This window comes from Piliocolobus tephrosceles, chromosome 5 (assembly GCF_002776525.5).
Source record: "Piliocolobus tephrosceles isolate RC106 chromosome 5, ASM277652v3, whole genome shotgun sequence".
Taxonomy (NCBI): Eukaryota; Metazoa; Chordata; class Mammalia; order Primates; family Cercopithecidae; genus Piliocolobus; species Piliocolobus tephrosceles.
In genome coordinates, this window is record NC_045438.1 from 117,410,185 (window position 1) to 117,482,273 (window position 72,089).

Sequence of the window (72,089 nt, forward strand, 5' to 3'; positions counted from 1 at the left end):
TGACAGATATATTTGAGAGAAAAGTCACTTTCTAGAAGGTAATTTTTAAATAAAACATTTCTATAAACTTAAATGTGGATTAAGTGGCAGAATACAGAGATTTGGATGTTTACAAATATTCTTGTAGCATTTGTTCTTTTTATTTGGTGATTTCTTTGCTTGGTACAATCTAGAAATTTATTTAATTCATTTCTAGGACTTTCTAGGTTTTATTGGGATTCAAAGAATTAATTGTCTATATGTTATCTCTTATCAGTCTCAAGATAATCTTATTTATTATCACTTTATGTTTTATTTCAAAATTAGTAGCTATAACAAGGTGAAGGAAATATCCACTCTTCTCTCCATTATATAAATAAAAAATAATCAGTTGCCATCACTTTGTTAGGGTCCAAGGAAAATTACAAAATTTGTTTGGACTATATTTTTTCCTTTTAACATTTCCTCAAGTTAATGGTATGTCATTCAGTAGAATGATTCATGTAGAAAATTATTCAAGTTATGTGGTTATGGTATTAAAAAAAAAGCAAATCACAAAACAATCTGTACAGTATGGTTTTTCTATAGTTTACTTATGCATAGAACAATTATGAAAAGATAGTAAGATTTTATAAGTAATAGCTATCTCTGGGGAATGGAGTAGAAAATATGGGTTGATTTGCACTTCAAATCTTATATCCTTTTGTATTTCAATACTTTTATAAATACATTTACTATTAAAATAAATTTAAAAATATTTTCTCCAAGTTATGATTGACCAGAGATTGGCAGTCTCATTAGATCTCAGCCAGAGATAGGACATGCTTACAGAAAATGCTCTTGGTCCTTGCAGAAATGCTTATAGAAAATGCTGTTAGTCCTTGAAAAACTAAAATTGATGCAGAGGAGAAGAAAAAGAATCTGACAGTGGAAGGTGAATGGACAGAGAAAAAGTGGTCAAGGAGGAATAAAAGGAAAGGTAAGGGAAGTCTACAGGCGAGGAAGAGAAGATGCTATGGATTATAGTGGTTAGACTGTGACTGGATCTGCTTTACTACCACAGTGTCCCTGGGATATTACACAAGGCATGCCACCAAGGGTTCCATTTGGGTGAAGGGCCTATAAGGAAAAATCATATATGGTTATGGCCTCAGTATCACTCCTAAAATCCAGATATGAAACAGTCTCCTCCTTATCACACTCTTAAGGAGGAGACCCTGTGGAAGCAGATGTGTACCCCAAGTCAACATGATACCCATAGCACTGAGAGGTGCCCACCCAATAGTGTGCCTCCCTCCCCCATGTTAGTGCCACCTTGTGTATTTCTTCCAGTCTAGCTCCATGAGAGCTTATTCTAAGCCTATACCATGTGATACTGATAATCAGTGCTGCATAACAGTTTGGTCAACAATGGACCACATGTACAATGGTAGTCACATAAGATTATACCGTATTTTGGCCGAGACGGGCGGATCAAGATGTCAGGAGATCGAGACCATCCTGGCTAACACGGCGAAACCCCGTCTCTACTAAAAAAATACAAAAAACTAGCCGGGCGTGGTGGCGGGTGCCTGTAGTCCCAGCTACTCCGGAGGCTGAGGCAGGAGAATGGTGTGAACCCAGGAGGCGGAGCTTACAGTGAGCTGAGATCTGGCCACTGCACTCCAGCCTGGGCGACAGAGCGAGACTCCGTCTCAAATAAAAAAAAGATTATACTGTATTTTTCCTGTATATTTTCTATGATTAGATATGTTTAGATATATGAATACATACCATCGTGTTACAATTGACTATAGTATTTGGTTCAGTAATATGCTGTACAGGTTTGTAGGCTAGGAGCAATAGGCTATATCATATAGCCTCAGTGTATAGTAGGCTACACCATTTAGGTTTGTTTAAGTATGCTCTATGATGTTTGCACAATGATGAAATCACCTAATGATGTATTTCTCAGAGTGTATCCCTGTCATTAAACAATGCGTGTATGTATAACCCTGAACACAAAGGTCTGACTCTTGGTAGCAGTTATCACTATATACTTATTAGGGAGGTTCCAGAGATTAAGACTCCTGTAACAGAAACTGAAGTCAAGAGGCTGTGGGCTTTAATTTGCAAACAATGAATGTGGCCTGAGAAATTAGATTCTCCGAAATTTTTTTAAATTGTTGCATGGAGAATAATCTTAGGTGCTTATCTGTAGTTTGGAGAACTCTAGAAGTGCTATAAATTTGGGCTATAATTCTAATAATACCAAATATCAAGAGTTTCTCCCAACCATATATTTTTATTGTATTTTCAAGGATGTCACTGCTTCGATTATCCTCTTTTTCCGATATCATTAATTTCTCCCCATCTACTGGTTTACTCCTGTGAGTATCCAACATGGTTAAAAAGCTCCCACTATTAAAAAGAAAAAAAAAAAAAAAAAAAAAAAAAAAAAGAAAGGAGGAAAGAAAAAGAAAACATTCCTTGATTCAATAGGCTTCTTCGAATCTCTTCACAATTTTTCTACCTCCACTCCAGCAAATTTATTTGAAAGACTTTTGTTCACACATTTTATTACTTCTTTGGTTTTCATTCACTCTACCAGCTACTTCAGTGTGTCATCTGTCTCCTTCATCTCTCTTTCTGTCTCTGCCATATGAGGACACAGTGAGAAGCTGGCTGTTTGTGAACAAGGAAGAAGGCCCTCACCAGGAAACAAATCTGCTGGCACCTCCATCTTGAGCTTTCCAGCCTCGAGTGTTGTGAGAAATAAATGTCTGTTATTTAAGCCACTCAGTCTATGGTAGATTGTTACAGTGGCCCAAAATGACTAAGACATTTTCTCATATCATCAATATTGCATATGCTTTCCCCTATATTCTTGAAAGCGTATATTGTAAAGGTTTGCAAGCTTGAAATGGTATCTTATTTTTTTAATGCATTAAATTTAATATAATTTTATACTCCTGCCTCAATGCAATCTCACCCATCCAATCTTTTTTTATTGGATAGTGAGATTGGTAATATCAACCACAAATTATATTAACAGCCATTTCAAGTTATTCTTTTAATATTTGTATTTTTTCTTTTAAAAATGATTTTAGTGTTTGCATTTTGTTTTATAACCAAATGTATAACAACTATTTGGATGTATCTTTATATTGAATTTACTCCTGTATTGTTAGATAATCTTTTATTATCATGGCTTACCAATTTATGACTCATTAATCACAGTTATATCTTAATATGTTGAAGTACATCTTCTAGTAATTTTTTTCAAGTAAGTTATATGGGATATATTATTTCTGTACCCTTTTGTCATAAAAATGGCTTCATACATGGAAAATAACAGCTGATTATAAAATGTTTTAATCACAACCTTTACTCTATAAAATTATGAAAACATCATTCGAGTATTTTTTAACTTCAGTGTTTTAGAAAAGGTGTCAGAAACCAATGTGAGCTGTTGCTGTGTAGGAATAATTAGAAAATCATACTATATTTTCCCATTATTTTAATTTAAACATTTGGGTAATTCTTTCTACAGATTCAATTCTCTCCAAGTAATTATATTGTCCATCCTTCTTGTATACTAGGCAATAATAATTGCAAAAAGAGCAAAATAATATTTGTAATAAGAAAAGAATTATTCATCGGGAAGGAAAACTTAAGTATGATTTAAAAGAATAGGTAAAGTGTAAGTATATAGAGAAGAGGACCTTTCAGGTAGGAGGAAATATATAAGTGTGACTAGAAGAGTTACTGATTCCCAGATCATGGATTCATCAGTGATGAATTGCTGTAGAGCACAGGAAATAAAAGGCTGAATGAATAATTAATAACCATTTTAAACATGTGAAATTATATTAAAAGATGGTAGGCATGGTTTCAATTCAGATTGGGCCAGACAGAAGAATACCCACTGTAACTGAAGAGATTAGGTATTAGGAAAAATTCTACTTACTTGGAAAGAAGTGCAAGTGTTATGAATATTTCAGCATCCTACTCTCTTGATATTTTTAAGGCATGGTTAAATGCTACTTCCCTAGTCTAATTTATACACTGGGAGATCACAGAGTAAATGGTCTCTAACTTTCCTCTTTTCTTGATATGCCGAATGAAACTTGCATCAGACATATATGACACCCGAGCTGATACTTACCTTTAGACCTAGTGAACAGAAGTTTCTGTCCTAAACTCTGTGCTCTAGAGGGCTCCACTTTGACTTCACCCCACCCCTAGCTACATTTCTCATACAGACGGAATCCACGAAATCAAGGGGATGTGCCCACTTACACACCATGCCCACTCCTTTTAGACCATCCATTGCATGCTCAAGGCTGAACTGCCTGCCTAAACAGCCCTGAGCCCTCTGGATCTTGCAGAGGCTTTTCTTTTTTTTTTTTTGACCAAGTCTTGCTCTGTTGCCAGACTGGAGTGCAGTGGCATGATCTAGGCTCACTGCAACCTCCACCTCTCACGTTCAAGCGATTCTCCTGCCTCAGCCTCTCAAGTAGCTGGGACTACAAGTGTACACCAACACAACCAGATAATTTTTGTATTTTTAGTACACACAGGGTTACATCGTGTTGATCAGGATGATCTCAATTTCTCGACTTCATGATCTGCCCACCTTGGCCTCCCAAAGGGCTTTTTTTTTGTCCTTGTTGTTGTTAGATCCCTCCTTTGCTTATTATACCAAGTCAAGTGAAGGAAAAACCACTTTGAATTAGAATGTAGAAACATGTCACACCATGGTTGGCATCAATAGAAAGTAATTATAACTAACTTTCTTATCAATAGAAAGTAATTTTAACTTTTGAGTCTCATTTTGTTCTTATGAAAGACGTGAATTAAGATATTTACCAATATGTAACTCAAATATCTTCTGATTCTATAGGCCCTCCCCTGCTTAATAATATAGTAGTTCCCTTTGACAAATAATCCTTATTATTTCTAAGGTTCAACAACAACAACAAAAAAACAGGCCCTAAATGGAATTCTATCTGGAACTCATAGTGACCATATATCCCTTTTTGGTTCGCAGATTCCACCGTTAGGGGGACTCCATTAAAGGCCTCGTTTTCTAGCCTTCTGGATCTCCAGGCTTCTCAGAAGTCACTGGCTATGCTGGCCACAGCAACATGCCCTTCTACCTCCCCTGGGCTGGCACTCATGGATCACACATAGGAAGGACAATGTGACAGGCAGAATTTTAAGGTGATCCCATGATCTCAGCCACCTGATGTTCCACCCATGATTAAATGGCAAAGGGATACTGCAGATGAAATTAGGCTTAATAATTAGTTGACCTTAAGGTGGCAAAATTATTTTGGTGGGCCTTACCTCAGGAACGTTTTAAAAGAAGAGATTTTGTTTACTGGCTGATGGCAGAAGAGGAAGTCAGAGGTATGTCAAACTTGGGAATGATTTCATGTGTCCTTGCTCCTTTGAAGATGGAGCAGGCCACTTGGCAAGAGATACAGGTGGCCTCTCAGAACTGGCCCACAGAAGACAACCAGTGTGGAAAGGGAACTATAGTCCTATAATGAATGAAGTCCAAGGAAATGAATTATGCCAACCACTTTTATAAGCATGGAAACTGATTCTTCCTGAGACTCCCAATAAAAGCCCAGATCAGCCAACATCTAGAAAACAGCCTTATGAGACCCTAAGAACAAAATCCGGGTGAGCCTGCCCAGTCTTCTGACCTACAGGACCGAGATCTAAGGAATGGATGTTGTTTTAAGCCACTATGTTTGTGATAATTTGTTACACAGAAGTGGAAAACAGACACTTCTGGTTTAGATTGAAGAGTAAAATTACAGACACTATGGTTTCACTGAAAGAAGGAGAATTTAATCCTCTCCTCTTGCCTTTGTTTGTATGTCTTCTGATCTCTTTTTCAGTTGACACAAACAACTGCTAGTCCTCCAAGCACCCCTCCTTCAATCCATAGATTCCCCTCCAATCACTACTGCCCTTGTACATAGCGGGGTCATGTCCACTCCTAGCTGCCTTCCCCAGGTTTCTCACTGGTGTACCTGGTCCTTCCAGTGTGGAGGTGACCAACTGTCATGTCCCCCAGACTCAATGGGTCTAGTTCCATCACTGAAGCCAAAAGACAAAAACAAGCTAGACTCTCCTCCCTTTCCCCCTGTCTTCTCATTTCCCAGTCTGTTTCCCCAACTAGATTCTGACAAAAGTTATTTGCAGCATTCCCATCAGTTCCATGAGTGACAGGAGACTGGTGTCAAGTGAGAAAATGAAATGTAAATTTTATTAAACAACCCCTCTCATCTCTGCGTATCAATCCAGATTCCAGCTGAACATAGCAAATCAAGTCCTGTCTATGCTGGGCCTCAGGGCACACGGAAAATCATTTCCCCTTAATACCATTCCCTTCTAGTAAAATATTTTTCTGTTTGGTAAATGAAAATTTTAAATGCAAACCCTGTTTTAATCCCGGTGAAAAGCATATCTTCAAAATGAACGTTCGAATGATGGAGCAGAAAAAAGAAGAAGGAGGATTTGGGGGCAAAGGGGAAAGAGAAGGGACTGCGAAGATGGAATTGTATTTAGTCATGTCATGCGCAGTCCTGTCTGGTCGCCGTGCAGAGATGCAGATCCATAGAATAAACGCCAACATTCTTTGAAAGCTTGGACCATTAGGACATTTGTCTGCATGCTGTCCTGTCTCAGAGATAATAAAGATCTTAAATCTGATACACGGCCTTGAAATAGCATTACAAATATAAATGCTTTATTCTGGGTGTGAATATATGCACAATGGCTGGCTTGTCTGGGGTTTTGATAAGTAGTGTCTGTGCATAGGGAAAATCTTAATTTGGAGCTTTAAAAATATGATTAACTTAAAAAGAAAAAAAGTACATTTTAATTTCACATTGCAATGAAAATAAATTAAAATTTTAGCCAATAATTAAATTGACATTTACAATACCACTATGATTTAAAATATATACTCTATCTATATTCTACCTCATTTAAATAAAAATCATAAATGCTGCCTTTGTTTAAAAAGGAGATAATTTATCCAGTCTATTTTTTAAGTTGCTCATTTTAAGTGGGTAAAATCATTCTTGAAATAACAGTTTATCAGGATAAATATATTTATATTTGGACTACCTGTCTTGATTTGTCTGAAACTGCGGGTTTTCTGAGGACATGGGACTTTCCTTGGTAAACTAAAATGCTCCAAAAAGTCCCACGTAAATGAGGGTGATTTAGTCACCCTAAAATAGTAATTCCTTATATATTAATACGTTATTAATATTATAGACTACATATTTCTGTAAAATGGTCTTAAGCTAAATGCAGTTTTAACTGTGCCTGAGAGGGATCGCCTTGATTTGCCCAAACTTGGCAGACACAATTCAGACCTCCAAAAGGTGGAAGGCAGGACTCAAACATTACTATTGCTATTTCAGAAATGGTGTTCTTATTCTCCCTCTTTCTTGACTTGTGGTTAAGTTTTTTGTTTTTTTTAATCAAGTTCTAAAGAGCTTTGAGTACTGGCTTTAGAATTATATTTCACTACGTAAGAAAATAAGCATTTTTTTCTTTCTCTTCTCGCATCAGACTTCTATACCTGCATAATCTACTTCTAAAAAGTAATTAAACTTGCTTTATAACTACTGTTCTATTCTTTCTTCCTTTTATAAGCTAGCAAATATCAAATGTAGTTCCCATGTGATTAGGTAAGAATCTTCATATAAATATATTTGCTATGTCATCAAAAAACAAAAACAAAACATTCTTTGTGATATGGTTGTAAGTAGTCAGTATATAGTAACCTGAATTTTGCTTTTCAGATACTTAGAGATGTGCTGAAAGAACACAACTGATATTTCATAAACAAATGTCTCTGGTTAAAAGACATAACCCGATTTGGATGCATTTCTACAATTAATGTCCAAAAATGTAAAACAAGTGTTGGATTAAACAGTGCATTCACTTTCCAAAAGAGCTGTATCATTTCTCACCTAGCACAGGTCTGTCCCTGAGACAGAAAGCATCATGTTAAGAATTTAGAAATAAAGTCATGTTTGTGCACGAGGAGAGCGTTTATATGGTTATAATGTAGACATTTTAACTTGAACAATTGTATTTGGAATCATAATCCTTGATTGCTCACAATCCTTGATATATTTTTTTAAAACATTTTTCTGTATTAGCTTTATTTCACACCTATCCATTCATCCATCTCTATCCATTTATCAGTCCAGCTTATTGTTTTATCTATTTTAAAGTAAATTACAGACATTGGTACAGGTCACTTCTAAACATTTCAGCCACATTTTATTATTTAGAGCTGAATATACATTCATGTTTTTTTTTCTCTTTCTAAATTGGCACGTAATAATTGTACATGTTTATGGAGTATATAGTGAGGTTTGGATGTGTACAATGTATAGTGAATAGATCAAGTTAATTAGTGATTAGCATCGTCTCAGAGATTTCTCAATTCTTTGTGTTGGGAAGATTCACCGTGCTACTTCTAGCTATTTGAAACTATATATTATTGTTAGCTGTACTCCTCCTACAGTGCTGTAGAACACTGGAACTTATTCCTCCTGTGTGGCTGTAATTTTATATCCTTTGATAAATCTTTCTCTATCCCTTTCTTCCCCCTTCCAAGAGTATAGTATCCTCTGTTCTATTATTATGAGATCAACATTTTTTTTAAGCTTCCAAATATGAATGAGAATCTTCAGTGTTCAGATTTCTGTTCCTGGCTTATTTCACTTTCCATAATGTCCTCTAATTCCACTTACATTGCCACAAATGATGTGATTTCCTTCTTTTTTATGGCTGAATAGTATTCCATGGTATATACACCACATTTATTCATCCATTCGTCTACTGTTAGGCACCTCGATTGATTCCATAACTTGGCTATTGTGAATTGTGCTGCAATAAATATGGAGGTGCAGATATCTCTTCCTAATTTATTTTCCTTTTCACAGTAGTGGGATTGCTGGCTCATATGGAGTTCTATTTGTGTTTTTGTGAGGAACCTCAATGCGTTTCTCCATAGTGGCTGCATTCATTTACATAATTATTCTTTCTTTTTAGTATTTTTATGTCCTAATTAAAAATAGAGTACTTAGCTTGAGAATGTGTAAAAATTCTCTGTGTAAAGAGTATACAAGCAAGGTTGCCGGGCCCGGTGGTTCACGTGTATAATCCCAGCACTTTGGCAGGCTGAGGTGGGTAGATCACCTGAGGTCAGGAGTTCAAGACCAGCCTGACCAACATGGAGAAACCCGATCTCTACTAAAAATACAAAATTAGCTGGGTATAGTGGCGGGTGCCTGTAATCGCAGTTAGTTGGGAAGTTGAGGCAGGAGAATCACTTGAACCCAGGAAGTGGAGTTTGCGGCGAGCCACGAGTGTTCCATTGCCCTCCGGCCTGGGCAACAAGAGCAAAACTCCGTCTAAAAAAAAAAAAAGAAAAAAAAGCAAGACTATCTCAAGGGAAAATTATATAATTATTAACATGTGCATTTTGGATTTTTTTTTACCTTTGGCGTCTCTTAGTTCTTCTAACCTTACTGTCCAAATCTCAGGAGCTCTGACCAGCTCATTCCAGATATATCTCAAGCACTGAGCCTACACTTTCTCTGTCCTTCCCTTTAAACTTACCTATCCAGTGACTTATTTCTTCTAGAATTTATGGATAGTTTTATGGATAGAATAATCCACACCAATGTTGTAATGTTAAATATATCACACCTTTTAGGGGTATTTTCACTTTAACATATTTTTCAATCCACACCCTGAAAGGATTTGTATCTAAAGATGGAGGTTATTTTATAGAGGTACCTCAAATAATGCACTAGCATCCTATTGCTGCTGTTGCCACAAACATCATGGCAAATTTATTATCTTAAAATTTTTGAGGTCAGAAGTCTACAATCAGTTTCACTGGACTGAAATAAAGGTGGAGTCAAGACTGGTCCCTTGCCCTTTTCAGCTTCTAGTGAGTGTGTGTGTTCATTGGCTTGTGACTTCTTCTATCTTCAAAGTCATTATTCCAACATCTACTTCACTCCAACTTCTTGCTTCATGTCTCCTACTGTCTTCCTGATGTTTTTCTCTCTTATAAAGACCTCTGTGAATACATTTAGGGTCCACTTGGATAATCCTGAGTAATATCCCCATTCCAGCAACCATTACTTAATCACATCTGCAAGTTGCTTTTGCTATGTAAGGTGATACTAACAGGTTCCAAGGGTTTGGATGAAGATATATTAGGAATGGCCATTTTTCAACCTACCAGAAATAATATATTCTCTGGCCATTTATGTCTATGGTTAAGGTTGGAAAGGAAATGAATGCAGCTGAGCATATAATATAGGAATTAAGGATGGAGTCCTCTATTATAGTACTCTACTACTGTCATATACCTGGTCTATGGTGTGGTGAGAATGGAGAGGTACTAGAGTGAATCTCTTCTGTCTGCTCTTCTCTAAAGTCTCCTTTCAGTCCTGCTGAGATGGGGCACAGGAATTTAAGTGATAGAACCACAGACACAAAGGTAAAAGTCCCTGGCCTATTGGTTCTCAAGGCATATAGGGTATGTTTTAAGTCTTAAAAATATAAGAAGGAGCATTTGTTTTTTCTTTATAAGTTACAATTTTCCCTCTTGTCCTTCCACTGTTTATGTCCTACATATGAATATGTACCTCTGGTCTACCAGGTCTACCTCTGGTCTCTCATGCCCAGGTGAGCTTTCCCTTGCTTGAGATTGTCTATGCTGCCTTTACAATTATACAAGGTGATGAGTAACTGTTGACACTTTACAGAATATGTCAGTTTCCTCAAGTAGATTATAAACATATTGACAGCAAGGACTATGTCCCCCATATTACTGGGTTCTCTACTTCATTTCTTTTTTTTTTTTTTTATTATTATACTTTAGGTTCTAGGGTACACGTGCATAACGTGCAGGTTTGTCACATATGTATACTTGTGCCATGTTGGTGTGCTGCACCCATCAACTCGTCAGCACCCATCAACTCGTCATTTACATCAGGTATAACTCCAAGTGCAATCCCTCCCTCCTCCCCCCTCCCCACGATAGGCCCCAGTGTGTGATGTTCCCCTTCCCGAGTCCAAGTGATGTCATTGTTCAGTTCCCACCTATGAGTGAGAACATGCAGTGTTTGGTTTTCTGTTCTTGTGATAGTTTGCTAAGAATGATGGTTTCCAGCTGCATCCATGTCCCTACAAAGGACACAAACTCATCCTTTTTTATGGCTTCATAGTATTCCATGGCATATATGTGCCACATTTTCTTAATCTAGTCTGTCACTGATGGACATTTGGGTTGATTCCAAGTCTTTTCTATTGTGAATAGTGCTGCAATAAACATACGTGTGCATGTGTCTTTATAGCAGCATGATTTATGACCCTTTGGGTATATACCCAGTAATGGGATGGCTGGGTCATATGGTACATCTAGTTCTAGATCCTTGAGGAATTGCCATACTGTTTTCCATAATGGTTGAACTAGTTTACAATCCCACCAACAGTGTAAAAGTGTTCCTATTTCTCCACATCCTCTCCAGCACCTGTTGTTTCCTGACTTTTTAATGATTGCCATTCTAACTGGTGTGAGATGGTATCTCATTGTGGTTTTGATTCGCATTTCTCTGATGGCGAGTGATGATGAGCATTTTTTCATGTGTCTGTTGGCTGTATGAATGTCTTCTTTTGAGAAATGTCTGTTCATATCCTTTGCCCACTTTTTGATGGGGTTGTTTTTCTCTTGTAAATTTGTTTGAGTTCTTTGTAGGTTCTGGAAATTAGCCCTTTGTCAGATGAGTAGATTGCAAACATTTTCTCCCATTCTGTAGGTTGCCTGTTCACTCTGATGGTAGTTTCTTTTGCTGTGCAGAAGTTCTTTAGTTTAATTAGATCCCATTTGTCAATTTTGGCTCTTGTTGCCGTTGCTTTTGGTGTTTTAGACATGAAGTCCTTGCCCATGCCTATGTCCTGAATGGTACTACCTAGGTTTTCTTCTAGGGTTTTTATGGTATTAGGTCTAAGATTTAAGTCTCTAATCCATCTTGAATTAATTTTCGTATAAGGAGTAAGGAAAGGATCCCGTTTCAGCTTTTTACTTATGGCTAGCCAATTTTCCCAGCACCATTTATTAAATAGGGAATCCTTTCCCCATTTCTTGTTTTTGTCAGGTTTGTCAAAGATCAGATGGCTGTAGATGTGTGGTATTATTTCTGAGGACTCTGTTCTATTCCATTGGTCTATATCTCTGTTTTGGTACCAGTACCATGCTGTTTTGATTACTGTAGCCTTGTAGTATAGTTTGAAGTCAGGTAGCATGATGCCTCCAGCTTTGTTCTTTTGACTTAGGATTGTCTTGGCAATGCGGGCTCTCTTTTGGTTCCATATGAACTTTAAAGCCGTTTTTTCCAATTCTGTGAAGAAACTCATTGGTAGCTTGATGGGGATGGCATTGAATCTATAAATTACCTTGGGCAGTATAGCCATTTTCACGATATTGATTCTTTCTATCCATGAGCATGGTATGTTCTTCCATTTGTTTGTGTCCTCTTTGATTTCACTGAGCAGTGGTTTGTAGTTCTCCTTGAAGAGGTCCTTTACATCCCTTGTAAGTTGGACTCCTAGATATTTTATTCTCTTTGAAGCAATTATGAATGGAAGTTCATTCATGATTTGGCTCTCTGTTTGTCTGTTACTGGTGTATAAGAATGCTTGTGATTTTTGCACATTAATTTTGTATCCTGAGACTTTGCTGAAGTTGCTTATCAGCTTAAGGAGATTTTGGGCTGAGATGATGGGGTTTTCTAAATATACAATCATGTCATCTGCAAACAGGGACAATTTGACTTCTTCTTTTCCTAACTGAATACCCTTGATTTCTTTCTCTTGCCTGATTGCCCTAGCCAGAACTTCCAACACTATGTTGAATAGGAGTGGTGAGAGAGGGCATCCCTGTCTTGTGCCAGATTTCAGAGGGAATTTTTCCAGTTTTTGCCCATTCAGTATGATATTGGCTGTGGGTTTGTCATAAATAGCTCTTATTATTTTGAGGTACGTTCCATCAATACCAAATTTATTGAGTGTTTTTAGCATGAAGGGCTGTTGAATTTTGTCAAAGGCCTTTTCTGCATCTATTGAGATAATCATGTGGTTCTTGTCTTTGGTTCTGTTGATATGCTGGATTACGTTTATTGATTTGCGAATGTTGAACCAGCCTTGCATCCCAGGGATGAAGCCCACTTGATCATGGTGGATAAGCTTTTTGATGTGCTGCTGAATCCGGTTTGCCAGTATTTTATTGAGGATTTTTGCATCAAAGTTCATCAGGGATATTGGTCTAAAATTCTCTTTTTTTGTTGTGTCTCTGCCAGACTTTGGTATCAGGATGATGTTGGTCTCATAAAATGCGTTAGGGAGGATTCCCTCTTTTTCTTTTGGAATAGTTTCAGAAGGAATGGTACCAGCTCCTTCTTGTACCTCTGGTAGAATTCAGCTGTGAATCCATCTGGTCCTGTACTTTTTTTGGTTGGTAGGCTATTAATTATTGCCTCAATTTCAGAGCCTGCTATTGGTCTATTCAGTAATTCAACTTCTTCCTGGTTTAGTCTTGGAAGAGTGTAAGTGTCCAGGAAATTATCCATTTCTTCTAGATTTTCTAGTTGATTTGCATACAGGTGTTTATAGTATTCTCTGATGGTAGTTTGTATTTCTGTGGGGTTGGTGGTGATATCCCCTTTATCATTTTTTATTGCATCTATTTGATTCTTCTCTCTTTTCTTCTTTATTAGTCTTGCTAGCAGTCTGTCAATTTTGTTGATCTTTTCAAAAAACCAACTCCTGAATTCATTGATTTTTTGGAGGGGTTTTTGTGTCTCTATCTCCTTCAGTTCTGCTCTGCTCTTAGTTATTTCTTGCCTTCTGCTAGCTTTTGAATGTGTTTGCTCTTGCTTCTCTAGTTCTTTTAATTGTGATGTTAGAGTGTCAATTTTAGATCTTTCCTGCTTTCTCTTGTGGGCATTTAGTGCTATAAATTTCCCTCTACACACTGCTTTAAATGTGTCCCAGAGATCCTGGTATGTTATATCTTTGTTCTCATTGGTTTCAAAGAACATCTTTATTTCTGCCTTCATTTCGTTATGTACCCAGTAGTCATTCAGGATCAGGTTGTTCAGTTTCCATGTAGTTGAGCGGTTTTGATTGAGTTTCTTAGTCCTGAGTTCTAGTTTGATTGCACTGTGGTCTGAGGGACAGTTTGTTATAATTTCTGTTCTTGTACATTTGCTGAGGAGTGCTTTACTTCCAGTTATGTGGTCAATTTTGGAATAAGTGTGATGTGGTGCTGAGAAGAATGTATATTGTGTTGATTTGGGGTGGAGAGCTCTATAGATGTCTATTAGGTCTGCTTGCTGCAGAGATGAGTTCAATTCCTGGATATCCTTGTTAACTTTCTGTCTCGTTGATCTGTCTAATGTTGACAGTGGGGTGTTGAAGTCTCCCATTATTATTGTATGGGAGTCTAAGTCTCTTTGTAAGTCTCTAAGGACTTGCTTTATGAATCTGGGTGCTCCTGTACTGGGTGCATATATTTAGGATAGTTAGCTCTTCCTGTTGAATTGATCCCTTTACCATTATGTAATGGCCTTCTTTGTCTCTTTTGATCTTTGATGGTTTAAAGTCTGTTTTATAAGAGACTAGGATTGCAAACCCTGCTTTTTTTTGTTCTCCATTTGCTAGGTAGATCTTTCTCCATCCCTTTATTTTGAGCCTATGTATGTCTCTGCATGTGAGATGGGTCTCCTGAAGACAGCAGACTGATGGGTCTTGACTCTTTATCCAGTTTGCCAGTCTGTGTCTTTTAATTGGAACATTAAGTCCATTTACATTTAAGGTTAATATTGTTATGTATGAACTAGATCCTGCCATTATGATATTAACTAGTTATTTTGCTCGTTAGTTGATGCAGTTTCTTCCTAGCCTCGATGGTCTTTACATTTTGGCATGTTTTTGCAATGACTGGTACCGATTTTCCTTTCCATGTTTAGTGCTTCCTTCAGGGTCTCTTGTAAGGCAGGCCTGGTGGTGACAAAATCTCTAAGCATTTGCTTATCTGTAAAGGATTTTATTTCTCCTTCACTTATGAAACTTAGTTTGGCTGGATATGAAATTCTGGGTTTAAAATTCTTTTCTTTAAGAATGTTGAATATTGGCCCCCACTCTCTTCTGCCTTGTAGAGTTTCTGCCGAGAGATCTGCTGTTAGTCTGATGGGCTTCCCTTTGTGGGTAACCCGACCTTTCTCTCTGGCTGCCCTTAAGATTTTTTCCTTCATTTCAACTTTGGTGAATCTGGCAATTATGTGTCTTGGAGTTGCTCTTCTCGAGGAGTATGTTTGTGGTGTTCTCTGTATTTCCTGAATTTGAATGTTGGCCTGCCCTACTAGGTTTGGGAAGTTCTCCTGGATGATATCCTGAAGAGTGTTTTCCAACTTGGTTCCATTTTCCCCCTCACTTTCAGGCACCCCAATCAGACGTAGATTTGGTCTTTTTACATAATCCCATACTACTTGCAGGCTTTGTTCATATCTTTTTCTTCTTTTTTCTTTTGGTTTCTCTTCTTGCTTCATTTCATTCATTTGATCCTCCATCGCTGATACTCTTTCTTCCAGTTGATCGAGTCGGTTACTGAAGCTTGTGCATTTGTCACGTATTTCTCGTGTCATGGTTTTCATATCTGTCATTTCATTTATGACCTTCTCTGCATTAATTATTCTAGCTATCAATTCTTCTACTCTTTTTTCAAGATTTTTAGTTTCTTTGCACTGGGTACGTAATTCCTCCTTTAGCTCTGAGAAGTTTGATGGACTGAAGCCTTCTTCTCTCATCTCGTCAAAGTCATTCTCTGACCAGCTTTGATCCGTTGCTGGCGATGAGCTGCACTCCTTTGCGGGGGGAGATGCGCTCTTATTTTTTGAATTTCCAGCTTTTCTGCCCTGCTTTTTCCCCATCTTTGTGGTTTTATCTGCCTCTAGACTTTGATGATGGTGACGTACTGATGGGGTTTTGGTATAGGTGTCCTTCCTGTTTGTTAGTTTTCCTTCTAACAGTCAGGACCCTCAGCTGTAGGTCTGTTGGAGATTGCTTGAGGTCCACTCCAGACCCTGTTTGCCTGGGTATCAGCAGCAGAGGTTGCAGAAGATAGAATATTGCTAAACAGTGAGTGTACCTGTCTGATTCTTACTTTGGAAGCTTCCTCTCAGGGGTGTACTCCACCGTGTGAGGTGTGGGGTATCAGTCTGCCCCTAGTGGGGGATGTCTCCCAGTTAGGCTACTCAGGGGTCAGGGACCCACTTGAGCAGGCAGTCTGTCCCTTCTCAGATCTCAACCTCCGTGTTGGGAGATCTACTGCTCTCTTCAAAGCTGTCAGACAGAGTCATTTGCGTCTGCAGAGGTTTCTGGTGCTGTTGTTGTTGTTGTTGTTGTTGTTGTTGTTGTTGATTAGCTGTGCCCTGTCCCCAGAGGTGGAGTCTACAGAGACAGGCAGGCTTCCTTGAGCTGCTGTGAGGTCCACCGAGTTCGAGCTTCCCAGCAGCTTTGTTTACCTACTTAAGCCTCAGCAATGGTGGGCGCCCCTCCCCCAGCCTTGCTGCTGCCTTGAGGTTAGATCGCAGACTGCTGTGCTAGCAATGAGGGAGGCTCTGTGGGCGTGGGACCCTCCCAGCCAGGTGTGGGATATAATCTCCTGGTGTGCCCGTTTGCTTAAATCGCAGTATTGGGGTGGGAGTTACCTGATTTTCCAGGTGTTGTGTGTCTCAGTTCCCCTGGCTAGGAAAAGGGATTCCCTTCCCCCTTGCCCTTCCCAGGTGAGGCCATGCCTCGCCCTGCTTCAGCTCTGGCTGGTCAGGCTGCAGCGGCTGACCAGCACCAATTGTCAGGCACTCCCTAGTGAGATGAACCCAGTACCTCAGTTGAAAATGCAGAAATCACCAGTCTTCTGTGTGGCTAGCGCTGGGAGTTGGAGACTGGAGCTGTTCCTCTTCGGCCATCTTCTCTACTTCATTTCTAATGCAGTGATGTAGTAGCAGAGTGGATGTGAATGTTAGATGAGTGAGTATAAGAAAACATTGTTTTCCTGACTCAGACTTAAGGTAAGAATTGTGCTTTTAACATATTTGTAAATAAATATTTCTAAATATGCATGATTCACCTAGGCAATGAGAAGAAAGTAAGTGCTCAGTAAATATTTGTTGATTGATTGCTACCTTAAGTCCTATGGAAGGAAAATATTCCTGGGTTTCACTTTTTTGCTGGTGTTAGCCAGTTTATATTTATTTTTCCAGAATATTCTATTCCAAATTATGTGTGTTTTAAGTGTCAAACAAGTTTAGACACTCACATTACAAAGCAACAACAATGAAAACATTATTGACAAAAGAGAAGTAATTAAGATTGCTACATCCACATAACTAAAAGATTTTGATTCACTAAAAATTCTGCTTTCAAATAATAATTTCATAAAAACTTACTTTTTCATGTTAAGTGAAACATATAGGATCCATACAGTGTGATCTCATCTAAATGTGTGTGTATTTATGTTCATATTTATATTAATATGTGTACTAATTAGCAGGAGTTATCTCTGAAATATTTGATTTTTATTTTTTATTTTCTTCTGTGTTTTTATATTACTCAGAATTTCAACAATTTAACATGCTGCCTTCTAATGAGAAAACAAAATTCAGCACATTATGTTTAAGTGAGAACTATAAACTCCACACTTTTCATGGATAAATAAACATCCTCAATGCTAACACTGGAAATTCTCACCTGTGCAAATTCACTTCAAACTGGTGTGCTTTCCTTCCATCTACTGAGGGCAAATCAGCTGCAGGACATTGAGCTCAATCTGAAACCTGGACAAGACTTGGGGAACCTGCCAATCTTGATGAGGTCATGGAACCCGTGCCCCTTGGCAAGTTTCTCTTATTTCCTGCTTTTACTCCCCTATATCATTGTCCCACTTGTCCAAGGTTTGGATGAACGTGATCTTCTCATTGAAGTACAATGAAGGAATTTTTTTTAATCAAGTTGGGTAAACACTATTCTTATTACTGCTTTCCTGACAGTTGCCTGGCTAGGAAGGGATAGAAGTATGTGTTAGTGTGCAGTCGGCAGAGGATGGAAGTGGTAATAAACACGAGCATTGACTAGACCCAATATTAGTGAGGTGCTGGGAAACCATCCTAGCTTTGGGCTGCCTGAAGGCAGTGGTGATCCCCTGCTTGTCCTATCTGTCAGTCTATTTGATCTCCAAATGAATTGCTTTTGATAACAGCTATATAAATGCAGAACTGATCCGCTGGGCCTTCTTAAATGAGACTCCTCTCTTTCATCTCCCAGTCATTTCAAAAAGCAGATAGACTTGTTAGAGGTTTTAATGCAATGATTTATGTTTTATCTTGCCTGGTTTGAGGCAGCATTTATTTAGCACTAAATTCTTCCCAAGTCCCTATGTGAGGGGAGAAATGTTTGAACACACAACATTTGGGGTTTCTTTTTTAAAAAGTAAATTCAATAATATATGTTTTTCTGCTTTATTTTGTTTAAGAAAGGCAATAAACTTTATTTTAAGGAAGGAATGAGGGAAAGGAAAAAGTCACTATACAAATCACTTTTATTCCCCACCCTTGGCAAAGTTGCAGAGAATCAGAAAGGAACAATATAAATTATCAAATTTCATAACACAAATAATTAAGGTACCCCCACCCAATGACTAGTAGAAAAAGAAATTACCATTAATTTAGTTAAAGAAAGATTTCTTATAGTTTTCACATGTTGTTTGCCTTATCTATTAGAGAATAATCTGTGGAAGTTCTAATTATTTCTGTCTCTTATACCTTTCTTTCTTTAAAGCTCATTTTCCAACCTCTCTCCACTTCACCCCTTTCCTATTGTATAAATGAATAAAACTCCTTTATTAAAGAGAGTGGAGCATCACTGACAATGCACACAATTTTTTTTGTAAGAAGCTTTGATTATTTGCCTCTCATATACTATAAAGTAAGTTTAAGAGGACATACTGAAGGGGGAAGGACATAACTTATTCCAACTGGAGATGAAACAGAACTTAATTTCCCCTTCGTTAGAGAAATTTCTTCAGGAAATAATTGTTATAAGAAGTGTAGTGCAAATTTCATATAAAATCAAACCATCTAAGTAAATTGGGACAACTTGCTATTTTAAATTATGATGTTCAAATAAAAAATAATCAGCCCAAATCTGAGTTTTTAAATAATTATTTTTGGTTAAAATGAGATCGTTTTCTCATGAAACACCATACTTATTTATTCCAATCAATAAGACAAACTGCAATGATACCTTCTTTAAAGCAATATATAATGGAGCAGAGAAAACAAAACCATATTATATTAAATTCTTGACATCTCTATCTCTAGGAAAGGAAATTCATTTTTTGAGAGGTAAGAGGTCTCATAGTTTGGAAGTGTCAAGGCGAACTGAAGATAGGTTAATATTTTTCTGTGTGGTAGAAGAACATTTGTATCTTATGTAGGCATTTTACTCAAATCTCCTTTTAAGTCAGAAGATAAAAGAAGCTTTTAAAATGCTTGAACATTTGGTTAAAGCAGCCTACTTGTAGTTTCAGCATTGAATGCAACAGGTTACAGCTGTTGGTGATAATTAGATTGCCCCATGAATTTCTTTTTCTTGTTACTCCTTCAAAATGCTTATATAAACACTGAGATACTTGTTTCTTGAAATAACATACAAGTTAAAGAAAAACTGACATGTATATAGTTTTCTTAAAAAGGCATTGCATTAGAAATTGTAAAAATAGTAACAATCATAGCTTGTAGTGATACAAATATTTTCCAGTGAGGAAAAAACAGTAAAAAATAGTTTTCCATTTTCAGATAAGCAAGCTAATAGAGTTAACTAAAGGTCATAGCTCTTAAAAATAAAATTAAGATGACTATGTCACTTAATATTCACTTTGTTGCCTTTCCAGTGGGGCAACAGATTGTTCACACTTTCTTATTAGAGAGTTATATAAATAGTCTTAAGAAAGTACATTATTTAAAAGTATAGCATCATTTTGTATTCTATAAAGATAAATCATCATAAAATGATTTTTAAAGCTTTGTAAATCACAATACCTAAACTGATCCACTATGAAATCCAACCCACTTAACAGATAAAGTGCCTATTATCAGTCTTATACTATACAATGTGAGGTATTTTATAGCTATAATTACTGTCAGCATTGTTATTCCTTTTTTGCTCTTGAGATTAATTGAAGCTCAGAAATGCAAAGTGATTTGCCTGACATCATAAGACATATTAGCGCTAGCTCTGAGTTTTGAATAAATTTAGATCTCTTGGCTTTAAGTTCATGAACCTCCAAATACAACAATGCTTTGGTTAAAGAGAACTCAAATCATTTTCAAGACTAGCTCCTCTGAAGTGAATGGTGTAATGATGATCCATTTTGTTCCACTGTAGAAAGTCGGTCCAGGGGTGTTCTGGTAGCCTGCTTGAAGCTGTAGAACCTGGGGCCTCTTAAACTCTCATTCTCATCTTTCTGATTTGTGTGCTCAACTCCCACATGATCCAAAATTTATTCTGGAGGGAAATTTCATGAATTTTATTATCCAAATGTATTTCCAAAATGATATCCATTTGGGACAAGATCGTATCTCAATTAAAAAATATTTTACTCTTGCTTGAAACTACCAACCTCCTTGCTCTACAACATAATACATACATATTGTCCATTTGTGTAGCTGCATATGTTTTCTATTTCATTTTATCTAAGCATAGTGTTTTCCTTTCATTGGAAATTTTGAGATTATCATTGTGTTGATTTGCCTTCATAGAGTCATACATAAGACTAGTGGACTTATACAATTGCAGGGAACTTAAGCATTTCTTTCCGTTTAATGTCCTTGTTTTAGAGAGAAGGAATACAATTTAAAAAGATTAAATTATCAAATTCCACAAAGAAGCAAAGAGACAGTTTAACAATTCCTGATCAAGCCTTTTTACTTACTGCCCCCTCACCCGCCATAACCTATTGTTGGCTTTCAAAAATCACTAGACTGCTCCCAAATTTTTTACGGATTTTGGACATAAAGCAAATTATCTCCCTCCTCATTTCCATAAATTTGCTCTTTACACATATGATTGGCTTTATGTAGTTGGGTCAAGTCAGCTTTTGTGGTTAGGTGGGGGGGCTCTAGAGTCAGCTTCTGGGGTTTGAATATTTACCACTTACCTACTCTGCAACCCTGAGTAAATTGGCATAACTTCTTTTTTCCCTTCATTATTTATTTATTTATTTACATTTATTTATGTATTTATTTCAATAGGTTTTGGGGGAACAGGTGGTGTTTGGTTCCATGAATAAGTAATTTAGGGGTAATTTTTCAGGTTTTTGTGCACCCATATCCCAAGCAGTGTACATTGTACCTAATGTATGGTCTTTTGTTCCTCACTTACTTTCACATCCTTTCGCCAGAGTCCCCAAAGTTCATTGAGTTGTTCTTACGCCTTTGCATCCTCATACCTTAGCTCCACCAATAAGTGAGAATGTATGATGTTTGGTTTTTCCATTCCTGAGCTACTTTACTTAAAACAATTGTTTCCAATTTCATTCAGGTTGCTGCCAATGCCATTATTTCATTTCTTTTTGTGGCTGAGTAGTATTTCATGGTGTATATATACCACAATTTCTTTATCTATCTGTTGATTGATGGGTATTTGGGCTGGTTCTATATTTTTGCAATTGCAAATTGTACCGCTATAAACATGTGTGTGCAAGTATCCTTTTCATATAATAACTTCTTTTTCCTTTGGGTAGATATCCAGTTGTGGGATTGCTGGATCAAATGATAGTTCCACTTTTAGTCCTTTAAGGAATCCCCACACTGTTGTCCATAGTGGTTGTACCAGTTGACATTCCCACCTGCAGTGTGAAATGTTCCCTTTCACTCCATCCATGTCAACATTGGTTATTTTTTGATTTTTTGATTATGTCCATTCTTGCATGAGTGAGGTGGTCTTGCTTTGTGGTTTTGTTTTGCATTTCCCTGATAATTAGTGATGTTGAGCATTTTTTCATATGTTTGTTGGCCATTTGTATATCTTTGTTTGAGAATTATGTATTCATGCCCTTAGCCCACTTTTTGATGGGATTATTTGTATTTTTCTTGCTGACTTGTTTGAGCTCTTTGTAGATTCTGGATATTAGTCCTTTATTGGATGTATAGATTGTTAAGATTTTCTTCCACTCTATGTGGTGTCTGTTAATTCTAATGATTATTTCTTTTGCTGGGCAGAAGCTTTTTAGTTTAACTAAGTCTCATCTATTTATCTTTGTTTTTGTTGTATTTGCTTTTGGGTTCTTGGTCATGAAGTCTTTGCCTAAGCCAATGTCTAGAAGGGTTTTTCCAATGTTATTATCTAGAATTTTTATAGTTTTGGGTCTTAGATTTAAGTCTTTCATCCATCTTGTGTAATTTTTCTATAAGGTGAGTGATATGGTTTGTCTCTGTGCCCCCATCCAAATCTCATCTTGTAGCCCCTATAATTACCATGTGTTGTGAGAGGGACCTGGTGGGAGATAACTGAATCATGGAGTCGAGTCTTTCCCATGCTGTTCTTGTGATAGTGAATATGTCTCATGAGATCTGATGGTTTTAAAAGTGGGAGTTTACCTGCACAAGCTCTCTCTCTTTGCCTGCTGCCATCCATGTAAGATGTGACTAACTTCTCCTTGCCTTCTGCCATGATTGTGAGCCTCCCTAGCCATGTGGAACTGTAAGTACATTAAATCTCTTTTTCTCCCCAGTCTCAGATATGTCTTTATCAGCAGTGTGAAAATGGACTAATACAGTGAGAGATGAGGATCCAGTGTCATTCTTCTACATGTGGCTTGCCAACTCTCCCAGTACACTTTTTTGAATAGGGTATCCTTTCCCTACTTAATGTTTTGGTTTGTTTTGTCATAGATCAGTTGGCTATATGTATTTGACTTTATTTCTGGGTTCTCCATTCTGCTCCATTGGTCTATGTGCCTATTTTCATACCAGTACCATGCTATTTTGGTGACTAAGGCCTTATAGTTTAGTTTGAAGTCGGGTAATGTGATACCTCCAGATTTGTTATTTTTGCTTAGTCTTGCTTTGGCTACGCGGGCTCTTTTTTGGTTCCATGTTAATTTTAGGATTGTTTTTTCTAGTTCTGTGAAGGATGATGGTGATAGCTTCACGGGAATTTTGGCAGTATGGTCATTGTCATAACATTGATTCTAACCAATCATGAGCATGGGATGTGTTTCCATTTGTGTTGTCTATGATTCCTTTCAGCTGTCTCTTGTAGTTTTCCATGTAGAGGTCTTTCACCTCCTTGGTTAGGTATATTTCTAAGTATTTTATTATTTTGCAGTTGTTATGAAGGGGTTGAGTTCTTGATTTGTGTCTCGGGTTGGTCACTGTTGGTGTATAGCAGATCAACATATTCACCATATTAACAGTATAAAATATATGATTATATTAACTCATGCAGAAAAAGTGTTTTGTAACATACAACATTTATTTATTATGTAAAGCTTGTATTAAACTAGAAATAAAAGGAAACTTTCTCAACTTGATAAAGGATATCTACAAAAAACCTATAGGAAGCATATTTATTGGTGAAAGTGATTTACCTGCTAATAGCAGGAACAAGGCAAACATCTCCACTCTTAAAACTTCTACTCAAAATAGTAGTGGAATCTGAGCCATTGTATAAGGCAAGAAAAAAAATGAATGACATACAGCTTGGAAAGAAAGAAATAAAAAAAATTATTCCTATACACCGGAACATGATTTCCTGTGTAATAAAACCCAGGGTAGCTTTACAAAATTCCTAGAGGTTGTAGGATACAAGATTAGTTAAAAAAATCAATTGTATTTCTACATACCAGCAATGTACAGTCTGAAAGTAAAATTGAACAAAAATAATGTTATATATAATAGATTCCACAAAAATAAATATTTAGGTATAATTTTAACATTGCATGTACAAAAGCTTTATGCTAAAAACTACATAATGCTGATGAAAGTAATAAAAACAGCATAAATCAATGGAGGTAGATAGGATGTTCTTGGTTTGAAACACTCATTATAATAAAGTGTCAATTCTCCACAAATTAATCTACAGATTTATCACAGTATCAGTCAAAATTCTCAGAAGAATTTAGCATTGGTATAGGCAAGATAATTTTTAAATTTTTATGGAAGAGCAAAATAAACAGAATAGTTAGAACAATTTTAAAAAAGAATAAAGTTGAAGAAAGCACCCTACTGTACTATAAAGCTACAGTAGTCAGGATAGTGTGCATTGTGAAAAGTAATGCTACATAAATCAATGGAATAAATGAGAGAGTCCAGAAATAAATCTACAGAATATAGCCATTTGTTCTTGAAAACATACAAAAGCAAATCAATTAAGAAATAATAGTTTTTAAGGTTAGCAAGGTAGCAGAATAAGAGGAGCCTGACTTTTCTCCTCCCACAGATGCAACAATTAAATGGCTACACATGGAATAATTCCCTCTGAGAGAAATTCAGGCACTAGTTGAGAGACTCCATACTACAAATGATAAATAATCCACATTGAAACAGGGAAAAAAACAAAACAAAACAGAAAACAAACCAACCCCCCCCACCCAGAGACACACTTCAGCCACAAATACCACCTCAGTTACAGTGCATTACAATCTGTAGGGAACCCTTCATTTCCAGCTCCTCCTTGAGGAATGAAGGGCTTGAGTCACACATATATCACCCCAACTTTTACAGCTCCCACTGGAGGGACTCCGAAGCTCCCACCAAGCTCTGAGAGTAAATGGGGCTTGGCATTTGTCAGTCCCTCAGGACTATAAAGAACAAATAGTTTGCATTCTCCCAGGGCTCAGCACAGATGAACAGGCAATAAGTTTCAGCCCCCAGTTCCTCCTTGGAAGAACTGCACACATTTTCAGTTGCTATTTAAGGATTGGACTTTTAAGTAGCTTGCATGTGGGAGTTGATGGTGTAGAGAATTAATGAGAGCTTCAAGAGCCTGAACAGGTGTTTGGGTGTTACCTGTGTCTCCTCCCCCATGGCTTGCTCCAATGATAAAAATAAATTTAATTTCTAGCCACTTTTTGGACAGTTTATCCACACAACAAACACTCCAACTTTTACAGCTCACATACAAGAGACTGGCTCTTAAATCACTTAGGAGTTAACAGGGCTCAGCATTTGTGAGTCTTCAGGAACATAAAGAACGAACGTGGTTTTAAATGGGCACAGGAACACTATCAGGGGTTATTTCCCCTAGTTCAGTGCAGAGGAAGCAGGCAAAAACATCGAGCTCTGTTTCTCACTAGAAGAGGTTTGACTGCCCACTAACACCTTAACTTTCTAGCTTCTGACATGAGTCAGGCTTTTAATTAGCCTATATTTGGGAACTGAAAGGGCAAGCAATTATTAGTACTCTGGAAGCCTGAATGGGCACCACTTCTTGTCGCTTTTCTCCCTGGCTTACCCTAGAGGCAGAATCAAACCTCAAGCTAACGTTCTTGTCTTTGAGAGTTAAGAACCTGACATTCACAAGATGCCTGGCAACAAAGAGCAAAGCAATGGGCTGAAAGTGTATGGTCTGAACATGAATATAAGTGTCTGCACAGAACTTCTACCTGACTTAGCGTGGAGTGAGTGGGAGATAAACACCAGTTCCCCACTTTGTCCTGAGGCGAAAGGAAACCAGGTCATACTTCTAATACCTCAGCTTCTTCAGTTGCTTCCTGAGGGACTGCCTTCTATCTCAGCTGCCTTGGGGCACTGATGGGACTTGGTAGAGCCTAATCTTCTGGGGGCCCAGTCAGAACACAGATTGCAGTTTGGACCAACATAAAGGTTTGAGAGGCACTTGAAACCTCTGGCTGAGCTGATTGGGTAAGCTTATCTTTTACATAAGGCTATTCTGTCAAGATAGAGAGATATGGTTGTTTAATGTGCAGAAACCAATACAGAGAGCCAAGGAAAATGCAGACATAATAAAAAAATAGAGAAACATGTTTCAAACAGAACACCGAAATAAATCTGCAGACTGTTTCTACTGAACTGAATGTAATTGATCAACATGTGTTGCTTAACAGAAAATTAAAAGCAATAATCATAGAGATACTCACCAAGGTCAGGAGAGCAATGCATATACAAAGTGAGAATTTTAACAAGGAGACAGAAAATATAAAAAGGTACCATATAGGTATCATAGAGTTGAAAAATACAATAACAGAACTGAAAATTCAATAGAGGGATTCAACAGCAGACTATATCAAGCAGATGAAACAATCAGCAAACTCAGTAACAGATCATTGGAAATAATCAGAGGAGCAAAAAGAAAAATGAGAAAAGTAAAGATAACTTAAGTGACTTATGGAACACCATCAAGCAGGCAAATACACACATAATGGGAGTCCCAAAAGGAAATAAAATAGTGAAAGGAAAAGAAAGTACTCAAAAAATAATGACTAAAAACTTCCCAAACCAGGGGGAAAAAACATCCAAATCTAGGAAGCTCAAAGAACATAAAATAAGATGAATCTAAACAGACTTACATCAAGACACATTATAAGCAAATTGTTAATAATTAGAGACAAAAGGAGAATTTTGAAAGCAACAATAAAAAAGTGACTTGTTACATAGAAGGGGAACTCTTCTATTAGTGGATTTTTCAGCAGAAACCCTGCAGACCTCAAGGGAGTGAGACTATATTTTCAAAGTGCTGAAGCAAAAACAAACAAGCACAACACTATAAACCAAGAATATTATACCTGCCAAAACTGTCCTTTAAAAATGAAGGAAAGAAAAAGACACTCTCAGACAAACACAAATTGAACAAGTTTATCACTACTAGACGTGTCTTACGAGAAATGTAACAGAAACTCTTTAAAGTGAAACAAAAGGATGCTAAACAGCAAAAAGAGGGCATAAGAAAGTACGAAATTGTCTGTAAAAGCAAATACATAGACAAAAAATACCCCATTAGTATAAAGGTGGTGGATAAATGCTTTTAATTCTACTATAAAAGGGAAAAGACAAAATTATTTTTAAAGCTATAATTTAGATTATGTTAATGGATACATAAGATCATTAAATGTAAATTTAGAAATCTAAAGCATATAATATGGGAGGAAGAGAGGTAAACATGCAGTTCTTGTATGTGGATAAGGTTGTGTAAAACAGTTTAAGACAGACTATTACATGAAATTTTATGTAAGCCCTAAGTAACCACACACACACACAAAAAAAACCTATCAAAATTACACAAAAGAAACCAAACAGACGAACAAAACAAACAAACACAAAATAAGACAGCAAGGGAGAATAAAGGAACATAGGAATCACAAGATAAACACAAAGCAGATGACAAAATGCCAATAGTAAATCCTTCCCTATCAACAATTACATAAAATGTAAATGGACTAAACTCTCTGATAAAAAGATACAGAGGTACTGAATGGATAAATAAGTAAACCAAGATCTAACTACATGCTGTCTACAAGAAACACTTTAGAGCCAAGGACACAAAAGCTAAAAGGATCAATTCAAGGCTAAGATATAATGATTATAAATATACAGGCACCCAACATCAGAGCATCTAAGTATACAAAACAAATATTGACAGATCTGAAAGATGACATTGACAGTAATTCAGTGATTGCATGAGACTTTAATACCCCAATTACAATAATGAATAGAACATCTGAATAGAAAATCAATAAAGTAACAGTAGACTTGAATAATGCTATAAATCAAGTGGACCTAACAAGCATTTATAGAACTTCCTCTTCAAGAGCAGACTACTATACATTTTTCTCAAGTGCACACAGAACATTCTCGAGTATAGAATCACATGTTTGGTCACAAAACAAATATTAACAAATTTAGAAAGATCCAAATCATACCAAGTAACTTTTCCTGTCACAATAGAATAGAACTAGAAACCAATAATAGTTAAGAAAATGAGTAAATTTACAAATATATGGAAGCAAAGTACACTCTTGAACAATCACTGGGTCAAAAAGAAAATCAAAAGAAAAATCTAAAAATATATTGAGATGAAGTGAAAACACAACATACTAAAACTTATGGGATGCAGCAAAGACGGTACAAAGAGGAAGTTTATAATGATAAATGTCAACATTAAAAAAGGAGATCTCAAGTTAACATCCTAACTTTATACCTTAAGGAACTATAAAAAGATACTAAGCCTAAAGTAATAGCATAGGAATAAAGTAATAAGATACAGAGCAAAAATATATCTAATAGAGAATTTTAAAACTATAGAAAAAATTTAAAAATTTTCTTTGAAAAATACACAAAATTAACAAACTCTTACCTAGATGTAAGGGAAAAAAGAGAGAAGACTCAAACGAAAAAGGGGGCATACTAATAAATAAAACCAGAAATAAAACAGGAGACAATCTCCTTTTTTAGGATAAGAGACTATTTGAATTCTTATATGCCTACAAATTGGATAACCTAGAAAAAACAGATAAATTTCTAAAAACATACAATCTACCAAGACTGAATCAAGAAGAAATAGAAAGTTCACATAGACTAATAATAAGTAGATTAAAATTGCAATAAAAAAAAAAACTCCTAGAAAGCCAGGTGCAGTGGCTCACATGTGTAATCCCAGCACTTTGAGAAGCCAAGGCAGGAAGATCTCTTCAGCCCAGGAGTTTGAGGCTGCAGTAAGCCATGATCATGCCACTGCACTTCAGCCTGGGCAACAGAGTTAGACTCCATCTCTAAAAAGAAAAAGAAAAAAAGACAGAAAAGAGAAAAAGAGAAAAGCTCAGGGCCAGATGGCTTTATGACTGAATTCTACCAAACATTCAAAGAAAAAGTAATACCAATACTTCTTAAACTTATTATATGAGACCAACATCACTCTCATACTAAAGCCAGACAAAGATATCATGGGGGAAACAAAACAAAACAAAACAAAAAACAAACTACAGGTCAATATCTCTGGTCAACATAGATGTAAAAATCCTCAATAGAATAATAGCAAACAGCATTCAGTCACACATCAAAAAGGCTATAGGACATGACCACGTGAGATTTATCTCTGGGATGCAAGGGTGGTTTAACATACACAAACCAATCAATGTGGTACACCATGTTAACAGAATGAATAATAAAACCACGTGATTGTCTTCATATATGCAGAAAAAGCATTTGATAAAGCTCAACGTCCATTCGTGATAAAAACTTTCAATTAAATAGGTATAGAAGTAAATGTCTGAAGCACAATAAATGCCAGTTATGAAAAGCCCACAGCTAACATTGTACTCAATGGGGAAAGACTACAATCATTTCCTCTAAGATCTGGTCCAAGGTAAGGCTGCCCACTCTCACTACTTCTACTCAGCATAGTAAAGAAGTACTAGCAAGATCAAACAGATAAGAAAAAAAAGTAACAATCATCTAAATTGGAAAGGAAGACATTAAATTGTCTCTGTTTGCAGATGATGTAATCTCATATGTAGAAAACCCTAAATCCTCCAAAAAATAACTGTTAGAACTAATGAACACATTCAGTAAAGTTTCAGCATTCAAAAATCAACCTAAAAATATCAGCTGTAGGATGGGAGCGTGGCTCACACCTATAATCCCAGCATTTTGGGAGGCGGAGGCGGGTGTATCACCCGAGGTCAAGAGTTCAAGATCAGCCTGGCCAATATGGCGAAACCCTGTCATTACTAAAAATACAAAAATTAGCCGGGTATGGTGGCATGCACCTGTAGTCCCAGCAACTTGGGAGGCTAAGGCAGGATAATTGCTTGAACTCGGGAGGCGGAGATTGCAGTGAGCCGAGATCATGCCACTGCACTCCAGCCTGGGTGACAGAACGAGACTCCATCTAGAAATAAATAAATACATACATACATACATACATACATACATACATACATACATACATAATATCAGTTGTATCTATTTACATCAGTTATAATTTATCCAGAAAGGAAGTGAAGAAAACAATCCCATTTACATTAACAAGAAAATAATACAATAATTTAGAATAAATTTAACCAAGGGGGTGAAAAATCTGTATCCTGAAAATTATAAAATGTTAATTAAATAAATTGAAAAAGACATAAATAGATATGCCATATTTATGTAGTAGAAGAATAATTATTATAAAAATGTTCATTCTACTAAGTCATATATAGATTCAACACCTTCTCCATCAAAATTCCAATGGCATTTTTCACAGAAATGGAAAAGAATTTTAAAATTTATATGGAACCGCAAAAAACCCCAGACCCCAAATAGCCAAAGCAGTCTTGAGAAAGAAAAGCAAAGTTGGAGACATCACATTTCCTGCTTTCAAATTGTATTACACGGCAATAATAATCAAAACAATATGACACTGGTATAAATAGACCAATGGAATATAATAGAATATATATATTATATACATATATAATAGAATATATAGATTATATACATATATTAGAATATATATTATATACATATATAATAGAACATATAGCTATATCTATATACATACAGAGAGAGAGAGTGAGAGAGCAAGTAAATAGACAAATGGAATGTAATAGAAAGACTATAAGTCAGCCCAAACATATACAGTTAACTGATCTTCAACAAGGACACCAAGAATATACAATGGGAAAAGGACAATGTCTTCAATATATGGTGTTGGAAAAACTGAACATCCACAAACAAAAGAATGAAATTGGACCCTTATCTTATAAAATGCGCAAAAATCAACTCAAAATGGGTTAAAGACTTAAACGCAAGACCTGAAACTGTAAAACTGCTAAAAGAAAACATAAGGGAAAGAAACCTGGCATTGGCTTTGGTAATGATTCTTTGGATACTGCACCTAAAGCTCAGGCCACAATAGCGAACATAAACAAATGGGACTACCTCAACGTAAAAAGCTTTTGCATAGCAAAGGAAACATTCCACAAAATGAAAAAAGGCAGTTTATGTATTGGGAGAAAAGATTCACAGTCTATGTATTTGACAAGGGCCTCATATCCAAAATATATAAGGAACTCCCATAACTCAATAGCAATAAATAAATAAATAAATAAATAAATAAATAAATAAATAAATAAACTGAATTTAAAATAAAAAAATAAAATCTGATAGACATATAGGTAAAGAAGACATAAAAATTACCAAAAGGTTTATAAAAGGGTGCCAACGGGTATACAAAAAAGTACTCAGCATTAGTAATCATCAAGGAAATAAAAGATAAAACCACAATGAGATATCATCTCATCCCTGTGAGGATGACTATTATCAAAGAGAAATAAGATAAATTTTAGTAAGAGTGTAGAAAATAAAACTTTTGTACACTGTTCTTGAGAATGTAAATTTATAAAATAATTATTGAAAATAGTATGGTGGTCTCTTGAAAAAAATAAATAAATAAACCTACCGTATAATTTAGCAATCTCTTTTCTGGTTACATATCCAAAGGAAATGAAACCAGTACCTCATAGAGATATCTGCATTCCCATGATCATTGAAGCATAATTCACAACAGCCAAGATACATAAACAATCTATGTGTCTATCAATGGATGAAGGGAAAAAGAAATTGTGGTATACATACAATAGAATATCATTCAGCCCTGAAAAAGAGGAGATTCTGCCATTTGTGATAACATGGATAAACCTAGAAGACATTATGCTGAGACACGCCAGAGATAAACAAACAAACAAACAAACAAACAAAATCCACTGCATGATCTCCTTTATATGTGGAATCCATACAAGTTGAACACATAGAAATAGGGAATAGACAGGCCGGGAGCGGTGGCTCAACCCTGTAATCCCAGCACTTTGGGAGGCCGAGACGAGCGGATCATGAGGTCAGAAGATCGAGACCATCCTGGCAAACACGGGGAAACCCCGTCTCTACTAAAAAATACAGAAAATTAGCCAGGCGAGGTGGCAGGCGCCTGTAGTCCCAGCTACTCGGGAGGCTGAGGCAGGAGAATGGCGTGAACCCGGGAGGCAGAGCTTGCCGTGAGCTGAGATGCGGCCACTGCACTCCAGCCTGGGTGACAGAGCGAGACTCCACCTCAAAAAAAAAAAAAAAAAAAAAAAAGAAAGAAAGAAAGAGGGAATAGCATGGCAGTTACTAATGCAGAGAGGAGACATGTGGGAGATATTGGTCAAAGAGTATAAAGTTATAGTTCTATAATATGAATAAATCTAGAGATCTAATGTACAACATGGCAGCTACAGTTTAATAATATTGTATTTTGTACTGGAAATTTGCCAAGACAGTAAATTTCTGGTGCTTTTTACCAAACACCCACAAAAAGGTGACTGTATGATAGAATGGATATATTAATTTGCTTGACTGCAGTAACCATTTCCCTATGTGTATATAGTTCAAAACATTGTGTTGTACACCTTAAATATATACAATAAAAATAAATTAAAAAGAAAAAATACAGAGTTTTCAAAAAATAATGTTGACATAATCGGGCATCTATAAGTTAAGATAAAGTAAACTTTGACATGAAATTCATGCCACATCAAAAATATAACACCAAATGGACCACAGAGATAAATGTTTTACTAATGTTTCACAGAGCTAAATGTAAAACTGTGCATAACGCTTTTAGAAGAAAACTTGAAAAAAATATTCATGACCTCGATTAGAGGAAAATTGCTCAGCTATGATACCAAAAGCATAATTCATACAAGAATATATATATATATATATAAATTGAACTTGATCAGAAATTTACAGATTTTCTCTGTGAAAGACTCTATTAACAGAATCAAAAGATAAACTGCAGCTTGAGAAAAGATATTTTCAAGTCACATATATTGAACAAATGACTTACTTGTATTCAGCGTGTAATAGAGAACTCTCAAAACTCCATAATATTAAAGCAAAAAAAAAAAAAAAACCCTCTAATTTTAAAATAGGCAAAGAGTTTGATTGAACTTCAATAAAAAAGGACAAAGGGGTAGTAAAAAAAGACATACAAAGATGTTTAGCATCATTGACTATTAGGAAAATACAAATTAAAATCGCTATGAGAAACAACTATTCATTTCTTCATATGGCTAAAATAAAAAATGCTTGCATAATATCAAGTGCCAGTAAATATGTGGAGGAAATGAAAACCTCATACATTCCTGGAGGAATGAAAAAATGGTTCCTTCATTATAAAAATGGTTTGGCAGTGATATGATTTGGCTCTATATCCTCACCCAAATCTCATCTCAAATTGTAATCCCTGTATGTCAGAGAAGAGGCCTTGTGGGAGGTGACTGAATCATGGGGGATGGATTTCCCCCATGCTGTTCTCATGATAGTGAGTGAGTTCTTATGAGATCTGGCTGTTTAGAAGTGTGTGGCACCTCCCCCCTCCGCTTGCACTCTCTCTCTTTCTCTTGCTCTGCTATGGCAAGACATGCTTGCTTTCCCTTCACCTTCCACAATGATTGTAAGTTACCTGAGGCCTCTCAGTCAGCTTCCTGTTAGGCCTGAAGAACTGTGAGCCAATTGAACCTTTATTCTTCATAAATTACCCAATCTCAGGTAGTTCCTTATAGCAGTATGAGAATGGACAAACACAGGCAGTTTCTTATTAAATTAAATGCACATTTACCATCCAATTCAGTGATTTCTCTCCTGGGTATTTATCCCCAAAATATGAAAGCTTATGTATACCCAAAAATCTGTTCATGAATGTTAATAGCAGCTCTACTCATAATTGCTCCAAACTGGAAAAAATTAAATGTCCTTTAATGGATGAAAAAACAAACTGTGGTACATCCAAAGAACAAAATATTACTCAGGAATAAAAAGGAACCAACTATTAATGCATGCAGTGTGGAAGGATCTCAAAGGCATTACACTAAATAAGAGAAGCCAGTCTTAAAAGCTATCATACTATATGATTTCATACATAACATTCTCAAAAGGCAGAACAATAGTGATAGAGAGCAGATCAATAGTTGCCAGAGGTTGGAGGTAGTGGGAGATATGACTATAAAAGTAGAACAAGAGGGAGGTTTTTGGGGTGATGGAGCCGTTTTGTATCCTGATTGTGATTGGTGGTTACACAGATACATACATGTCTTAAAAATTATAGAATTGCCCAAAAAGATTAACTTTATGATAATTAAAAAAATAAATTTTAAAAGGCCATGAAGTGAATTGCATTTAAAAGCAGCATTTAATTTATAAGCTATTTTAAAATGTTTTATACCACTAGCACACTGGCCTGTGTTTATTTTCGGAGTTCGGTTCTGTTACTTCTGCTTCAAAAATGAGGAATTATTGATGGGCAATAGCTTTTATTCAAAGTTTACCATTCACACACAAACTCCTTTATAAGAACTAATTCAATAGTACCAACCTCCAAACAAATAACTCATACTTTTTGTTTGCTACTTTGTGGTCCACCACTCACTAAGGTAATGAAAGTAACATATTTGGCAGTAATGAACATTATTGAGCATTCAGTAAATAACTATGTTTATCATTTAGCTTTGCTTGGGCGGTGGGAACTAGATTTGAGTATTTAGCACCATATGTCTTCAAGTCTAGCTGATATCTATTTTTAAGACCCTGTTAGATTTAAATGACTAATATCACCAAGGATCTGAAACAAATGTACAGAAGTAAACTTGATTTGGAACTAAAATAACGATGGAGTTATTACTTTATGAAAATATTGTATCTTATAGATCACAAAATATATTATAATTGTGATAGTTTAAACAATAAATGAATGATTATGTTTGATTGTAAATTTTGATAAAATTAATTAGTAGTATGATTCAAAATCCTTCACATTTAGATTTTGTTTTATGGTGACAAGGACAATAATTTTTGCAAAAAAAAAAGTATCAAATGTCTTGTAAATTTTTCCAAACAACCCTCTGAATACTTTGGAATGCAAATTGTTCATCTTTGAATAGTCTCTGATGGCATCATCATTGTAGAATTTCTCTTATTTTATCTGGTCCATCTATGCCATATCCTCGTTAGTAAAGGCAATTTGATTTGAGCGATCATCTACCATCAGTCTCATTAACGTCATACAACCTTGCATTGATCATGAGTCCAGCTCAACAGAGCAAATCCTCAAAACCCAAGGATTCTCTAGGGTTTTGGTTATCTTAATGCCTAGGGGCTACTTTCTGTTTCCTAACACTAGACTAGGCTAGAGTCTGGGCTTTCTTCTCTAGTACATGAGGAGTTTTCTCCGCAGTTTTAGTTTTTCCAAGCACCATCTAAAAAATGTCAGAGCAAAATCCCTTCCTCTACACATCTCTGCTTCTTCCAAATCTCCCTGAATATTTCACTCTTGACAATCAAGATGTAAGAGCTCAACCTTACAGACCCACAGAAAAAGAGGGTAATTCAGAGCTTAGTGGCTACAAACATTAAATACCAAAATCAAGATTCTGACAAAAGTGACCAATCATTTTGTTTTACTGGAATTCTCCAAATTTTAACACTAGAAGTCCTGCATCCCCGGAAACTCAACAGTTTTGGGCAAATTAGGACAGTTAGTCACCCTAGAAGGATCCCTAAATTTCCTAAAACTGAACACACACACATACACACACACACATATATATCGCACACATATATATTTGTAGAGGTAGGGTTTTGCTATTTGCCTAGGTTGGTTTTGTATTCCTGGGCTCAAGCAATATGCACACCTCAACCTCCCAAAGTGCTGGGATTACAGGCATGAGCCACCACACTCGGCCTAAACTTTCCTATGTATTTGTTCAAGTTTTACTTTCAAATCTTCTTGTCCATTGTCATAAAGCTATTCATGGAGAAAAATATAGATAACCAAATGAGTTGACTTATGTAGTTATACTAAATTATGCAGTGAAAAAATCTATTCTGTAACTGTAAATATATGTAAGAGAATGAAAGGAAATGAAGAAAACAAATATCTAATAGATCAATCTATCTTCTTCTTCAGATGCAAGGAGAAATATGAACTGTATTAACTCTGCTCATTAGAGTAGTTCAAGGTGCTGAATCCACTGGAGTCCAATTCAGACACAAATCCAATACTCCAGAGAGCCAAGTGATAGGTGGGGAGCATGGAAATAGGAGACTCTGGGCAGCCTAAGAACAAGCATGTTATCAAATATGTGGGATATGAAGATATTGAAAATAGGGTCCAGGTCTCATCTCATTTGGAGAAATGAGTAGGCAGTAAAAGGGGATGGGAAGGACTACAATTATATGGTCAGGAGCAAAATCTTTTATCCTGTACACTGTCAGATTTAAATCCCAGCTTTTATGCACACTAGCTTTGTGATTCAGAGAAAGCATTTTACCTTACTTGTCTTACCTGTAAAATGAGGACAGTAGTAGCAGTACTCATTTTATAGAATTACTGTGAGGATTAAATAAACTAATTCAAATGAAGTATGTAACAGAGTGCTTGGCACATAATAAGCACTTGAATGGAACTTAAGTGTTAGCTATTATTATATCACTTCCTTTCTTCATACCAACACTCTGACATCCTTATTATTCTAATTTGTAGTAAATATTTGTTGTATTACTATTACTTATCTAAAAGTTAACAGTTGTCTTTATTTGCTTAGTTTTTTTTTTATGTTTTGATCACTACCCAGCCCTAAACTCTCCAATAAAACTGTAAAATACATTTACTATGGTCAAACAATGCAATATATTTTATTTCCGCATCATTTTAGAATCATACTTTGTAACACTCTTCATCGTCTTCTTCCAGTTTGAATTAGTTATTCTATAGACCTGCACAGCTATAGTTCTCAGAATGTGTATACACTATTATCTTGGAACAATGATATCCTTTTCTTCTTTCCTGTGTTTGACCTCTGTTTCTTGGATTCCACCTCTTCTACTTTCTTGGTTCAATCCTTTGTTTTGCATATTCTCTCATCACTTTCTAAGAGTGAATGGAAACTCAGTTTTCTAAGAGCTCACATATCAGAAAATATATTTATTCTATGCCCACACTTAGTATATAATTTTAGTGAGTATAGAGTGTATTGGAAATCATGTTTACTCAATGTTTACTCAGAATTTTTTTTTTTTTTTTTGACAAAGTCTCACTCTATCGCCCCTGGTAACTCAGGATTTTAAAGTTGTTTAACTCTTGCTTTCTAACTTTCATTGTTAAAGTTTAGAAATTGATACTATTCTGACTCTCACTTGTTTCTTTTCAGAAGGTTTTAAAAATCACTTCATCAGTGTTACTCTAAAATTTATTAGTGCACTTTTTTTTCATTTATTATGCTGGAGATTCAATAGACTAAACCATGACACTCTTGAATTTCAGGTTTTACAAATTTTCTTGAACTATTTCTTTTGTGATTTCTTTCCCTCTGTTTTCACTGTCCTCTGCTACTGGTACTTCCATTTGTTAGATACTGAATATTCAATATAAATTCTCTAATTTTATTGGCTCTTCTTTTTTAAAGCCCATATCTTTGTTTTCTTTCTTTGCCTTTTGCAATAATTCTTTCATTCTACCATTGAACTTTTCTAATTTTTTGTGTTACTTTTTTAAAATATATTTTTAGTTTATGAGAACACTTTTGCAATCTTAGAATGTTCCTTACTGGTTGGGCACTGTGGCTCACACCTGTAATCCCAGCACTTCGGGAGGCCAAGGCAGGAAGATCACCTGAGGTCAGGAGTTCGAGATCAGCCTGGCCAACATGGCGAATCCCCTTCTCTACTGAAAATAAAAAAATTAGCCAGGCATGGTGGCAGGTGTCTGTAGTCCCAGCTGCTCAAGAGGCTGAGGGAGGGAGAATTGCTTGAACCCAGGAAGTGGGGGTTGTAGTGAGTCGACATCATGCCACTATACTCCAGCCTGGATGACAGAGCAAGACTGTCAAAAAAAAAAAAAGGGAAAGAAAACAAAAGAAATGTTTCTTACTTATAGTATCCTGTCCTTGTTTTACGAAAACAGTATCTTCTTCTCTTAGTTCTTCTAGGATACTAAGATACACACACACACACACAGAGGCACACATGCATATTACACATGTTTTGGTTTTGGTTTAATTCTCTTTTTTCATGTTCCATCTGTTTATTTTTGGTTTGTTTTGATATGTTGGAGATCTGTCTTAAAATTAATCACTGGTGGTATATTTAGATTTTGAATGAGGCATGAAAAAGGTGATTGGAAGCCCTGTTTTCATGGGTGAGTTTAGTGTGGCTCACTATATGTTGATTGGTCTAAGATTTGACTATTATATTAGAGGTCCTACTATATTAGTGTCTGTCAATTTTCTCTTTTGAATGCGGTCTGTTTCTCTAAAGAAAATACTACTGATCTTTGCCTGGGATTTGTAAGCATATCTGCTATTGTTCTGAAAGCTGAACAGGGAAAGAATACTAAGAAATTCTCAGCATCTGGGATACAACTTTTAATTTTATCCACTTGTATGCCTAAATCCAAACTTTTGTAATTTAACCTCAGTGGAGAAATAAACTTTCTTTCTTCTGTTGAGATTGGGAAATGGGTCTAAGGTTCTAAACACTTCCTTACAAACTATCAACCTATCCTCTTTATTTTCAACTAAGTATTACGCTTTACCTTTCAGAGATACTGATGCCTCCAACTCCTAGATCTTTCTGGCGTCCTGCAATAGATAAGTGAATTAGGTGGCTTCCCCAGTGAAGTTAGATTTTAGCTTTCTTTTCTTTGTTAATCCAGTTACATACATGCATCTGCTTTCCATTTAAACATTTTCTTTATATTTTTCATCTGTTGTATTCTCCTTTTCTGTTCTTTTTATTTATGTGGGGGCCTTAATTATCCTCTTCCTTTACTGTCATCTTACTGTTTTTTTTCTGGAATAAGCAGAGGTAAAATTATGTGTTCAATGTGCCATGTTGAGGTAGACACGCTCACTGTAAATATCTCATCTCTTTTGCCTCTTTCCTCAGATTCTACTGTGAGTCTTATACTTCCCTTTTTCTTCACCATTAGCCTCTATTTCTAGCAAAAGCCTCTCTTTTCTATCTTCCACACTGATGGAAAAATGGTCTTTATAAAATCAGATTCTGAACACATTAGTGCCCCGTGTAAAACCCTTGAGTGCACTAGTAGTGGGAACATCTGAATTCTTTTATGATTCTGAGTCCCTAGACTTTTTCCTTGCCACTTCTTCAAACCCTGTCCCATTCATACTGATCTTCTTAATACTCTACAAATGCAGTCTCTCAGTCCTCTACCTAGTAAATGCTTTCCTGACTTATAAATTTCTATTCTTTTTTACGAAATTCAACTCAGAAGTCACCTTCTCAAAAAGCCTATCTCTAACCATCAGTGAGTTGCTGTGTCCCTGCAGTGTCTTCTACATCCCTTACTCGTAGCAGTTGGATGAATGAATACGGTTCTAATACTGTGTAATTCTGTCCCTGCTGGAATCTGAGTCTATATTTCCTGCTCTGATTATAGTGCCTGGCATAAAATAGATGGTAAAGGTATGCTGAATGAATGAGCATTCTGTTGAATGAATGAGTCCTGCTGTTGGGAAGGATGGGGGTAAGGCGCTGCAGATTAAAGAAAACAAATATAAGTTTATCAACATAGCACTGGATCCAAATTTATGAAAGATATTTGACATTAGTTTCTAGAAAAACTCTGTCATGCTGCTAACTTAGATTTAGACACTTCTCATTTTACTGTTTATTTTTGGTCAGACATTATAATTAGTTACAACAAATGAGTGATAGAGTGGAGGGCGATGGAGTGCAGAGCAGCTTAGAATAATTGAAATTAAGAACACATTGGAAAACAAGGAGCACTTGCCAGAAATGAATGATCCCATGAGTCCATGATTCTCTGATTTGGCAAAGAGAACTTGGTAACTGCTTTTGCTACATCAAAATCCCCATGTTGTAGTAGGAAAAATATCTCTACATCAGGAAACTACACTGGTTAGCTTTGTATCCATTTTCTTGAGATTTCTAAATGGGCTTCATTTTTCTGGCATAAGAAGAATGGATGAGTCAATTTGTCTTTGCAAATCTTTTGTTGTATATTACATCCCTAGATGCTCTTCAAAGGCAAGTAATAGAATTTTCAGTATTGTTGCTTGATCTTAGATAAGATAAAGTTAACATCTACTTTGCTGCTTGTGTTACTGGATGTCTCCCCCTCTTTTTTGCTGTTAGGTTAAAATACCTTCCCTTTTCAGAGCTGGGAGGTTGGGGAGGCTTCGCTTTGAAATAAAGAGAGTAAGAGGAGCAGGCCATGGTGCTTTTGTATTTCCCCCTACGTATCACTTATTAAACTCCTGTTGCCCTGACCATTGTTGCTTCCCACTGAAGTCTGGTTTATTTACTTGAAAATCTGATTTGTTTCATTTTATTACTGTGTTTGCGAAGTAACTGATATCAGATTCGGAGGGAAAGAACTGCCATTTACCAGCAGGCTGTGATGGCTTTGCCTCGGTCTGCAGGCCTGATTTTGAGGCCTCGTCTGCCCTGGGGCTCCCACAGAAATAAGATTACTGGCAATAACTGCTTCAACTGCTTTGAATAACAGACACAACTCAGAGAGCATAAAATTAGCATAAACACAGCACTAGTGTGTTCCCTCAGCGGATATGAGACAGGCAGGCTATGGAAAATTGACTGAAATGGGGTCAGACAATGTAGAAATCTGAAACATAGAAAATACCGCATAAGAGATATGAGGTATTACCACCTCTTTCGTTTTCTTTTATCTCCCTCTCTCTCTCTCTCTCTCTGTATATATACACACATATAGTCATGCAGTTTTAATGATAACATGGTAGAACTGATGAAAATTAAAGATGCAAAATCACTACCTCCCTACAATGCCTGCATTATCTTTCTAGACAAATTATTATTAATCATTTCTCAGTTTTTTAATCCTGAGGGTAGAAAAATAAACACATTTTCACAGTTACTTTAAATTGATTTTTCTTTTTAGGGAGATATTAGTTTGAGTATAGAGATTTTGCTTCAGAAAGAAGGTGAACAGCTGAAACAGTACAGGATTGTAGCTTGAAACAATTTCTTCCATATCTATTTATCAAATATTAAAATGGAATATGCTGCCGACAAATGCAATAAAGGCTAACATTACAGGGAAAGGAGTGACGCTGTGCATCTCAAAAGGCAGATGGAAGCTATGGTTTTGCTGTTTTAATAATATGTTGTCACATATGGAATACAATTTTCAATACAGCTGCATATAGATGGGTCCCGTTGCTTATTTATTTATTTTTGGTGTGATGCTGGCAAACATCCAACCATTCCACAAAATGAAATTGATTTTGGAATTTAGCATTTTCTGGTCTTATCCTGGTCTGAGATATTGTTCAAAGGTTGATAACTCAGCACTTCAAATTTAGATTATGGAGAAAGAGTGTAGATGTTTAGTAACATTTCTCTCTCATGAATAGCAGTAGGTCCCTTTATCATAGCCTGTGTGGATTCTCTCATACATTTTCACATTTATAAGTATTTAGTTAATGCTGTCTTCCCCATTAATCTTTTAACTCCATAAAGCCAGGAACCCCTGTTTGTATAGTATTTGCTACTGCCTCCCTAGTGCCCAGCACTGTGTCTGCTGTTTACTAGCACTCAACAAATATTTACTGAATGTGTGACTAAAGTATGAATGAGTAGCTAGGGGATACAATACTGTGAGGGCTATTACATTTTAAATGATTTTTATGGTATTTCTATCAAAATTTTTATTTTAAAAGAATCTAGTGGGATCATTGTCTTTGGATTCTATAAAAAAAGTCTTTAAAATTTATAGAAATAAGGTATAGATTAACTGCCACTATGTTTCTGTAAACACCAGTGATAAAAATATATCTCATAGAGTGAATCCAAGAGACTCCAATATGAAGAGAAACTGACATGTAGCATTACTTCGTTTGACAGATTCATTGACAGGTAGCAAGTTAATATTGTCAGATATATGCTTACATATTACAGTGACATCAAATACTTGCAGAGTACCAGACATCATTTCACTCTGTGTTGTAAAGATTTTAGTGAGTGACTTCTTTTTACATCTGTAAATGTTCAGACACTCACTCTGCAGTTGAATGGACAACATGTAGCTTTGTGTTTTCTTTGTCTAATTGTAGTATTTGCTTAACCTTGAGGAAAAACTGATTTTGTCATTTTCCAAATATTTTTTAATGACAAGGGGCCATCTTCTCTTCTTCCTCTGATCTAATAACAATTATAATATAAATTACATATTTGCAGCAGAAAAACTGGAAACTTGCATTATGAATTACTTATGTTTACAGCTTTCCTCCTAGGACAATTGTTAAGTCTCAAAGTGCAGGTACTATGTTTCCTGTCACTATATTTTCAAATCCTTGCACAGGGTGAAACATATCTGAACAGTATACAGAATAGGCAGTATCCTAGCTGAATTCGCTTCCACTTATGTACATATTAAAGCAATTGCAATGAAAACAAAAATTGACAAATGGGACCCAATTAAACTAAAAATCTTCCACACAGCAGAAGAAAATATACAGAGTAAACAAAAAACCTACCAAATGGAAGAAAATATTCACAACCTATGCACCTGGTGAATGTCTAATGTCCAGAATTTACAAGGAACTTAAACAAATCAACAAGCAAAAAACAAATAACTCCATTAAAAAATGGACAAAGGACATGAACAGATGCTTCTCGAAAAAGGCATACAAGTGGCCAACAAACATATGAAAAATGCTTATCATCACCAATCATAAGAGAAATGCAAATAAAAACTACAATGAGATAACATCTTACACCAGTCAGAATGGCTATTATTACAAAGTCAAAAAACAACAGATGTTGGTGAAGCTGCAAAGAAAAGGCAAAGCTTATATACTGTTAGTGGGAATGTAAATTAATTCAGCCATTGTGGAGAGCAGTTTAGAGATTTCTCAAATAACTTAAAACAGAACTACCATTCAACCCAGCAATCCCATTACTGGGTATATACCCACAGGAAAATAGATTATTCTACCCAAAAGACACATGCACCAGTGTGTTCATCACAGCACTATCCACAATAGCAAAGACATGGAATCAGCATAGGTGCTCATTAGTGGTGGACTGGATAAAGAAAATGTGGTATATATACACCATAGAATACCACACAGTCATAAAAAATGAACTTATTTTTTTATAGCAATATGCGGGCAGATGGAGGCCATTATCCTCAATGAATGAACGCAGGAATAGAAAACCACATACTATATATTCTCGCTTATATCTGACAGCTAAACATTGATCACACATAAACATAAATATGGGTACAATAGACACTTCAGAGTACTAGTAGGGGAGAGGAGTATGGGTTGAAAAACTACCTATTGGCTACTATGCTCACTACCTGGGTGTCGGAATCCATTCTTCAAACCTCAGCATCACACGATATACCCATGTGACACACCTACACATGTACCACCTGTATCTAAAATAAAATATGAAATTTACATAAGCAAGTAAGTAAATAAATAAAACACTTGCACACAGAAAGTCTGAAAATTGGATGCCACACCAAGGACCTTCCTATGTACATATTTAATTTCAAGTTGTTTTCCTAAATAATTCTTTTCATCCGGGAGTGCTTCCAGCTAAGAAGAACTTAAACCATTGGGCAGAGTCACATCTGTGTATGTATAGTAAAAGTGATTGGGAGAGTCAGATTCTGTGGCTGACTTAGTTGTGTTTTAATAAAGTAAGAGTGGTTCATATCATCGGGCTGCCTTCTTTGTTCTTCATTCTTCATGAACAATTTTCCCTAAAATCCTTCCAAGATGGGGCCCTGTCAGCCATATTTGTGTAAGTTATCCTGACCCTGCACATAATTGATTAGCTGGGTTAATAGATTCTTCCTCTAGTAAAGTTCATCTTGGATCTAAGAAATTCTAGTTTAATCTGTACTGTTAGCATAAACTGAGGTAATATAAACTGAAAATGTGAGCAGCTGTCTTTCTCTAGTGACTAGAGCACAGAGAGTGTTCATCTGCCAAGAAAGACAGATCAAGTGGATGTTAAGAATTGGACAGTATGCATGAAACAGAAACCCAACTACTGTAGCTTTTTAAAATTTTTCCATATGATAATAAATGCAGTGATAGGTAGTCCTGGGCTGATAAAACACTCACACCACTTTAAGTTTTCTGTTCCACTATTCTTGCCATGTAGCTCTCAACCTCTTGGTTACAAAATACTTATCTCCCAGCAGGGTACCTATATTCTGGGCAGACAGGGAGAAAGGCTACACCTCTATTAACAGCTTCCCGAAGTAACCACCTACAGCTTCTACTTCTGCTTACATCTCATTAGCCTAGACAATGTCACTATGTCAATATCTAGTTGCAAAGGTATCTGGGCAACTAAAACTTTAAGCTAAACATATCTCTCTGAACAAAATTGAAGTTGTTCAGAGAATGAAAAAAAAGGGAAGTAATGTAGAAAAAGGAGAGTATACTGAGAATAGACATTGTATGAGCAACGACCAGTGTAGAGTGGATACTAGTTAAAAAAATAGACTTGGCATTGGGTAATCTAAAGAGAAGGGGAATAGGAGAGTGCCTGCCTGCTTCCACAAAGTTTTCTGTTTTCTTGTTTTCTGCTGCAGTCCCTTATCAAGCCTGGATACCATTGTGTTCATAAACCATTAGTGTCCCTATAGAAAATCACCTTTTTGTACCTTGCTTAGTCTAGATCAAGTTGCTTTATACTATTTGGGGGAAGAAAAGGTCTTATTAACAAAATGGTCCTATAAGTGGATAAGTAAGAAAGATTGGTCTACCAGTGAAGTTTTTTTTTTTTTTTAATAGCTTTTTAACATTCTTTTAGAGCAGTTTTAGGTTCATAACAGAATTGTGCAGAAAGTACATAGATTTCCCATATACCACCTGTACCCACACATGCACAGCCTCCTCCACTATCGACTTCCTGCACCAGAGTGCTATTAGGTTGGTGCAAAAGTAATTGCGTTTTTTGCCATTGCTTTAATTTGTTACAACTGATGAACCTACATTGACACATAATAAACACTCAAAGTCCATAGTTTATGTTAAGGTTCACTCTTAGGATTGTACATTCTATAGTTTTGGGCAAATTAATAATGACATGCATCTACCATTATAGTATCATACAGAGTAGTTTCATTGTCCTAAACATCCTCTGTGTTCCACCAATTTATCCCTTTCTCCTCACAAACTCTGACAAACACTGATCTTTTGTACTGTCTCCACAGTTTTGCCTTTTCCAGAATGTCAAATAGTTGGAATTATATTGTATGCAGACTTTACAGACTGGCCTCTTTCACTTAGTAATATGGGTTTAAGGTTCCTTCGTGTCCTGATAGCTTTTTCCTATTTAGGGTTGAATAATACTCCATTGACTGAATGTACCACAGTTTATTTAGCCACTTACCTACTGAAGGATATTTTGATTTCTTTGAAGTATGTGCAATCATGAATAAAGCTGCTATAAACATTTGTGTGCAGGTTTTTGTGTGGGCACACATTTTTATCTCATTTGGGTAATTTCTAAGGAGTGCAATTTCTAGATTATAGCCTCATTTCTACATGTCAAATTTTAAACAGAAGTTTTGTAAGTGTACACACACTGCACCTATGTGTGTACACTTACACATTTTATAATCTACTGCACATGTGTGTACACTTGTACATTTTATAGTCTATGGGCAGTGTATGAACTATTGTACACAATTATCACAAATAAACCAATCTAATTGATTTAGATTTTATCATTACACAGACTATTACCTGATTTAAGCTGCATGTTGCATTGCCTTTTCTGTATATTCATCGAACTAAATAATTGATTTCAGCACACATCTGTAATTGCTTGGGTCATACAAGAGGTTGTACTGGAATAATGGCTAAAAATAATAATTTTCTTTCTGAAATAAGTAGAAGGTCAATATGTGCATCTAGCTCAAAATAAATAAAACAGTTTTTAACTGTTAGAATTATGGAAATGTAAGTGGAAAATAGTGTCTCCTTTTCCCCATTTTTGTCTCTGGATATCTTAATTGTGATTCTTCCCCAATTTTAGTTATTCATTCATGAACTGTCTCTCTAGAAAAAGACTAAGATCTACTCATTGCTTTTTTTGTTGTTTAACTGATTCTGCCATTTTCTAGTTTCTATCTTGGCAACCTGTTGTTCCAGGTATAAAATCACCAAGAGTCTTAATTAGTAAGCCATCAAATATTTATATGTACCTTGGTTAGAGTATTGCTTAAAGAATATTTGTTGAGCCTGTAATTCCAACACTTTGGGAGGCCAAAGTGGGAGGATCACTTGAGGTCAGGAGTTCAAGATGAGCCTGGCTAACATGGTGAAACTCTGTCTCTACTAAGAATACAAAAATTAGCCGGGCATGGTGGCATGCGCCTGTAATCCCAACTACACGGGAGGCTGAGAAGGAGAATCGCTGGAACCCGGGAGGGGGAGGTTGCAGTGGGCTGAGATCATGCCACTGCACTCCAGCCTGTGCAACAGAGCAAGACTCTATCTCAAAAAACAGAGAAACAAAAACAAAAACAAACAAAAAAATAAAGAATATATGTTGAATTGACTCATTCATTTAACAAATATTTGTGGAGTACCTCTTCTCTGCCTGTTACTTTCTAGGTACTCAGGAATTCAGAGATGAAGGAGGCAGACAGAATCTCTAACTCCCTTAGGGTCCACACAAAGTAGATGGCTAGATGCACCATCCGTCAGAAGGATTTCTCTCCATCGCCTTCAGTTAAGGCCGTGATAGGGGTGGCTACAGTACAATGCAGTCCATTTTCGTTTGGTACCCATATAGCAAGCCAAACCATCCATGAGCCAATATTGGCTTTTTCTCTCCTGTTGGCTTGTCATATTGGAACACACCCCATTCAGCAGTGAACTGAGGGGAAAGGTATGACATAATGGTGATAGATAATAGGAGAGTTCTGGGCTGTCTCCTGTGTGGCTCACCTGTGCCCTTTGGTTCTACTAGATATTTGATCCTAGATGTACTGTTCACATTAATGCTGATTGCCACTGGGCCTAAGCAACTATATGACTTTTTGTTTCTGACAGACTCTAGCTCATAGTGGGCAATTCTGGATACACGGTCACTTGGTATTGCTTAAGTCATGTGCTCTTCCTTAATCAGGGCCCAGCAGCACACCAGGAGCTAATTTTCCACAGGTGTATAATTATCTAATATAGATTGCATTATCTTGTTTTAGAACCCTAGAGACTTATATTGTGATTCCATTAAGGCTTGCTATAAACTTTACATGGCATCTTTCCCACCATAGGTGTTTCCAAGATTATAGGGCCTGCTGGGTCATGTGATCCATGCAACAGCCATTTTTGCTCAGTGTCCCACTCAAACTACATCCCCAGTTTATATGCTGAGAAGCTGAGAAGGATTCCCAGGTGGGGAGCATGCTGACTCCAAAACCCTGCCAGGCATTCCGCTTAGCTTACATGATGAGAAGTGTGAAATACAATAATTTGTGCTTCATTTCAGATGAGATGTTTCTGTGTATTCCATCCCTAAACGTTTTGCTGATATGATGGATCTCTGAATCCTCAGGCTTTATTCCCTACTCTCTAGAGTACATAAGTAGTGCTTCACATGACACTTCATGCTCAGATAGTCCAATGAGCATGATGTCACTATTGAGTGGACCAGTGTGATGTGCTGTATGATGTCAAGGCAATCTAAGTCTGATTGTGATAACTGTGTGGCCATGTGGCCTCTATCATTTAAGGGCCAATCATCCCATTATTACCCTCAGCCCAGTTCTACCATGACATATCTCATCTTACTGTAAGCCTCGCAGTGATCTTGGTGCCCATCTCCTCAGCAAATTCTCTAACATTTTGTAATTGAAGTATCTCCCAGACCCTCCTGTGTGGTAATAGCCATCTAATGAGTTACCTGGCCTTACATAGTATATGTACTCTAGCATGCTTACTTCTCTATGCCTTTTAATTCATTCTTCCACTATCATCCATGGAAATTATGGCATTTAAGCTTCACTATGTATTTACCATAGCTTTAGTCTTCCCCAAGCTTTTACAAGCCATCCTAGGAATTCATTGCACCATTTCCCAGATTCCTTGCCAGAATGCTGAATCCTATGTCATGGGAGAATATTCTCATATTGAAAAACTCCCCCTTTCCCAAGTTCATGTTCTGCCAGCCTCAATCCAGTGTTCTTAGGGTCCAGTCTCATATGAACTCTCCAAGGTCCTGCTAAAATTTATGGATAAGTACTAAAGTTTCTTTGCAATATGATTCTTTAATTCCCTCGCAGGCCCAACATTGCCCCAGCTGGGTTAGAATGTGACAAACTTAATCATTGGCTTAGGAGCCGTGAGGTTACATCACAAGTGGGGCCCTTTTTGTTTTGAAAGATATGGTTCTCTGTGTTATCTTCAAGCAAGAGTGGAGTACTAGTTTCTAACAGGGAGGATTAGGCCAATCTCACCAATACAGAGGGTTTTTAGGGCACTGATTCCCAGCTGGGGTGGTTTTGGTCCCATGGGCACACTTGACAATGGCTGCAGACACTTTTGATCTTCATAAATGGAGCAGATGGGCTACTGCTACCCGCATCTAGTAGAGTCCAGGGATGCTGGTGAGTAGTCACTCTACAATGCACAGGACAGCCCTCAACAACAAAGAACTATCCAGCTTCAAGTGCCAACAGTGCAGAAGTTGAGAAATTCTGGTTTAGGGGATTTGGGGATTTGTAATTTTCAAGCACGTCATGCCAGATGTCCCTATCAATTATCGCAGTATTCCACTTCTTCCTAATCAAGTGTCTGACCTTGGCATAGCAGACATGCTCAGGTTCTCTGGAGTTCTGCTACTCTTATGATTCAACCCTTGTCTGGTCCTCAGCTCATTCTATCTTTCAACTGTAAGAGATGGATATCTCGTTACATGTTGCCAAGGGGATCTTCTGGCTTTCACATTTAGCTTTTAAATTCCAATTAATCACTCTCAGCTTTCCATCATTTGTTTTCTAAAGAATCAAATATCCACAGTAAAACCTATTCCAGTTCATTGTTCCCCTAATTACTATTTTCTCTATATTTCTCAAACACCTGATGCATTACACCCATTGGTGCATTTCCTTCTACCAGCATGCCATCATGATTCCCCGCTGGTGAAAGCTTTAACAATCACCCTGCTGCCTTTTTCCAGGTTATTCCTGCTCTACCTTCCACCATTGATGAGTCACTTGATGCTTGTTGGCTGACAGGTGAGGCAGCTTCAGAATCTCATGTTAGCATCTGTTTTCTCAGACTCCTGGTACCAACAGTTAGCATCAGCTTCCCCCATCAGAGAAGGAAAATAACTCTGATGGAGATTTGTATACAGGAGAGTTATTAGGAAGTGCCAGGGTGTGTGATAAACACCTATAAAAGAAGGGAAAACAACACAGGCAGCAGAGGAAAAATCAAGTATAATACAGGCATAACATTCAGTCTCAGAAAACATATGGGCACTCTGAAGTTCAGGTGGCCCTGCAGAGTTGGTCAAATTTAGATAAGGAGAGACTCGTCCTTTGTTCTGCATTAGCCCATCATTGATCCGGGCTCCGTCCTGGAAGGGATATAACTTTGAGTCAGGCAGCTCTCTTCAGAAGAAGGTAATTCCTGGAAAGCTCAGGAAACAGTGGATGGAATGTGAGTAGTGTTTTCTACAGGTGAGAAACAGTCCCTTCAATTTAGAAAGGAGATCTGGGCAGCACAGCACAGTATCTAATACAGCAGATAACCCCCTCTAGCTGCATTCAGTGGTGTTACTGGGTTTCCATTCTCTGCAGCTGCCGGTGATAAGACCAGCGAAGGGGAGACTGGGGCATTTTAAGAAGATTTCCTCCTTCACATCTGGAGCAAGTAGAGCACCTTATCTATCTTGTAGCAAAATAATGTGGCAGGCTATGGGGTGGTGGTAATTTCACCTGGACAGGAAGATAAGAACTGACTCAGCACTTTGGCAGAGCTGAGAAGAAATAATTGTTAATGGATATATAATGAGGAAATCATAATTCTCTTAACAGCTCTTGCTAGCATTTTTCTTGTAATGGGAACTATCTTTGTTTAGAAGCCTGTTTTGATAATCTACTTAGGGCAGAGTGTGGGACTCCAAGCTTGGGGAAATTCACAGAAGACTAAACAACAAGGAAGGGTCACTAGTCTCTAAAGCACTAACGTGTTCTATATGAGCTTAAATAAATAAATAAATAAAAATGTTTCGTTTCTGAGAAGAAGAATTGAAAAGAGATCTATAGTTAATTAGGATACTTCTACTTCTTAGTAACAAGAACCTGATTCAGATAGGTTTAAATAGCAAAGCATTTAACAAATTAAATAGTCAAACATTATGTTCTCAGAAATGCAGAGGTGATATGGCTGCCAGTGTTGGTGAAGGCAGAGGCTCACAGCATGAAGAACCCAGGTTCTTTACATCTTTTCACCCTGCTACTTGCATCTGTGGCTTGTTCTTGGTGGCAAGCCAGCTCCTGGTGATGGTGATGGCTGGGTCTTGTCTTGGACAAGTGAGAGAAGGAACAGTCCTCCTTCAAGCGTCTTTCCTTCTAGCTTGATTGGGTCATCCGAGGCCATATGACTCAGTGTGCACTTACAGTGTGATCAGGGTAACCTCTGTGCTGGGAGTGGCCTGCTTTCCTTACGGAAGGGAAGATACCTAATCCAAATGATACTGTTAGTAGGAGAAAAATGGAAATGAATGTTGGGTAGGCAATCAATTGGGTCATCTATAAAAGCAGAGAAAAAGGGAGGAGGAGAATAATTAACCAATTGAAAAAAGCTAGAAGATAGGGGATGCAAGGCCAGTAATAATTCCCAAATAGTGGGGTGGCCAAAGGACAGTATAAGAACAATGATGTCATCATCATTGTTTTGATAATTTATAGTTATTTTTGTTTATAATATGACCCCTACTCTATTTTTTCTCCATACTCATACCTCTTACAAAAGCCTGTTATGTTTATGAGTATGTCATATGAATAAATTATTTTATTATTTAATTCTAAATTGACAACTAATAATTGTATATATTAATGAAGTACAATGTGATGCTTTGATGTATGTGTACATTACAGAAAGGTTAATCAAGCTAACACATCCACCTTACCCACTTACCTTTTTTTTGTGGTGAGAACATTGAAAATCTACTCTTTTTTTTTTTTTTTTTGAGACAGAGTCTCGCTCTGTCGCCCAGTCTGGAGTGCAGTGGCTGGATCTCAGCTCACTGCAAGCTCCGCCTCCTGGGTTCACGCCATTCTCCTGCCTCAGCCTCCCGAGTAGCTGGGACTACAGGCACCCACCACCTCGCCTGGCTAGTTTTTTGTATTTTTAGGTAGAGACGGGGTTTCACCGGGTTAGCCAGGATGGTCTTGATCTCCTGACCTCGTGATCCGCCCGTCTCGGCCTCCCAAAGTGCTGGGATTAAAGGCTTAAAATCTACTCTTTTAGCAGTTTTGAGATATGCAATACATTATTACATTATTATTAACTATGATCAGCTACTGTGCAATAGATCACCAAAATTATTCCTCTTATCTAACTGAAACTTTCCATCCTCTGACCAGCATCTCCCTTTTTTCTGTCCCTTTCTGTCACCCCCATCCACGGCACACCCAGTTTCTGGTAGCCAGCATTCCACACTCTCATTTTAAGAGTTTGACTTTTAAAAATTCCTCATATATGTAGGATGAAACACAAGTATCGGAGAGGATGTGGAGAAAAAGGAACTCTCATACACTGTTGGTGGGAATGTAAATTAGTACAGCTGTTTTGGAAAATAGTGTGGAAATTCCTCTAAAAACTAAAAGTAGGGCTACCACATAATCCAGCAATCCCACTACCGGGTATATATCCCAAGGAAGTGAAATCAGTATGTTGAAGAGATATCTTCATTCCTGTTTGTTGTGGTATGATTCACAATAGCCACGATATGAAAGCAGTCTAAATGTCCATTAATGAATGAATAGGTCAAGAAAATGTGGTATGTATACACAATGGACTACTATGCAGCCTTTGGAAGGAAATCTTGTCATTTATGACAAAATAGATAAACCTGGAGGGCATTGGGCTAAGGCACAGAAAGACGAGTGCTGAATTTTAATGTAAAAACTAAATGGCGGTAGTGCAGAACAGCAAGTACACATGCACACATGCATGTGCATGCACACAAACCAAACCAAACCAACCAAACAAAAATAACTAAGATCCCTAATAAGTCACAGAACCCTTTATGAGGTTTTTTGACTTCTATAAGGCAAAAGAATAAAGTTTGAGCCAAATTTACCTGGATCTCAAAGGGCAAAACAAATGAACAAAAACCCTCTGGCTGACATCTAAATTACAAATAGTACGAGCTAGGAGGATTACACAGGAGAAGGCTATGTGAGGATACTAAAAAGGCTTCCAGAAATTTTTAATCTGATTTGGAGAGAAAAGTCTTGTACTCCTAAAAACCCACAGCACCTTATACAAATTTCTGCCAAATGAGTGATACAGGTTAAAATAATTCAGAAGAATAAGACTTCCTGTATCACCCAATGATTCCATTTTCATTTTAAAAATCTGTTACTTGACAGTTATTTAATATCTGCTTTACCGAACATTTCTTGTGCTGAAGAGAGTTATTGTCCCCAGATTATACACAAGGAAATTGATGTCTGAAAGTCTCTAAGGATCCTGCTGGTTTTGTTTCTAGTTTGCTTTGTCTTTCCCAAGATCTTGGGAAAACATATTATTCATTCTTGTATGTCCTCTATTTCTTTCAATATTTTCCATTTGATATTTACTGATATTTGAGCAACTGCAGAGTGTTTGAGAACTTCTTTTGCTTGCCAAGCATTTTCTATTAGGTAAATAATATGTTTCACATACAGTTTTATATACTGTTGATGTTGTGACAAATAAAATGTAAATTCAGTTAAATCACTACTTCATTAATAAAACTTTAGTTTTCAAGATTGTTTTCTCAATTAATATGCACTTATTAATTCAAAATAAGTTTTGACAATTAAACTATGTCTTCAATCTTTAGAAGATTGGAAAAATAGAGAACCTATCTTATATTACAAGTGCTAAGATTTTTAAAGGGGAAATCATGTATTGTGCTTGTAATAATAAGGTTATATTTAAAAAATCCCACCAATTTGTTAAACAGATAGCACCTCGTGTCTTAACAAACACATTAATCCACACAGTCACACATTCATGAATGAGATGGCTACATTATTTCAAATTTATGCTTGAAATAAAGGTAATTAATTATTATGATTATCTTTAAGACATCAGATAAGGCACTGAGCTTGTTTCTGAATCCTGAAGAAAACTCTGTATGTGTGTGTATCCATGTGTGTATATACTAATAAAGTAGAGATACCAATAAGGCATATTGAAGATATGTCAGATGAAGAGAAGTCACTGACATAAAAGTATTGTCACTATGCTCGATATCTCTCTCAGCTTTCTGCTCCTTTTGATGGGATGAAAATTGGTCTGGGATGTAGATGAAAGAGTATTAATAATATTTTCTCTGTTTTTAATGACAATGTTGAAGTCTTAATTAAGAATGGTGTGTAAAGAGATCATGAAGAGATTTCAAAGTCTCTTCCTCTAGACCTCAAAACACATGTATGTTATTGTAATTCCCCAAGAAGGCATCATTTTTCCATAACAAAATCAGCCATATCATTCCAGTTTTCCTACTCACGATAGATTAGTATTTCATAAGCAGCATTGAAATTCGTCTTAAAAATTTCTTCATCACATTTCTACCTACCATAGTTTCAGGTATTAAATAGGTACTAATATTTTTTAATAAGTTAAAACTCATTTTTTAAATTTACAGATGTACAGATAAATTTTCAATTTCTAAATACCTCTGTAACATAACGAAAGCACATTTTCCAATTTGCAATTTAACAAATTGTAAGAAACCTTCAACCAATTAATGGTTAATATATATAAATGATTGAGTTATTAAATTAATGTATCAGTCACCACTTTTATTTCCTTAGATTTTCCTTCATATTGTCTGGAGTTATTTCAGCTGATTTAATTTATTGACTTGAAATTTTTGAGGTGGAAATTAAAAGAAAGCAAATAAAAGGACTCTCTACCTCAGCACCTAAAAATGATGCAATCTTGTATTTTCTTTCCTTCCATGTCTATAACCATATCTCTTTCTATCCAGATATGTTTCTGGGCACCCTTACTTCAATTCTGAACATTAATAAGCACCTGCTACAGGTAATTTGGTGTGTATTTTGGAATCGGAGAGCTAAATAAGACAAGCTGCTTTCAGAATCTCACTCTTACATGAATGCACAAGGGCATAAGCATACATATTTAAAATCATGATCCCATTTGTCATTATGGTGTAGGCCAATGGTTTCCAAAAGGGACTTTTGCCATGCAGGGGGCATCTTGCAGTATCTGGGGATATTTCGGCTGTCACAACTTGGGGATGGGGGTATGGTGTGCTAATGGTATCTATTAGATAGAACCCAGGGAGGCAGCTAAACATCCTACAATGCGCAGGAAAGATCTCACAAAGAAACATCCAGCCCTAAATGTCAATAGTAAAGAAGGTCAGAAATTCCAGGGAAGGGGGAAGAATATGGGCTCTGCTTGAAGCTTTGGATTAGAATTCAGATCTGTTCACCATAGAATAAATGGTATCATTGAGCCCATCTTCTTGTGGAACCCATGATAAGCCCATTCCCAAATGGAGAAAACTATGCCTAATTTAAAGGGTTCTTAGATAAGGGCTACAGGATAAACATGTGGATATCCTAAAATTTCCTGGCTGTTAACCACTTGCTCTAACAGGAGCTCCAGTCCTATGTAAAATTAAGGACATACTTTCTGTATTTTCTAATTTTTCTCGGTAATAAAGGTGACATACCTGACCACTTTGCTTCAAGACTACATTATTTCCAAAGGAATTCCTTGGTGGTCCTTATAAATCAGTTTACCAGAAATTCACAAATTTACCTTAGCCCCAGTAATAGATGTATCTTAGACTCAATTTGAAATTTCACTATATGTGAACAATTTTTAAAAGTGTAAAATATATTGTACATAAGTTATCAATAAGTTTTATATATCACTTATGAAATAATAATGTAGACCTATACATCCACAGCTCAGCTTAAGGAATAAAAGTCATCTATTGCCTTGTGTGTCTCATCACAACTGCCTGTCCTCCCTAATCAACCGTGATTCCTTGCCTTCTGCCGGTAATGACAATCTTGACTTGTGCTAATCTTTTACATGGCTTTAAGTTGTATTTTTACTATAATTGTATGTATTCTCTGATAATATATTGTTTAGTTTTGCCTATTTTTGATCTTTATATCAACATTATACAGACTACATTTTTGTATGAGTTGTATTTTTCTCACAGAAATTATATTTTTGTGGTTTTTCCATGTAGAAATGGGTAGTTGACTTTATTCATTTTCATTAATATTTCATTTTATGAATAAGCATTCATCTTTATTGCAATTACATTTGTGAATAAATACACCACAAGTAATTTACTCATTCTATATTGACAATTAATCCTTGTTAAGGCATTGACAGGTTTTTGTTTGTTTTCTAATTTAAAATATAGTTTACTTTGATTTTAATTCATACTTCCTTTATAACTAATGAAGTTGAATATCTTTTTACGTGTTTATTGTTCAGTTATGTTTTCTTTTTGGTGAAACACCTGTTAGTGGCTACTATGCACTTTTCTCTTACTGATATGAAGGGATTCTTCCTGTAGTCTGGATACTAATCCTTTTGTTATGCATATTTCAAGTATTTTATTGTCTCTTCAGTCTCTTCATGGAATCTTTTGTTAAATTGTAGATCTCAAATTTAATGAAATAATTTATCAATCTTTTTTAAAAGTAGCTTGTTTATGAAACCCTTTACTATCCTAGTTCTTAAAAGTATTTTTTATGTAATTTTGAAAACACTTTTAAGTCTTGTCTTTTACATTGTAGTCTTTAATCCACCTGGAATTGATTTTTGTGAAAACTCCAGGAATTTTATTCTTTTCCAATGAGAATAATTGTACACCTTGTGTTAAGTTGTGTATCCTTTACCCACTGATGTGCTACAGCAGCTTTGTCATATGACGAGATCCCACATATGCATCAACCTGTTTTGTGGACCAACTTCTGGTCTCTTCGTTCCTTTGTCGTGGGCCTATGCATAGCTTTCTAATTTGTTCTCTCTAATTTTTAGTGTATGGTATACACCCCTCATGCCACACATTTGTTTCTTTTGCTCTTTTTCAGAAGTATTTAGTGATTCTTAATGCTTTTCTCTTCCCCTTAAATTTTAGAAGCATCGAGTCAGTTCTCAGTTTTAAGAACTTTGGAATTTTGGCTGAAATTGCAATAAATTTATATATCAATTTGGGAGAATTTGATCTTATGATATTGAGACTTTACAAACAGAGTATGTGTCTCCATTTATTTAGATTTCAAAAATGTTTTATAATAAAATTTATAATATTCTCCATATAAGTCTTACATACATTTCATAGACTTATTCCTAGACATGTTATTTTTAGAATACTGTTATAAGTGATTCAATTTAAATTTTCCAACTGTTACTGATCTAGGGAAATGTAATTACGATGTGACATTTTAAATTTTGTATATGTGGAAAATCAATGGATATTGTGTAATCTCTTGATTATACCGAAAATAATCAGCTCTTGCCTTGTTAAAATTTTATATATTATCAACCTTAAAACAATGTTGAGTTAATGCGTTCTGTCCTATTACACAGGTGGTATTTCTTAGGCTGAACATGCTTCAGATAATAGGTACTCTAACTTTTATGTTATCCAGAATATGTTTCACCAATGCGACCCTGCACAGAAAACTTTCTTTTCATTTTGTGTGGGTGACATCCCTACTTGGAACACAATTCTCATATAGATGTCTTATATTTAGTGATATATAGGAACTAATATTGATATATTTAAACAACTGGTTAATTGACTCATTGGGGTCATGTTTATAGTTTGTTATAAATGAGGTAATAATTTGCTTGCCATGTCTCATCTAATAACAATTAAAGCCTCTTCTTAAGAAAGAGTGTACTTGAATTTCACAAGAAATTGTGACTTTTCTGGTTTGGCATTTTATTATAGGGAATGAGTCCCAGATCAAGAAAGAACATGGTATTTCTTTAAAATGTTAAGCTCTTCCTTAACCTAAAATTTTACTTCCTTAAGAGATAATTTTTAAAAAGATTCTATTAGTAATTTTTCTTTAAAATGCCAGGTGTTCTGTCTTAATTTACCACTTCCACTTTCACTTTTCATCTCTCTATCTAAGGGAAACAGCTAAGAAACCTCTTTGTTGGCTCAACAAGTACAGTTTGAGAAACAATATTTGGGGGGAAGCTTCGATAGTTTAAAGTCACAGGATATGGCTAACTATCTTCTATTACTTATGGACAGGCAACGACAACTATAAAAATCAAATAACCAATAACGAATTCTCTTCCTGGAGTTGCAGGCATTTAACTTGCATTTGGGTCCCAAAGCCTTCCTTTAGTTAATTCTGTTTTTATTGGCCAGGTCTTCTTTCATTATTTTTATAAAAACTAATCAATGTAAGCCCTAGTCTAGACAGCAAAATCAGCAAGATTCCCTTCTATGCACCTCTGTCTCACATCCACTGTGCTGCTGCTGTGTATTTCTAAAGGATACATATTACAACTTTACATTAAGTTTATTAGAAATGGGAGTAAGGATTAATGAAAGATCCTACAGTTATTGCCTTTTTACACCATATTTACTTGCATTTATTATGATTTCTTGTTACTATTTTTGTTTCTTGTTTCAAGCTTTATCCATGCAGCCTTTGTAGTCCAGTTGTAAACGAGGGGACTGATGATAGTTACATAATGACACAGAAACCATATTCTGTAACCCATCAAAGGAAGGAAAAGTGCATCAATATTCTTTTCTCTATCACCTAATTAAGGCTCTGTTAATACTCTCTTTGATCTCTGAATACTTAATCCAGCAAAGGTAAAGGAACTTCAATATGTTTTCCTCCTTGCCACCATTCTGTGTTTTATATCCCATTTCACCAGGCAGAGCAGGGGAGAGGGAAAGTGTTACTTACGTTATTTCTCCCAGGCCAGATGAAATAAACCTGGCAGGAGCAGATGTTAAATTGTAGCCTATGAAAAGTTAACACCATCTTCTATAATTGAAACCTTGGGGAGGAAGACTTGAGACAATTGCCAATGGACACAAAATACCAATACAAGAGTTTATTCTCAGGGTCAATTTTGGCACCCTCTGATACATGAATTCAAAGTAACCAGTAGATGGGCCATGGAGCGGGGCAAGAAGTGATTGGCTCTAATGAACAGAAGACCTCAAAAGATACTTCAGTTTCAGCTCTAGTATCCTGGAAACCCACAACTGGCCTTTCCAATGAAGCCGCCCCAGGTATTTCAGGTTAAGGGGGATCTCCTGTCAACTCACATCTCCTATATCAGTGGACTTCCTTCCCCCATATTCATGAAATTTCTTGGGTGTTTTCTTCTTTCATGTGTTTACTTATGTGATAAACACTCAGGGTACCCATTCAGACCAAAGCTGCTGAAAATACTGTGGTCCTTAACCCTTTTTGGTGACTGTTTTTAGTCCTATTGTCACTCCGTTAGCATTCAGTCCTTCTAGACTATTATTAAATTTCTCATGGTGATATGTGTTGGGTTTATTGTCTATAACCTTTTTACTTGGCTGAACAAAGAATGCTCACTGTACATAAATCAAAGTTCTATGTGTGTGTTGCTTATGTGTTTGGGTTGTGTGTGTATATATGTGTGTGTGTGTATATATATGTGTGTGTGTATGTGTGTATATCCCACTTATTTTGTAACAGTAAAGTTATTAGGATTCAGGGCTGTAAAACTTGGGTTAGAATTACTGCTCCACCTCTTCCTGGCTAAGTAATCTTGGGCAAACTTCTTAATTTCTTTATGAATCAGTTTTTGCATCTGTAAAATAAGACTCATTATCACCCCTACCTCCTAGTTTTATTTTAACTAAATGTGCTAATACATGAAAAACTCCTAGAATAATGTCTGGCTCACAGTAAGACTTAAAAACAATTAGTTACTTTTAATAATCATTTTAATTGACTTGTATAACAGTATAGGCATAATATAATAATCCAGTATCATTTTAATAATGATGCAGGATATAGTGATTGCTATCACTTCAGCATCTCTCATTTAACTGTGTCACAGAGAGAAGCTGAGAGCAAGCTCAACAGGTTTTTGTTTGGTTTTCAACCCATTGTGTTGAGAAAGACAGTCTTTCTTAAGTGATGAGGCAGAGTCTAGTTTACTTTGAATATGTAAGTGAACAAAATAGCAGAAAGTACAGACAAAAAATCTAGGCACAGGGTTATTCTGAACATGCCTCCCATGTATGGGCAACGTGTTTCAATAAAAAGTGTGATGGTGGACACTCTCTAGAGCTGATATGTCTGAAAAACAACAACTATGCAGAACTTTTCCTGGAAAAGTAGTTGCTCCCAGCAATTCTGGTACTGTGAATGACAATTATGTTCAGAAGTTTTGCAAAATATATCTCAAGTCCTAAAAGGAAGCAGAATAAAGATTAGCAGGAGGTGAAACTGGATGTACCCTGGGAGCTGCAGAAGTAGAAGAGCTTGCTATGATCATGTCCACCCATTCTGGTGCAGCAAAAATGGCATCATCATCATGGGAGAGAAAGGAAAAACTCAAAAACTGTTTCTCTATTTGCGTTTTAAAATTTTCTTCAAGTGTGTTTTGCTATTAACTAAAATCTCTTGACTCCCCTGCCACCCTACTCCTTTCCCCCACATTCTCATTCTTACCAACTCCATTTTCTTTGGTACTCTTCAGTTCCTAAACATATTCATTCTTTACTTATTTTACTACTTTCTTTAAACTTCAGTTTTTGGTCTCTTGTTTTGTACCATGTCCCTTTGAGTTCTTTTGGGCTTTTATGCTTCACGTGGATATAAGAAAAAAGTTGCATAAAAACATTCTCAAAAGTGTAAGTTAAGCCCCCCATATATGTTTTTTTCTCTTGGATCCTTGATCTTACTAGAACTTTACTATGCAAGATCTATTTTTAATTATGGTCCTATTAATTTAGAATTTACAGCATTCTCCAGGTTCAAATATTGTATTCTGTTCTGTTCTTTCAGTTTCTTGTAGTCTCCTTCTTTTTCCTTTCCTCTTTTATTTACTTAAATCTTGACTTTCGCCTTGAGGAGAAAGTCTTCAAAGAAACAGTGAGGCATTCCCAACCAGGGACCAGATCTTTCAAACAGCATGGTGTGCTTTTACCTGGATCTGACAGCCTTCTTCTCCCCAACACCTAATTGTGCATTACCTGTACTCGCTCTCCTGCTGCCACCAGCAGGGCACTAGAAGGAATGGAGATGCGGCTCACATCAAGTTTCACCTTCACAGAAAAAGGCAGTGGTAGGAACTCACCTACTAATACAAATACAAAGTAGAAAGCAGATACACTGTGCCAGACTTTCCAACAGTTAACTTTTCAGCTTGTTTCTCTTACTCAGCAACCAGTGGGATGGGAGTTTTGACTTTCAGGATCAGAATAGACTTGCATGACACAAAGAAATGATAAATGTTTGACGTGATGGATTTTCTAATTATCCTGATTTGGTCATCGCACACTGTATAAATGCAAGAAAATATCACATGTGCCCCACAAATATGCACAATTATTATGTGTCAGTTTGAAAAAAGAAGAAACAAAGAATAGACTTGCAGTGTTCCCTTTCCCCCTCTCATGAACGATAATAAATGCATTTGAGGAAGGACTCAGAACACACATCAGCTTCTTTGAATTACATACAGAAAGCAGAGCATCTATTGGCCACCGTGGCAGTTGTAGGAGCAGGAACATTTATTTTTGTAATTCTCACAAAACTCCTGGATTCTTTGGGGCTGGCATAGTACTTAGGAAAGGCGATTTTGAGAGATTTCAACATGACATTTTTTTTTTCTTTTTTTTAGGATCGTGGGCGCTATGTTAAGGCCATCTATATCTCACCAACTCAGAAACATTTACAATCTTAAAACAAGCCATACTTTATTAGTGTAATTGTATTACTTATAACTAAATACTTACCTACCTAATGTTTTGAAAATTAGAGAGATTCTAGGGATGGTAGCTAGGCATTCAAGAATCTTTTAAAATGACCTTCCTAGTTTCTTCTGCAAGAACTTCTTAATGTTAGCAAAAGTCATTGGCTTTATTTTCCCATCAATATATTTTTAATGTTTTACTTTTTGAACTTTTGTATTGTGTTCTTACCACTGCCAAAATACGGATTGTTATTCAAACCAAGTTCAAAGCTCACATATTCAGTCACCTTTCCTGATTGCCTCAACGAGCTATAATCTCCTTCTGCCACTAATTCCTTGGAGAACTTCTAGTCCTTAATACTTTCTGGTAGATTTATATCATGCAAAATTTTCCAAGCTTTGAAGTGGCTCTAAAATCCAACTTGCTAGGCCCCATTCTCCTGAATGTTTCATTTAATCAATCTGAGAGGGGACCTAGGTACATACATTTTAACAAGTCTACTAAATGTATTTGATGCGAATTGTGGATAGAAGACTAGCTTTTGACAAGCATCAACATAATCATATATATATATAAATTATTATCACACCTACCTCCTAGTTTTATACTGAAAATACTGTGGTCCTTAACCCTTTTTGGTGACTGTTTTTAGTCCTATTGTCACTCCGATAGCATTCAGTCCTTCATATATATATGCATGTATTAGTTTTATAAGTGTGTATGTTTTAGTTCCCTTGTTCGGTTATATACTATTAAAGGGTAGGGATTGTATCTTACCCTATCTAGTTGATACAATGCCTTAAATTTATATAATATCAATAGCATTAATTTATGTTGTTCTCAGACGTGTTAAAATCAATTTTATTATACCAAATACAATATTAGGAAGAAGATTGACCTATAAAGTTACTTAGAAGAGAAAAATAAAATATAACAGCAATGATTGTTTTTTTTTTTAATAATCAAAAAAGGGCAAGAAGAAGTACCAAGCCAATGGTTATCATTAAATATTAATTTACTTGGGGTCAGATACTCTCCTAATATTTTGGTACACTTCCTTTGAGGAGACACCAAAGATTCTTTATTGTCTAACTGTCATCCCTTGTGGTAAAAGGGACTACTGAGAACTGAAACCTAAAAATTATAAAGATGCCGTAGGATATCTTGTTGAATGGAAACCAATTTTCCTGGTGAGAAACTTGGTTTCATTTTTTATTTTATAAATGTTGGCTTAATACGGATTATGTGTCATGGAAGAGCCCCACAACATTCAGTACATCAAATGCTGTGAAAATTATCCAGCTCATATTATACCTCTAAGCAATTCACCAAAATGTAATAATTTCCTGAAACATAAAAGAAACTTCTCCCATCTTTATTTTTTTGTCAAGTGAGAGTACTTTAATTTTTACATTCAAGACTGGCGGCAATGAAACCACTTTATTTCCTATCATCACTGGAAGTAAAGTTGGGTGGCAGGTGGGTGAACGGAATTCTCTTCCTAGGATCCCCTGGTCACAGCTTCCTGGGTATCAATGGAGGGAAACCGTCTCTTTGATGCCCAAAGTGATAATTCACATTACTGACTTAAAGAACTGGGAAATCCAATTTCTGGAAGATTTAATGGATATATTTCCTTGTTCTGTAAAGAATTTGTGTAGATACTCAATGAAAGTAGCTATCAACTCTCTTCCAGGAAAGATGGCTGCACAGCCTTGGTGGAGTCAACAGGGAAGTATGCCTATTCCCAGACCTAGACTCTTTCTTCCAGTGATTACAACATACCTGTTGCTTTCCTACCTAAACCTCATCACAAAGCCCTGCAGAAATGTGGGCTGGTGGAGGAATATAAATATGGATTATCATCTCCCTTGCAAATGAACTGCCAACAAGAGGCATTTTCCAAACAATGTCTACCCATGTCTCTGATGTTCCATCTCTAGAGAGGTTGGCTGCTTTGAATTGATCTTCCCTGAGTTGTTGTTGTGTTGTTGTTGTTGTTGTTATTTTTCTTTTAAATTCAACTCTCTTGAGGAAAAGTGCTCTTCATTGAGACTTCTGGTTGACTGCTATACCTTCCCAGTTTTTTGTGTCTTATCGTGGCTTAGTTTGCACACTGCACCTTAAAAGAGTAGAGGTCTACCTACTGTACTTTGTTGTATTGCCTTCCTTGGAGAGTGTGCCTCACTCTTTTTTTATTGTTGTTTGTTTTCTTTTGCTTGCTTTTTAAACTATACGAGAAAGTTCTAAGCCTTTCAGCTACCTTCCTAGCAGATTGTCTGAGGCCTTATATTCCTGATACTATCTGTAAGTTGAAAACATGATGATAAAAGTCTTTGTTTTATATAGAGGGGGGTTAGATACCCCATTTTCTAAGATTGATTATCTATGGAAATAATGTTTTATCTTTCTTTGTTCTCACTCCTTCCTTTCTTCACCTCATGTTTTTTTTTCTTCCTTCCCCTTTCCTTCCTTCCTTCTTTCTTTCCTTTCCTTTCCTTTCCTTTCCTTTCCTTTCCTTTCCTTTCCTTTCCTTTCCTTTCCTTTCCTTTCTCCTTCCCTTTCTGTTCCTTAGGGATTGGAGAGAAAGATTTTTTATATCTTACTTAAGTAAGTAACCAGTCATTCCTGTAATTCCCCAATTTTTTAAATATACATAATTTCTATTTATTGTCTTATATACCACATCCATCTCTCCCTACTCTCACATGCCTAGTGCTTATTCTATCACTAAGAACATCATTTGATGGTCCTCATTCCTTTACGCCTTTCAGTATCACCCATTATTTATTCCCCAAAATGATTGTTCAAAGTCAATCATAGTTATCCCATTGTTCTTCCTCATGATGGCATTAGAGATAAACATATGACCTAATACTGTCACATGAGATTTAAAAACCCAATGAAGGCCTCCAGGAAAGCACAATTTTTTCTAACTTAGTAGCCTACCAAATACTTTCCACATTGTTAGCCTTTATAGTTTTTATTTACAAATCTTATTTATGCAGGAAGAGTATTAGCTTAATTACTTAAACATTAAGCAATACTTGCAGTTTTTCTTTCTTTCTTTCTTTCTTTCTTTCTTTCTTTCTTTCTTTCTTTCTTTCTTTCTTTCTTTCTTTCTTTTTTTTTTTTTTGTGACAAAGTCTCACTCTGTCACCCAGACTGGAGTCCAGTGGTGAGATCTCAGCTCACTGCAACTTGTGCCTCCTGGTTCAAACGGTTCTCCTGCCTCAGCCTCCCAAGTAGCTGGGATTACAGGTGTGTGCTACCATGCCTGGTTAAATTTCTGTATTTGTAGTAGAGGTGGAGTTTCACCATGTTGGCCAGGCTGGTCTCAAACTCCTAACCTCAGGTGATCCACCCAGCTCAGCCTCATAAAGTGCTGATATTACAGGTGTGAGCCACCACACTTGGCCTGGCAGTTTATTTCTAATATTTCACTACTACATACACTTTTAGAGATATAATCCTTTCATTATTTTAAAATATTCTTTAAATTGTATTTCCAGAAGGAGAATTACTAGGTCAAAACTAGTCAACTTTTATGTCTATTGGTTTCCAAAAAGTTTACACTGACCTCAATTGCAATTAGAAGTTTAGAAATGTCTAGTCTGTCCACAGCTTTGAAAATATCAGGCATCTATTTTTGCTAATTTGTTCAAATTTGCTTTTCTTTGATTATTATCAAGTTTTAACACTTTTCACGAATTTACTAGTAGTATTTCTCTTTGGACACTTATTCATCTGCTTTATTTCTATTAGTTATTAATGGGGTCATTTAAAAAAATAAGTATTTGGGAGCATTTTATTTAATATAGTTACTGGCCCTTTCCTTACTTGCTGAAAATACCATTTGTTTTCCCATTTGGGCTACCTTATTTTGACTGCAGAAGCTTCTAACCTAATGTCGTCAAACTTGTTTATTCTTTTATCATAACTTTTTTTTTTTTTTAACTGTTTTTCAGTGTAGGGAGCCCTCTCTCAAATCCCCCAAATCTAGTGCATATTAAATTCCTCATCTGGGTTTCCTAACATTTTATTTTCATATTTAATGATTTTATCCATCTGGAATTCCTTTTGACCAATATTCTAAGTTACAGGTCTTGATTTATTTTTCTTTCCAAAGTGCTAACCAGTCATTCAGTTGCCATTTACTGAATAATCCTTTGCTTCCCTGCTGCTTTGTTAAAATAAATCTTAAATATAATAAAGTCTATTTTGGAAGACTCTCTTCTGCTCCATTTAGCTTTGCTTTGTAGTTTCCAAGACACTTTAACATACATTATCTCATTTCATCCTTCCTACCCTGCACTGATTGCTTGGTTCACCCCCTGCCGCTACTTCTGCAATGCAAACATCAAACAATCTGATTTGTCCCATCCCTGTCTTATAGATGGCAAACAAAACCCTGAAAGGTGGAGCCACTCATTAACCAGCCCTCCCAGTCATTTACTACTGGGGAGAAATGGAAAATTGCAATCTTCATTTTCCTATACCCTGGAACACCTCATTCCTGCACTGGGGAAAACATTGGTTGTCATTTCTTTTCTTTTCTTTTTGAGATAGAGTTTCGCTCTTATTTGCCCAGGCTGGAGTGCAGTGGTGGCTATCTCAGCTCACTGCAACCTCGGCCTCCTGGGTTCAAGTGATTCTCCTGCCTCAGCCTCCCGAGTTGCTGGGATTACAGGCATGTGCCACCACACCTGGCTAATTTTGTATTTTTAGTAGAGATGAGATTTCCCTATGTTGGTCAGGTTGATCTCGAACTCCCGACTACAGGTGATCCGCCAGCCTCGGCCTCCTAGAGTGCTGGGATTACAGGTGTGAGCCACTGTGCCTGGCCCATTTGTTGCTATTTCTATTGGATTCAGGGTCATCTGTGAGCCTTCTTTGGGTTCCCCCAAACTATGAACCATTTCATACACACATATTCACCTTCCAGGATACTCTGGTGGCTTCTGCTCCTGTAGCACAGGAGAGACAAGTTGTTGGTGCAGAAGTCGCCATCTGTGTCTGTGCTTCCCAGCTTGTGTATATTTGGCACTGACTGAAAACTCTGCTTTCTGTCAGTGCATTTGTGCGGTGACACGTATTCTCCGGTGATTAGATTAACGCTGGCAAAGCCAATATGAAAAACCCACACAGATTACCACTGTCACCCGCAGTAATTACATTTATTCATTTCCATTTAGCCAAGTTTTTACAAGCCGAGCAAGGGGCCAAATAAGCAATAAACACAGAGGCAAGAAATTAAAATGCTGATCTGTTTGCTGTGAAAACAATCAAACTATCATCTTTCTTTAGGCGCCTCATTCATCATCGGAGAGGGCCACATTGGTGAAATGGAGGTTGGGAGCCTAATGTTATTACATGTAAATTCACTAACATGAAATTACTGCCCCTGATGTGATTTTACTAATAAATTAGTTCATTTCTACCTTTCCGCTAGAGACTTTAGGGACCGTGGAGAATTGTACATGTGTCTCCTAATCTTGCCTGCTTTATTTCGGGCTGTCTAGCTGTTAAATTTCTATTTCTTTTCACTCCCTCCCATCTGATTCTTTAGTTTCCTTGCTATGCCTTATTGGATAAACATGCCATACAATTTGTTGTCTTCACATGTAGTTTGAAAATAAGCAGCTTAAGGACAAATTCCCTTTCGCAGGCAATGCGAACAGCATTGGGAAGCATTATCAATATAATGGTTCTTGCAGCTAGTTGGCAGCTATTATTAATTCATTGCTGGGTGTGGTGGTTTTTCTCATTTCTGTATAAATTTTCAATTTGAAAATAGAATGGAGCCAAACTTTGCTATGTCAAGTAGCTATCAAAGCAAGGAAATCAATCTGCAAGTAGCTCCTTCGACACGCTGGCCTGTCTGCTGTGTTTTCAAAGTAGTAAAGAGGGCACAGTGGAAGAGCAGCCAATGGCTCACAGAAGACAGATGCATAGTCTCCTCCGATTTGCTCCCTCCGTGGGACTTGCATGGTGCTTCTTTTGCTCATTGTTAATGGCCCATGCCTGCACATTTATTTTTTAAAGATCTTATCAGTTCTACTGTTTATCCTCAACTCAACATCATGATCCATTTTGGCAAGATTACCAACGGTTTCTATGAACATGACTTAGATACAACCAATGAGGGAGTGGAGATGATGAGACGAGAACTTGAGACAAAGGAGAGACAAATCTTTCAGGAGAAACCCCCTGCTCCTCTCCATACTCCTCCTTCATCCCCCCAAAAAATGGAGGTTCTGTGAAATGTGGCCCAATTTTAAGTCCTAAGGGAAATGCGAAATATGCACAGTAGTATGTTCGTGCTTCGTACAGTAAAAAGTGTTAAAAAAGTTTCTTTGATGCCATGGTTCAGTGAAAATTAAAGGCATAGAAATGGTAGGCATTCCACATTACACCCACTTTGCACATGATCATTAAATAGAGTTGCCTCTTCTCCTCCAAAGCATTAATGAAATTGGCATGTTAAGGAAATAAACCAACATGAACAGGAAATAACTAACTTCCATACGCCTTGATTTGAACTTAATTTTACACCATGCCAAGTCATAAAATGAAGAGAAGGGTGCATCTTTTTTTTGGAAAAATGTGAGAGTAAGTACTGTTTATCTATAATTACTGGATATAGAATATTCTAACAAATTGACATTTATTAATGAATAAAAATATATGGATGATCAGTTTAAAAATAACTCTAATAAAAATCTATTAATAAGCTACTATGTTTAAAACCTTAAGCCAAATGCTGTGTTAAAAGACAAAAATTAGCCTTGCTTTTCGGGGTTTATGATAAATGCAGATTTGCTTAATCCTGGGGTCATTCTTGTGACTCACAGCATGCTGTATACTCACAGAAACTTGTACTTTTCTTTCATAGTTCTTATCATACAGTTTGTCATTGTATTTTATTTACTTGATTATTTCCTTGATATTTGTCTTTCCAGTTAGACTGTATTCTTCATTAGAGCAGGGACTCTTTTAGGCTTTCTCACCATTATATTCTCATTGACTGTATAGCAATTGTTTGATAAGTATTGAATAAATAGATGAAAAATTGAATTGTATAATCCTGTAAAATCAGAGATTGTGTAGAAGTTGCTTTAAATCCATACTATTCCAGGATAAATCATTTAACAAAGATGGTCAGGAACTATTTGCTGAGCATATATTATGTGTTAGGTACTCTAAGTGAAAAGACAGACAAAAATAGGTGCCCTCACAGAGCTTACATTTCTAGGGAGAGTGGGTGAAACAAGGAATATGTTTCCAATCATGAGCAATAATGTTTGTTAAGTTGTTTATATAATCCCCTATATCAGATATTGATCTTATCTTTGGGAACCAAGAACTCTGTCCTAATTTTGTCCATTTTTGCTTTGTTAGCCCAGCACTAGGTATAAGCAATTTTATATGCATCTATCTATCTATTATAGATGTAATTATAAGTTATAAGAAGAAGGGGCAGAAACTGGAAGCCACAGAGAACCTATGCATCTAGGTTTTATATATTCTTAGGAAGTAAAGACTTACAAAGTTGTGGTATATCTGGGGATAGGTTCCTTCAATAGGATTAGATTCAAGACATGAGATGGTGGAGATCTCTGCACATGTTTGTGGTGGCATGTTGGTGCCTCAGATTCCTTTTATTATCAAAGAATGTAATGTAATTCCTCTATCCTTCTGAAATGTTCTTTTAAGTATGAGTATCTTCATTCCTACAATTTCCCTCCTGATGCATGGGTTTCTTGGTTAATCATGGATATTATTAAATGGATTTAGAAACCCTCCAAAAGTATAGTAAGCAAAGGTAGGATTTAGTGTTAGTTTAATAATATAATATTATCTTGCTCAACAACTGTAATTTCCATGTTCTTATTGATTGTAATTTATAACATCATTAGCTTTCTAAACTGCCATTAACTAATGATGGACTCTGTGGGCTTAACAGCTCTTTGAAATCAGTTACTGACAAGTTGGCCCCAGAAGCATTTATCAAAAGGGTAATGGATCTCTACTGGAGTGACAATAAATTAGGTTATGCTCTTATTGAATTAAACAATGGATGAAGGAAAATTAGCTATCAATAAACATCTATAAAGCCTTCCCGATTATTCCCAGTCAATTAGATCAATTAGAGATCAAACAGGGAACCCCTGCAGTATGTTAAATAGGACTAACCAGAGCCAAAGAGGCCAAATTGTGTTACAAAATGCAACACCAGGGGCAGCTGCAAAAGAGGTAATCATTATCACCATTGACAAAAGGGATGCTTTATTAGAACATGGGGTATTGCCTGGAGGGTTGCTTCTGGCTAAAGGACAAAGACTCCCTAATAAAGGCAAAAAGAAGGAAAGGAAGGAGACCTGGGAGAGGAAGAACAGGAGAAAGAAAAGAGAGAGTTGTGTGTGGCAGAGCACACAGTGGGATTAAAAAAAGATACTGAAGAATTACTTGTATGTGTGTACTTCTCCCTCTTTAGGTACAATAAGGTTAAACCTCTTGGCTTGTAAGAATATTTGACTAGGTCTCTACTAAGCAATGACTTTTGTGGGATCATTATCATCTTTAGTAAGTTTTAATTATACATACATATATATGTATGAATATATACATATACACATAACATATTTGTGTCTATACACATAAAATATGTTAAAACATTTAATATACAATATTAAATCTTTTTTGGATCTATATACATAAAACATATATGTAATATTTAATATATAATATATTTAATATATATCTAATATACATTATAGGTAGATACATAGGTAGATAGGAAAATATCAACACTCTATTGCATTTTATAGGAGAAGCGTCTTGACAAGCTTGTGTGGATTTTTATTAACTTTCTTCACTAAAAAATTAGAAAGCTTAAGAAAATAAAACCTGTTCTCAAGTGACTTGAGATCGTTGATGAGATATAAGGGAAGCTGAAAGACATGGTAGGTTTTCCTAACGCTCACACCTTAATTTCCATATATCTTATACACAGTAGACTTTCAATAACACTTGTTTAAAATGATTTGACAAAAGGCTTGAATTTTACATGAGGGTTAAGAGGAAATCACAAGCACAAAAATAGTATATTGGTCATCTGAGGCTAGGAGTCCGCAGCTCTTCCGACATATGTGCCTTCTTGGTCTTGCTGACATGTTTTATAAGAGAAGTGTATCACTTTGTTCCATGCCTTTGAACTTTATGGACATTTATTATGTGTTTCAGACAGATTCCACTTTATTCTCCATGAAAAATTGCTCACCAGGAGTGGCTGTTGATTCTTTGTGTCTGCACTTTTTTTTATTTTTGCAAAAGTAATTGTGGTTTTTGTCATTAAAGTATGCCATTAAAGTATAGCAAAACCACAATTACTTTTGCAAAAATAAAAAAAAAAAGTGTAGACACAAAGAATCAGCAGCCACTCCTGGTGAGCAATTTTGCCATACTTGAATGGCAAAAACTGCAATTACTTTTGCACTATCCTAAAAGGACCCCAACTTGATGTGCATCTAAGTACTTTAAATTACCTGTTTCCACGTATGAGCCTTACAGAGGTCTGCTAGGGTTGGCATATGAGCCACAGAAGCTCAGACCAGACAGAGGGAAAGGAAAGGCCGAGGGAAGGCATTGTCACGATGCAATAGCCCTGGAGCCAGACAGAGTAGTGCTAAGTTTTCACATCTGCCACTCATCAACTTCGTTTCCAGTCAGTTCACTTAACTTCTCGGCCTCCTCCTCAATAAAACGGACACCATGAATCTGACCCTGCAAAAGTATGAGCATTCATTCTCCTTGAGCTTTCATTCTCCTCATCTGTAAAGTAGAGATGATTCCTGCTATCATGATTCCTGCTATCTCACAGGGCATTTGTAAGGTCCTAAAGTGATAATTAATTTGAAAAATATTATGTCAACTATAAAGTACTAAACATTTGTTAGCCGCTATAAAAATCATAACCATTCTTGCCAGCTCCCTTTTATTCCAAAGAGAAACATATTAATTCTCATGTGATACCTTGTAGAAACAAGCTTTTAATAGGTAACTAAAATAGAATTTGTCCCTCTCCTCTTTCCATGCTCACCACTGTTCCTTAGTCACTTACAACACCGTTTATTTCAATTTCTTCAACCTTTCACATCAGTGGTATTACCTTGACTTTGTGCTAAACTTGGAGGCATGTGGGGCTATTTCCATCCTCACAAAATTGTAGGGCTTCCAATTCATAAGTCTGCATGAGGTGTTAATGTCTAATTCTCAATGCCCAGTCCTGACCGGGAAGACATCACGAATTCCTCCATCAGTAGTAGTCATTTGTTCCAACCTATTGACAACATTATGATTGGGGATATTTGAATATCAGAATTGCTGCAAAGCACTGAGACAGGATTTTGTCTGGACAGGGGCACGAAGGATGCTTCCTGAGAGGACATGGGGGTCTCCTAGACAGTCTTCCATAAGTACCATAGGAAGGTACCTAAATGGGTCACTTCTTTAAGGCCAAAGATCTTATTTCTTTGCCGTTTAAGAAAAGACAAAATTCAGGAAAAAATGTCCTTGACTGTGGAAAGCGAATTTACAAATGAAGGCAAATACCAATGATTCAGATTCTCCAAAACAAAATGTGCCTCACTTAATTTTGAAAGCTTAGGAAAAGTGGGCTTAGTTTGAAATATCTAAAAAGATGACTCAATACATAATCGCCCTTTGAAGTGG

At 36.4% G+C, this 72,089-nt stretch overlaps 1 protein-coding gene across 1 annotated transcript in view; it reads left to right on the top strand.

Moving 5' to 3' along the window:
• The window catches only part of PKHD1 (PKHD1 ciliary IPT domain containing fibrocystin/polyductin), a 469,171-nt gene extending 468,435 nt beyond the window's left edge, over window positions 1-736 (top strand). Inside the window, exon 66 of the mRNA XM_023212993.1 lies at window positions 1-736. This exon is cut by the window's left edge and continues 4,122 nt beyond it. The gene's annotated coding sequence lies outside the window, so the exon portion shown is untranslated.
• The last annotated feature ends 71,353 nt before the right edge of the window (window positions 737-72,089 follow it).